This window comes from Canis lupus, chromosome 26 (genome assembly GCF_003254725.2).
Source record: "Canis lupus dingo isolate Sandy chromosome 26, ASM325472v2, whole genome shotgun sequence".
NCBI lineage: Eukaryota > Metazoa > Chordata > Mammalia > Carnivora > Canidae > Canis > Canis lupus.
Genome location: NC_064268.1, coordinates 34826038 through 34898126, shown reverse-complemented (window position 1 = coordinate 34898126; position 72089 = coordinate 34826038). Strand labels below are relative to the sequence as shown.

Sequence of the window (72089 nt, the reverse complement as noted above, 5' to 3'; positions counted from 1 at the left end):
ACATGCATCATATAGCTATATCTATATATACAGAGAGATAGCTATTTCTATATTATTTAAATAAAGTAGGTAATATGCGACATATATAATAGCATGTATATGATATACCTTAGAATATGGAGGGGCATCTGAGGGGCTCAGGGGTTGAGCATCTGCCTTAGGCCCAGGCTGTGACCCCAGGGTCCCGGGATCGAGTTCCACATGGGGTTCCCCACAGGGAGCCTGCTTCTCCCTCTGCCTATGTCCCTGCCCCACTCTCTCTGCATCTTTCATAAATAAATATATAAAATATTTTAAAAAACAGAATACAGAATATATATATATATATCATACATTACATGCCATGTATGCATAGTATGTATGAATGGAGAGAGAATACGTTCAGCAAAACCATTAACGATGTTAAAGGTATGTGGGTGCCTTCCTCCCACTTGTGTGCTCTCTTTCTCTCAACTGACTAAATATATCTTTAAAAAAAATGTTCGAAAAAAAAAAAAAATGTTCGAGATTTGTGAATCTGAGTAAAGTGCATTTGGGAATTCTCTCCGGACTTGAAACTTTTCCATGAGTCTGAAATTACTTCAAAATAACTTTTTAAAACGTGGTGCAGTTTTGGCAGTTATTTTAATATGTCATATCTGAAAAAAAAATACACGTGTGTGCATATATATGTATTTTTTCATGGAATATTTCTGTTTGAGTCATGGTCTGGAGATGTATTTCTCCCTTCGTTGGTTGAGTAATTTGTGCTGTATCTTTCTGGCTCACAGTATATGCCCATTAAATATTTATTTCAGTCCCTAACTGAATCAGTACCGAGCTGGGTTTCTCTTACCTGTTTCTTGTTTAATATCCCCCGAGAGATTTCTATTCACCCTGACAAGTTTTATCTCAGGGACATTTTGCAATGTTTCAGCCTGAGAAAGCATTTCGAACTAATTTCTCATTCTGTCCCTAGGATCTGTGTCACCCACAGGTCGAAAAGGCATCATCCTCATCCTCATCTGAGTTCGGCGGGAAGGGGCAAGTTCGATGTTAGAGCTCCCGCCGAAAGCTGCTCTAAGTTTCCCTACAGGCTGCTCATCCTCCACATTCTCTAGGTGCATCTCCTCTGAGGGCTCTGAAACCGCTGTAGAGTTTTGAGAGTTAGTTTATCATGAGAAGGACGGGGTGGGATTGGCCAGAGGTGAGAGGAAGGAGGACGTGGGGGAACCAGCCAGTAACAAATCAGCAAGGAAGGCGCTAAGGCCTCGGCTTGGCAGAGCAAACTAGAATTTGTGGCAAAATGGATTTCAGATACAACAGGGGGGAACGTCCATACCAGCTGTCCAGATCCCGTGGCAGTAAAGAGCTGGGGGCAGAGGAAGAGCATGTCTTGGGCCCACGGTGAGGTCCCGGTGGAGCCACATATCTCAAGATTCCAGACTCTGAAGGGCATGCAGATGGGCTCGCAGGTGCACCTGCAGGTGGCCCAGAGGTGAGCTCACAGGTGCGCCTGCAGATGGGCCCGCAGGTGGGACCCCACTTGGATGTCTAGTCATGCAGGTTTTCCTAATGTAATCTGTGATAAACCTTGACCAAGAACATTGATCTAAAAAACATTTTGGGGGGCCCCACTCTAACTAACATCTACTGCATTACAAACTCTTTGGAGCCTCGAAATCCATGTTTCTAATAAGTAACCCAGATGACTCGTATCAGGCAAGCAATAAAACCCAGCTGAAAGCAGAGGTGCCAGGATGCTTCAAAAAGGGGTTAAGGGTGCTGTGAGCAAATTAAAAAGAGAAGAGAGTAGGTGTTTTATTTTTTTTAAGATTTTATTTATTTATTCATGAGGGACACAGAGAGAGAGAGGCAGAGACCCAGGCAGAGGGAGAAGCAGGCTCCACGCAGGGAGCCCGATGTGGGACTCGATCCCAGGACCCCAGGGTCACACCCTGAGCTGAAGGCAGGCACCAAACCGCTGAGCCACCCAGGGACCTGCAATCGTTTTTCTTTTTTGTAATCTTGTTTTGATTTTGAGTAAAATTTTAGATAGCAATAGAGTCTCACTCTCAGTCTCCCTTCTCTACATTTCCAAAGTTCACAAAGCCCAGCTGAAAAATGCTGAATTCATAAAAACATCTGGCCCAGAGGTTTTGGGATAAGAGAACCAAATAACTACGCTCCTATAACTGTGCCAAGAGGAACAGCTAGTATTTATTGAATTTGACTGTGGTGCGGGTCGTGGTAGAAAGTGCTGGATATTTGTCACCACGGTCTTCACAACTACCCCAGGGGCTGGTTTTGCAGCATAAACATTCCTCATTTTACAGATAAAGGAAAGCGAAGCTTCAGGAATTTAACCTCAATGTTAAAGTTCATGCTTCTTGTTAAATGACAGGGAAAGGACCCAATCGTCAGCTTTCTGGCTCGGTAGTGCACGTGTTAACTGTGCCATTATTCCAGAAAGAGAGAGAGAGAGAGAGAGGGGGGCCAGGATTAACTAGACAACTGTCCGGTCTCCTGTACACCCGGGGATTTAGAGAGCAATGAGAAATGCGTCTTGCTTTTCCTATTGCACCTGAAGGAGTAGGATGAGCCAGGGGCTCTTGTGAGCTCTTGTGGGCGAGGGGGGAGCAGGATGGAGGCACCCCGTCACCTCGTCACCTGCAGGCCGCTGTTGGAGCAGCTGCGGGCAGCTCAGGGGAGGGCAACTAGTTCAGGAAGGGCAGGGCCTGGTTTCTGCGGCCCTCCAGGGTCGGGGGCCGCCTCGGAGACGAATGAGGTCCCCACCTCGGTGCCCGGGCTTGGTGGCTAGCTTCAGCCCGAGGGAAGAGCTTGGTTTCTGAGAGCAGGTCATCCTCGAAAAAGTGAGCATGAGTGACTGAACAGTCAGCCCTGGGGTTTCCCAATAGGACTCCCCATTTGGGAAGCGCCCATAGATTCTAAGGAAGACACCTAGTACAGCTCCTGAGAGCTCACCTCCATGAGTATGTGCCCATGCGTGTGCGCACACACACACACACACACACACACACACACTCATGGCAAGGGTCACAGCAATCAATCAATCAATCAATGAATCAATCAATAAAATCCTTTTTCTGACAAGGAATAAGGATTACCTTCATCCTCCCATGAGGATCTAGCTCAGTAGGCCTCAGAGTAGAGTGTGGGGAGAAAATTCTAGAACTTCTGTTTATATTTCTTTTCTCATCGTTTCCAGTTTTGATGTTTCGTACAGTGCGTAGTATATCGGCACAGTAGTACAGTCCTATTCATAAATAAATATGCATGTGTTGTAAAGAGTCGGAGAGGACTCTTGGAGTCCACTGAGCTAAAGAAATGAATGCAGGTTGAAGGCCTGGGGTAGGCAGACGACATCCGGCATTGGGTCTCCAGGGTTTTCAGACCCGAGGTTCACAGCCTGGCTACCGCCGCCCGGTGTGTACAGTGGCCTCTACACAACTCTAGGGGGCAACCTTCCTACCATGGGCCCTGTGGATTGCCACGGTTGCTCCCTTTTTCTGGCAGATGGCAGCGAAGCTCCTTGAGGAAAGGGCAGCTTCTCCGAGGTGGGGGGGCAACGTTGGCTCCCACTGCCCCCCTTATGCACCTGTGCACCTGCCAAGATCACCAAAATGGTGCCGTGAAACCATGTACTCTGGCTTCTTGGTCATGACCGGTCTTCGGCATTCCAGAGAAGCCAAGTTAGACTTCGAGTGTTGTATTCTCGGAGCAACGTTCACCTGATTGACACCATTTCCTGAATTTATTACTATGTAATGATAGTAATTAATACCACTAATAGAAAACCGGGGCCTCTCATGACATGTTTTTAGTAAATCCATGCTTGCTCCTCGTGAGGCTCTGCAAACCATGAATTTAATCAGTTCTTTCAGTTTTTTGTTTTTTGTTTTTGTTTTTTTTCCTGAGAATCGTGTAAATCCATTATTGTGCAGTTTCAGGAACATACCGCTTCTTAAAAATGTGACATCCTCCCATCGCTAGTCCTCTACACTTCTCCCATTTTACCTTATTTCTAAAATCTCCCAGTATCCTTGGGGTGATCCATCTGGGTCCATAAAATTAGGCTCACTTTACGGGGCTTTAGGCTTTCTTTGCGTTTCAGATTTTAATTCCCCCTTCCTTGTTTCCACTCGGATGAGTCGTCTTCCAAATAGAGACGAAAGGAGAAAATGAAAATAAAGAAATGATGTCTTTTCTGCCATTATTATATTATTCATGTAATCTCTGCAAGCAAAAGGGAGCATTTGTTTTTTGTTTTTTTGTTTTTTGTTTTTTGTTTTTTGTTTTTTTTTGGCTGGTGTTTTTGTTAGACCCCATGTAAGATATCTTTACTTATTTTTTTTTTTTTTTTTTTTTTTTTTTTTTTTTTTCTTTTTAAAGATTTTTATTTATTTTTTTTTTTATTTTTTTTTATTTTTTTTTTCCTTTTTTTTTTTTTTTTTTTTTTATTGGTGTTCAATTTACTAACATACAGAATAACACCCAGTGCCCGTCACCCATTCACTCCCACCCCCCGCCCTCCTCCCCTTCTACCACCCCTAGTTCGTTTCCCAGAGTTAGCAGTCTTTATGTTCTGTCTCCCTTTCTGATATTTCCCACACATTTCTTCTCCCTTCCCTTATTTTCCCTTTCACTATTATTTATATTCCCCAAATGAATGAGAACATATAATGTTTGTCCTTCTCCGACTGACTTACTTCACTCAGCATAATACCCTCCAGTTCCATCCACGTTGAAGCAAATGGTGGGTATTTGTCATTTCTAATAGCTGAGTAATATTCCATTGTATACATAAACCACATCTTCTTTATCCATTCATCTTTCGTTGGACACCGAGGCTCCTTCCACAGTTTGGCTATCGTGGCCATTGCTGCTAGAAACATCGGGGTGCAGGTGTCCCAGCGTTTCATTGCATTTGTATCTTTGGGGTAAATCCCCAACAGTGCAATTGCTGGGTCGTAGGGCAGGTATATTTTTAACTGTTTGAGGAACCTCCACACAGTTTTCCACAGTGGCTGCACCAGTTCACATTCCCACCAACAGTGTAAGAGGGTTCCCTTTTCTCCACATCCTCTCCAACATTTGTTGTTTCCTGCCTTGTTAATTTTTCCCATTCTCACTGGTGTGAGGTGGTATCTCATTGTGGTTTTGATTTGTATTTCCCTGATGGCAAGTGATGCAGAGCATTTTCTCATGTGCATGTTGGCCATGTCTATGTCTTCTTCTGTGAGATTTCTGTTCATGTCTTTTGCCCATTTCATGATTGGATTGTTTGTTTCTTTGGTGTTGAGTTTAATAAGTTCTTTATAGATCTTGGAAACTAGCCCTTTATCTGATATGTCATTTGCAAATATCTTCTCCCATTCTGTAGGTTGTCTTTGAGTTTTGTTGACTGTATCCTTTGCTGTGCAAAAGCTTCTTATCTTGATGAAGTCCCAATAGTTCATTTTTGCTTTTGTTTCTTTTGCCTTCGTGGATGTATCTTGCAAGAAGTTACTATGGCCGAGTTCAAAAAGGGTGTTGCCTGTGTTCTTCTCTAGGATTTTGATGGAATCTTGTCTCACATTTAGATCTTTCATCCATTTTGAGTTTATCTTTGTGTATGGTGAAAGAGAGTGGTCTAGTTTCATTCTTCTGCATGTGGATGTCCAATTTTCCCAGCACCATTTATTGAAGAGACTGTCTTTCTTCCAATGGATAGTCTTTCCTCCTTTATCGAATATTAGTTGCCCATAAAGTTCAGGGTCCACTTCTGGATTCTCTATTCTGTTCCTCTGATCTATGTGTCTGTTTTTGTGCCAGTACCACACTGTCTTGATGACCACAGCTTTGTAGTACAACCTGAAATCTGGCATTGTGATGCCCCCAGATATGGTTTTCTTTTTTAAAATTCCCCTGGCTATTCGGGGTCTTTTCTGATTCCACACAAATCTTAAAATAATTTGTTCTAACTCTCTGAAGAAAGTCCATGGTATTTTGATAGGGATTGCATTAAACGTGTATATTGCCCTGGGTAACATTGACATTTTCACAATATTAATTCTGCCAATCCATGAGCATGGAATATTTTTCCATCTCTTTGTGTCTTCCTCAATTTCTTTCAGAAGTGTTCTATAGTTTTGAGGGTATAGATCCTTTACATCTTTGGTGAGGTTTATTCCTAGGTATCTTATGCTTTTGGGTGCAATTGTAAATGGGATTGACTCCTTAATTTCTCTTTCTTCAGTCTCATTGTTAGTGTATAGAAATGCCACTGACTTCTGGGCATTGATTTTGTATCCTGCCACGCTACCGAATTGCTGTATGAGTTCTAGCAATCTTGGGGTGGAGACTTTTGGGTTTTCTATGTAGAGTATCATGTCATCGGCGAAGAGGGAGAGTTTGACTTCTTCTTTGCCAATTTGAATGCCTTTAATGTCTTTTTGTTGTCTGATTGCTGAGGCTAGGACTTCCAGTACTATGTTGAATAGCAGTGGTGAGAGTGGACATCCCTGTCTTGTTCCTGATCTTAGGGGAAAGGCTCCCAGTGCTTCCCCATTGAGAATGATATTTGCTGTGGGCTTTTCATAGATGGCTTTTAAGATGTCGAGGAATGTTCCCTCTATCCCTACACTCTGAAGAGTTTTGATCAGGAATGGATGCTGTATTTTGTCAAATGCTTTCTCTGCATCCAATGAGAGGATCATATGGTTCTTGGTTTTTCTCTTGCTGATATGATGAATCACATTGATTGTTTTACGGGTGTTGAACCAGCCTTGTGTCCCAGGGATAAATCCTACTTGGTCAGGGTGAATAATTTTCTTAATGTACTGTTGGATCCTATTGGCCAGTATCTTGTTGAGAATTTTTGCATCCATGTTCATCAGGGATATTGGTCTGTAATTCTCCTTTTTGGCGGGGTCTTTGTCTGGCTTTGGAATTAAGGTGATGCTGGCTTCATAGAACGAATTTGGAAGTACTCCATCTCTTTCTATCTTTCCAAACAGCTTTAGGAGAATAGGTATGGTTTCTTCTTTAAACGTTTGATAAAATTCTCCTGGGAAGCCATCTGGCCCTGGACTCTTGTGTCTTGGGAGGTTTTTGATGACTGCTTCAATTTCCTCCCTGGTTATTGGCCTGTTCAGGTTTTCTATTTCTTCCTGTTCCAGTTTTGGTAGTTTGTGGCTTTCCAGGAATGCGTCCATTTCTTCTAGATTGCCTAATTTATTGGCGTATAGCTGTTCATAATAGGTTTTTAAAATCGTTTGTATTTCCTTGGTGTTGGTAGTGATCTCTCCTTTCTCATTCATGATTTTATTAATTTGAGTCTTCTCTCTCTTCTTTTTAATAAGGCTGGCTAATGGTTTATCTATCTTATTAATTCTTTCAAAGAACCAACTCCTGGTTCTGTTGATCTGTTCCACAGTTCTTCTGGTCTCAATTTCGTTGAGTTCTGCTCGAATCTTTATTAGCTCCCTTCTTCTCTTGGGTGTAGGATCTATTTGCTGTTTTTTCTCTAGCTCCTTTATGTGTAAGGTTAGCTTTTGTATTTGAGTTCTTTCCAGTTTTTGAATGGATGCTTGTATTGCGATGTATTTCCCCCTTAGGACTGCTTTTGCTGCATCCCAAAGATTTTGAACGGTTGTATCTTCATTCTCATTAGTTTCCATGAATCTTTTTAATTCTTCCTTAATTTCCTGGTTGACCCTTTTATCTTTTAGCAGGATGGTCCTTAACCTCCATGTGTTTGAGGTCCTTCCAAACTTCTTGTTGTGATTTAGTTCTAATTTCAAGGCATTATGGTCCGAGAATATGCAGGGGACAATCCCAATCTTTTGGTATCGGTTCAGACCCGATTTGTGACCCAATATGTGGTCTATTCTGGAGAAAGTTCCATGTGCGCTTGAGAAGAATGTGTATTCAGTTGAGTTTGGATGTAAAGTTCTGTAGATATCTGTGAAATCCATCTGGTCCAGTGTATCATTTAAAGCTCTCGTTTCTTTGGAGATGTTTTGCTTAGAAGACCTATCGAGTATAGAAAGAGCTAGATTGAAGTCACCAAGTATAAGTGTATTATTATCTAAGTATTTCTTCACTTTGGTTAATAATTGATTTATATATTTGGCAGCTCCCACATTTGGAGCATATATATTGAGGATTGTTAAGTCCTCTTGTTGAATAGATCCTTTAAGTATGATATAGTGTCCCTCTTCATCTCTCACTACAGTCTTTGGGGTAAATTTTAGTTTATCTGATATAAGGATGGCTACCCCTGCTTTCTTTTGAGGACCATTCGAATGGTAAATGGTTCTCCAACCTTTTATTTTCAGGCTGTAGGTGTCCTTCTGTCTAAAATGAGTCTCTTGTAGACAGCAAATAGATGGGTCCTGCTTTTTTATCCAGTCTGAAACCCTGCGCCTTTTGATGGGGTCATTAAGCCCGTTCACATTCAGAGTTACTATTGAGAGATATGAGTTTAGTGTCATCATGATATCTATTCAGTCTTTGTTTTTGTGGACTGTTCCACTGAACTTCTTCTTAAAGGGGAATTTTAAGAGGCCCCCTTAAAATTTCTTGCAGAGCTGGTTTGGAGGTCACATATTCTTTTAGTTGCTGCCTGTCTTGGAAGCTCTTTATCTCTCCTTCCATTTTGAATGAGAGCCTTGCTGGATAAAGTATTCTTGGTTGCATGTTCTTTTCATTTAGGACCCTGAATATATCCTGCCAGCCCTTTCTGGCCTGCCAGGTCTCTGTGGAGAGGTCTGCTGTTACCCTAATACTCCTCCCCATAAAAGTCAGGGATTTCTTGTCTCTTGCTGCTTTAAGGATCTTCTCCTTATCTTTGGAATTTGCAAGCTTCACAATTAAATGTCGAGGTGTTGAACGGTTTTTTATTGATTTTAGGGGGGGATCTCTCTATTTCCTGGATCTGAATGCCTGTTTCCCTTCCCAGATTAGGAAAGTTTTCAGCTAGAATTTGTTCAAATACATATTCTGGCCCTCTGTCCCTTTCGGCGCCCTCGGGAACCCCAATTAAACGTAGGTTTTTCTTCCTCAGGCTGTCGTTTATTTCCCTTAATCTATCTTCATGGTCTTTTAATTGTTTGTCTCTTTTTTCCTCAGTTTCCCTCTTTGCTGTCAACTTGTCTTCTAGGTCACTCACTCGTTCTTCCACCTCGTTAACCCTCGTCGTTAGGACTTCTAGTTTGGATTGCATCTCATTCAATTGGTTTTTAATTTCTGCCTGATTAGCTCTAAATTCTGCAGTCATGAAGTCTCTTGAGTCCTTTATACTTTTTTCTAGAGCCACCAGTAGCTGTATAATAGTGCTTCTGAATTGGCTTTCTGACATTGAATTGTAATCCAGATTTTGTAACTCTGTGGGAGAGAGGACTGTTTCTGATTCTTTCTTTTGAGGTGAGGTTTTCCTTCTAGTCATTTTGCTCAGTGCAGAGTGGCCAAAAGCAAGTTGTATTGGGAAAAAGAGAAAAAGAGAGGAGAGAAAGAAGGAAAGAAAGAGAAAGAGAAAAAAAAAGGGGGAGGAAAAAGAAAAAAAAACGAAAAAAAAAGAAAAAAAAAGAAGAAAAAGAGAAAGAAAAAGAAAGGAGAAAAAAAGGGGGTTGGGGAAGGAAACAAATCAAAAAGCAAAACAAAACAAAAACAAAAACAAAAACAAAAACAAACAAACAAAAAAGAACCACCGGGGAGTATCTTCTGATTCTGTGTTCTTTAAGTCCCTTGGCTTCTCCTGGAAGTTGTCAGTCTAGCTGGTCTTCTGGGGGAGGGGCCTGTTGTGCTGATTTTCAGGTGTGAGCAGTTGGGGGAGCTGCTGTGCCCCCGCCTGGTGCAGGGCTCAGTGGGGGTCGTTTACCCCGTGAGGCCGCAGGAGGAACAGCCCCAGTGGCGGGGCAGCTCTGGAAACCTGGGTTCAGCTCCGGCAGGAACTCCGTCTGCAGGGCCTGGAGGCTCCGGGGCGGGGCCGCTGATCTGCTCAGCTCGGGGCAGGAGCGTCCTCGCTGTCCTGGGCCCTCCCGGCCTCTGCCTGTCCCGGGGGAGGCCGGATCCTGGGCTGTGTCCCGGCGCCCTGTGCTCCGGAGCCTGCGCTGGTGGATTCGCGCTCCCCGGCCGCGCAGCCCCCTCCGCGGAGCTGCCGCCCGAGCCCCTCCGAGCTGCTCCTGGAACCGCGCAGCCCCCTCCGCACGGAGCCTCTTCCTCTGCCCGAGCCCCTCCGAGCTGCTCCCGGGGCCGCGCAGCCCCCTCCGCGGAGCCGCCGCCCGAGCCCCCCGAGCTGCTCCGGGTCCCGCCGGGTCCCGCCGTGCGCACTGCAGCCCTTAGGGAGCTCGGCGCACTCTCCTGGGCGCGCAGTTGCTCTGTTACTGTCCCCGGGAGCCCGAGGGCCTCCTCGCCCTCCTGGTCCTGCTCCACCTCCCCACGAGCCCCTTTCCGCCCGGGAAGGTCGGTGCAGCTCCTGCTCCTCCGGGACGGGGCTCTCCTGTCCTGGGGACACTCCCCGGCCTCAGCCCGGCTCCTCGCGGGGCCCCTCCCCCTTGGAGGCCTTTGTTCCTTTATTTCTTTTTCCCCGTCTTCCTACCTTGATAGATGCGCGAACTCTTCTCACTGTAGCATTCCAGCTGGTCTCTCTTTAAATCTCAGGCCGAATTCATAGATTTTCAGGATAATTTGAAGGTTTTCTAGGTAGTTTGGTGGAGACAGGTGATTTGGAGACCCTACTCCTCCGCCATCTTGCTCCTCTCTCCGATATCTTTACTTAGATGCTTAACTGACATTATGTTTTAGACACAGAGCCTGACATTTTAAGCTAGTGTGACACATCTTTCAGACCGTGGACATCTCTACCATACTTTTCAAATTGCAAAATAACGGATGTACAATATTGTATTAGTTTCAGGTACAACACATAGTGATTCCAGACTTCTACATGTTGCCAACTGGTCACCACGGTAAGCCGGCTTACCATCCGTCACCGTACAGTGCTGTTAACCACCTCATTGACTATGTTCCCTATGCTGTACGTCACATCCCTAAATCTTATTTATTTGGCGACTGGAAGATTGTACCTCTTTATTTATTTATTTATTTATTTATTTATTTATTTTTAATTTATGATAGTCGCATAGAGAGAGAGAGAGAGAGAGAGGCAGAGACATAGGCAGAGGGAGAAGCAGGCTCCATGCACCGGGAGCCCGACGTGGGATTCAATCCCGAGTCTCCAGGATCGCGCCCTGGGCCAAAGGCAGGCGCCAAACCGCTGCGCCACCCAGGGATCCCCTGGAAGATTGTACCTCTAATCCCCCTCACCTCGTTCATTCATCCTCCACCCCCTCCCTCTGGGAAACCCTCAATTTGTTCTTTGTATTTATGAGTCTGGTTCGGTTTTCGCCTGTTTGTTCATTTGTTTTGTTTTTTAGATTCTACGTGTAAATGAAATCATGCAATATTTGTCTTTTTCTATGTGATGTGGTTTATGTACCATGATACCTCCTCGGTCCATCCACATTGACACAAATTATAAGATCTCATTCTTTCTTTTATGGCTAAGTACCACACATATACACACGCCCCACGTCCTCTTTATCCATTCGTCTACTGATGGACGCTTAGGTTTCCTTCTGTATCTTAGCTGTTGTAAATAATGCTGCAGTGAGCGCAGGAGTACATGTCTTTTTGAACTAGTGTCTTTGTTTTCTTTGGATAAATGCCTACAAGTAGAATTGTTGGATCGTATGGCAGGTCTATTTTCAATTTTCTGTGGCACCTCTCCCCTGTCTTCCACCATGGCTCTACTACACCAATGTACATTCCCACCAACAGTGCATGTGAGCTCCCTTCTCTTTGAATCATGGACATTTCTAGACACTAAGTACTGTATCTTCTCTCCAGTCTTTAATTTCTCATAAGATGGCCAGTATTATGAAATGCAAAATAGTATACATGACCTGTATACATTGGCATAGTATAATGGTCAAGGTAAAGCTCCGGTAATGTTTTATGACCCTAGGGATTTTTACTTTGAAGAAAGAAATGTGAACATTTAAATTCCTGAGAATGGAGTTTCCCCTAAATCGGCAAACGTGCTCTGTCACGGTATCACATTCAGCAAGAAATATTTATTGGGTTCCCACAGAGATTTATTTGGAAAGGCAAGGATGTGACGATTTCCTCATGAACATGCCCGGAGAAAGAGTCTTCAGTTTGCACATTCCGTGGTCTGGTTTTTAATTGATGCTCTTGTCCAAGGAAATTTCTGTGCACAGAGAGTGCCTGTAATCAAAGCCTCGCACCACCGTGTAGCAACCGTGTGAACCTGAGCCTCGGTGTTCCCGTCTATAATTTGGGAAACATAATGTCTCTCTCAAAAAATAGATGGGAGGATCGAATCACAGAACTCCCAGAGGGACCTGTTCTGTTTCCGGATGCCCACTGGGTGCAGGAGAATCCCCAGCATGTTCATAGGCCCCCTTCTCTGGGCCATCTCCTGCTCTGTCCTGCTCAACTGACCTCGTCTCCCTGGCTCTGAGGAATTGTAAGGAGATCCTGCACCCAGGCTACCAATGCTCTTCTCTCTCCTGAGAGCAAGGGACACCTTTTGAAGTTCATTTCAGTATTGTTTTAGAAAAAGCAGATATTGCAAGGAAGGATGGAGCACAATCCCAGGATTTCATGTTTCCTGAATTATGAAAATCTTCTTCGACTCCAGCTGGCTGTTTTCTCAGGGGTAGTACCTTTTTTCATTTAAGGGAGAAAAAATTGGAAAGAATTAATCCAAGCTAAACAGGAACTCTTTAATAAGCCCCCATTAGGGGGTGCCGTGTGGCTCACAGGACTATTATTAAGCATTTATATAGCACTTTGTATTTACAAAGTAGTTTATAATTACTTTTATAAGTAATTTATGATTCACGAAGACTCTCTGAGCTAAATTGGTACTGTCACCTGCTTCTCAAACAGAGGAGCAAAGGTAGTTACCCGAGTCGAAGAATGCACCTCAGGCTTCTAAAAGGAACAAGCCCGGAGCCCTCCCTCTTCCAGAAGCAAATATGGTCTCAATCTTTTTCTCCCAAGGTTCAAAAAGAGGTAGTACAGAAGAGCAGCACCTTCCTTATCGGGGTCCCATCGTGGGGTCACTCTTGCTGCTGTGTATGTGTCTAGGGTGACCAGCTCACCTCTGATTTCTGCTTTTTGTACCTGAGGCCCGAAGCCTTTGTCTGGCTCATTGGCCCGCATCAGAAACATCTTTCACAGGAACCTAAGTGAAATAAGGAAGCTTCTTTCCAAAAACGAACCTTTTCATCATGCATCCCAACCCTCACCACTCTGCAATTAGTAGTGCATTGCCTGTAAGCAGTAGTTTAAGGGGTGCGGTAAGAAGCCAGGTACTTCCTGGGGAAGTCTGGAAGTCCCCAAATTGGTCCTCAGGCAGCCTGCCCCCTCCCCTTCCTCTCACAAATTAGTCTTTCTTTCCTGCATCAAAAAGTCTAATGAGTAAGGGCATTTTCTCTCCTTGAAATTCCACTCCATTATCCAGGGAGAGATTCTCGCCTGTGACGAGCCCCATTTCCTTCTTCATGCTATCTAAACTGCCTCCCAGTACCTCCCAGTGCCATGTGCCCAGAGCTGGTGTGAATCCAGCACGCAACCTACTTTCATGCAGTTTAGCAAAAAATAAGTAAACATGTCTCAGAAAATAAAAACATATTTATTTAATCTGCATGGCAATGTTCTATGTGAGTTTGTATTATGTAGTCACTGATATATTTATATAAAAATATATGGTCATTGACATAGTATACTGGTCAGGGTAAAGCTCCTGACCAGTGTATATATTTAGATATTATATTCATATATGTTTATATATGAATAAAACTTAAAAAGCTCTATATTTAGATATTATATTCATTTATCTGTTATATACTACATATATAATATATCTATAGCTAATTATAACTGTGTATTATACACAAATATATACTTATATACTTTATGTATCATATACATGATTTGTATGTAGTCTTATGTATATATATTTTATTAATATTGATATAGAAGCATATATACTTGTAGATAATATATAAATGTGTATCTATAAGACATATGTTTATGTATTATCTATTTTTTGTATTATCTATTAATGTATAATAAGCATTTTTTCTAAGCCATATATGGTTTATGTAAATATATTAATTTTAGATTAAAAAGATAACTTTATTTATTGTTGTTGAAACCACTCAAGGGCACTTGAGAGGACTCACCTTTATTTTTTATTTATTTATTTTTTTAAAGATTTTATTTATTTATTCATGAGAGACACAGAGTGAGAGAGAGGCAGAGACACAGGCAGAGGGAGAAGCAGGCTCCATGCAGGGAGCCCGACGTGGGACTTGATCCCAGGACTCCAGGGTCACACCCTGGGCCGAAGGCAGGCACTAAACTGCTGAGCCACCCAGGGATCCCCGAGGACTCACCTTTAAATGTGACATATGTCTTTTAAGAGTAAGTGAATTTTTCTACATAACTGTATTACAATGGTCATGCCTGAAAAGCATAATGGTAATTCCTAATATGATCTAACATTTAGTACATACAAAAATCTTCCCAACTGTGGCAAGAATGTCTCTGACAGCTGTTTATATTTGTTCATTTCGACTCTAAAGTCAGCCTGGATTCAGCTATGACCTCTGATTTCAAACGTATTTGACCACCAAGCTCTCTCCTCCTCCAAAAAGCGTTTCCTTGGGGGGAGTGCTTGGTGGGCCACACGGGGGAGTCACAAATGTGGAGCCAAGAAACGTTCCTGAAGAAGACAGATCCAGCACAAGACTGGTGGTGAGTGTGGGTTGAATAACCAGTTATGGAAGGCGCAGTGAGTTGAGAGGGAGGAAGCCAGGCCAGCCCAGGAGGCGTGGACAAGGCATTGCTTATCAGGCCGATGCAGTATCAGGAACTGAAAATGAGTAGGACAGGATGAAACGGTGGCGCCAGGCACACGTGTTTCCTTCCTTACAAATTACCTCTCTGGAGTCGTGCATGTGCTGACCACAAATACCCATCCAGACAATTCCATAAACCCAAACAGATGTCCACAAGCACACACACGTGCACACTCATGCTCAGCCCCATGTGGGGAAAGTGGGTAGAGAGAGGGTGAAGGGAAGAAACAGTGGGAGGAAGGGGGGAAGAGAAACAGCACAAGTAGGGTATTGGTCGTTTTAGGGAAAACTTGCAAAAGACAGAAAGGGAGAAAGAAGACAAAGCGATGAGTGGATGAATTGTTTCGCTGTGATGATCATCCCATCTCACGTATAAATGAGGATGAAAGTCATTCTGGTAGAGTTTGGAATTCAGGGCAGGGAGATGAGAAGAAGGGAAGAGAGAGAGAATAGTACAGAAATTCAGAGACATAAATGGCACACCTAGGAACAAGAGCTTGGCCATTGTGTGTTGTTCTTTACTCGAAATACTCTCGCTAGTCAAGATCTGGGCCTTGCTTGGACATAATCTGTCATTCTTGCCAAATGTGTGTGGTATTTTGGGGATGTGGACAAATCTCCACAGGAACTTGGCCGAGACCTACAGATATATTTTTACCTCCAAAGGTAAACACAACCAGGGCATTAACTTGCTTTGCCATTCAGCACTTAGCCTGTGAACCACAGCGGACAAGTCTGGTATGGTCCTTTGTGAAATGACGTTAGCATCCCGCCATCTGCTTTTTAGGCTTTGGTTTTTCCAGGGTTTACAAAGAAGGAGGTCATAGGATGTAAGGCTGAATAAACCCTCAGAGATATAACTCCTTTGTTTAATAAATGAGAAAGACTTGATTCAGAAGAAAGAGCAAAGAATGAAAAGCCTGGGAATTAACTAGCTATGGAGTTCGGGGCAAATCACGTCACCCCATCTGCAAATTGATGGAATTGGCTATGATAAGCTCCAAGTATCGTTTCATCTTCCAAGATCCAACAGCACAGGATTTTGTTATTCTATGCAACTGGACAGTTTAAGTAGCTTTTACTATAATTGTGGAATTTGGAAATTTTTCTTTCGTTTTTTTCTTTGGTAAAGGGACTTGGGCTACCTGGGAAGTGGGTATGCTGGGTCTAGGGGAAGGGTCCAACAATCAGCCCTCTGTCATGCATGTCTGATTTCATGAGCTATTGGTATAGGCTAATATGGAAAATGGGAAATCCCACGAGCAATCCAGTACTGTTGCTATCTGTGCTTATTTTCTCTAAAAATTAAAGGGTGTGGGGCAGTGATGATAGAACAGATATATCCCCTTCAGGCAAGGATGTCTATCCTACATCTTTATAAAAGAGAGAGAGGGGTCTAAAAGTGTCTGTGTGTATTGGAGAAATTCCTTTGACAGTTGTCTGGGCCGTTGTTACTGAAATCATCAAGTTCACAAAAGCAAGGAAAGGAGAGTGAGAAAGGAAGAAAGGATGGGCATGTGTTCTTTTACTTAGTACAGATAATTTGAGGAGGTACGTAGTAATTGGTCCATTCTTAGAGGTAAAGTTGCAGTTCCCAGTGATTAAAGGAACTGGCCTATTTTGCCATAACTAGTCTAAAATTAGAGTTCAGATCCCAAACTACTCCTGCCTAACGATGTGGATTATTCACTTTCTGGGCGTACAGGCTCGGCAGTCGATACCAATCTTTTCCCAGCTCCTCAGTTACTCTGGCCAAGCAAGCCCTGGACCTGCCTCGTAGGCGCTTCCTTCTCTGGAACTCTGCACACAGTTCCCGGGGTCTGGAACGCATCTCACCCAACAAAACCTACGTCCTCCATGGAGTCTCTTCTGATTACCCGGCTCTCAAGTGCTTCTCTCCCTTTTCTACAGGTACTTTCCCATGTGCTTCCATTTGACACTACTTGTTGTTTTGTTTCCTTGGCTTACTTCTCAGAGGTAGGCTTCCTACCTGTCCAAGCACATTGCTTCTTGAGAAGGGACTCATTAGTGTTCAGAAGAGGTGGCAAATGGTATAGTTTTGTCACCACCCTTGCTGCAGGTACATCCCTCTCCATTGTCATCTGAGATCACAGGGACTTGGGTTCTAGTCTGGACAGGTGTGGGATGGGCTAACCTTGGGGCTTGTGTCTTCCATGCCGCCATCTTCTCATCCTCCCTGAAAGTGGATCCACATTCTCCAAGACCAAGAAGTGAGTGCCGTCTCTGCAACCCTGGTGAACTCTGACTTCATTGAGAGCCTGGTTGAGCTTTGGAGGGCATTTTTCTTCCTTCTGTCTTTGGAAGACATAAACACCAAAGGGGAGAAGACGCAGCTCATGCACACTCACCTCTTCTAGTCAATGATTTAAATCTAAACAGTTAACAGACAAAGAAGTAAAAATGAGAGAAAGCATTGATTAGTCAACCTTGTGCATCCTGTTCAGAGATCAAAGGGGCCAGTGAACAGGGATCAAAGTGGGGGGAAATACTGAATGCAACCCCCTTGGGAAGCGACGTTTCTCACGACGTGGTATGATTTAATCAGAACCACTCTGTTCAACAGCTGCAAAGAGGAAAAAAAAAAAAAAACAACCCTGAAAATTATTAATTAGGTAAGCCGATGTTCCATGTGCCTTTCATGACATAGAGTCATTTCAGCAGCTGTGCCAACTCTCAGTGGAGAGATATTTCTGCAGGTAGGTTCCCTTCAGAAATGGACACAAAAATACATTGTTGTAGCCGCTGTGCAACCACACTTCCCTGACTCAGGTCGGCAAAACTCTAGTGTGAAGCGTTGTTGTGTGGGGCTTGTTCACACCACAGGAGTGCCATTCCTAGCTACTTCATCTGTAAAAGTTAAAAAAAAAAAATCCCTTAAAACAATAGATGTGTAACTCAGAAAGTCACGAAGATTTAAGTGAAAATGTGTGGCATCTGGATAGTGCTTTATAGTTTTCAAAATATTTTTGTATGTGCCCTTTTATTTGCTCGTGACACGTTGCCTGACCTTCGTGAAGGACAGCCACTGGACCCCAGGGCTGGCAATTAAGCAGAATTAGGGCTTCCGTCCTGGTCTGGTGAAGAAGATGATACTTCTACATATGTTAGGGCATAAAACAGAACATTTCAAAAAAGAATTCACTGTGTTTTTGAATGCAAACAGCAAGGGATTTGGAAAAGAACAATAAATGAATGAATGAAGTGGAATCCTTGGATCCAAGCGAGGTAGAGCGATGGGGTAGGTGTACGGAAACCACTTGGTTTCTAAGGTCAGAGATCTTAAGCTCCTTGCTGACCCATCGTCACCTTTTAATAAGCCACTCAGCACTCAGTTCCCCAGATGCAGACAGCTGGGTAGGTTTAAGCTCCCTCCACTTATAATCGCATTCCACGCATACCTTCCGGAAGGGCCCTCAGGTCAGCAAGTTCATTTACAGATGATCTGTTAGGGTGAGCTCTTCCTGAAAATGGCTTATCTCATTCGTTATTCTCCCTTTCTCTTAATCTTATTCTTTTTTTTTTTTAAGGTTTTATTCATTTATTTATGAGAGACACAGAGAGAGGCAAAGACACAGGCAGAGGGAGAAGCAGGCTCCCCACGGGGAGCCCGATGCAGGACTCGATCCTAGGACCCCGGGATCACACTCTGAGCTGAAGGCAGATGCTCAACCGCTGAGCCACTCAGGTGTCCCTCTTAATCTTATGCTTTAAAAAATATATATGTATGTATTTATTTTAGAGAAAGAGACAGAGGGAGAGATTCAGGGAGAGAGAGGAAAAGAGAATCCCAAGCAGACTCCCCAGTGAGCACAGAGCCCGTTGTGGGACTCCATCTCACCACCCTGAGATCATGACCTGAGCTGAAATCAAGAGTCGGACACTCAACTGACTGAGCCGCCAGGCACCCCCTTAATTCTATTCTTGATTTCAGGTCTGGAGAACGTCTTGCCGTTACCTCATTGTCCATGGCTTTCATGACTCTGTTATTAAAGTCATGAGAATGTCCTAAAATTTATCTTTGTTTTGGTTTTTATTTTCTGTTTGAACTCTTTTTTTTTTTTTTTTTTGTTAAGTTCCTGTTTTCCTTAGGTACCTCCCTGACTTCTTTCTCTTGCAGATACTTTAGTATTGCATTATAAGGAAACTAACTCTACTCAAGTTGCCTTTCCTCTGAGAATCTCAAGACATAGCATCTTGTTTATGTTTAATCCAAAGCTTCTGACCAGTCACCTGTGTGTGTCCACACCCCACTTGTGTCATGCTCCCACACTCCCACGCTCCCACCGCCACTCTTTCTTGCTCAGCTTTGACACGATCTCTGACTTGCATGGCTGCATTAGGTACCCTTACTGCTTGTACTTCCCTCAGGAATGAAGTGAAAACCCTAAGAACCTGTTTGAAACACTGGTTTTTCAAACACTTGAGTTGGAGTCCTCCATTGCTGCTGGGTCTTTCCTCCAGGCCAATTTTTATATAATATAGAAATATATGACGGGATGAGCACTGGGTGTTGACGGGATGAACACTGGGTGTTATTCTGTATGTTGGCAAATTGAACACCAATAAAAAATAAATTTATTATTAAAAGAAAAAGAAATATGGATTCATTTCCTCCATGTGGACAGGTTGTATCACTCCCATTTTTTCTATTTTTGTCTATTTTTTCTATTTCTTTTTTTCTCATTCATTGCCTTCATTTTATTTATTTATTTATTTATTTATTTATTTATTTATTTATTTATTTATTTATTTTGTTTTGTTTAATAATAAATTTATTTTTATTGGTGTTCAATTTGCCAACATACAGAATAACACCCAGTGCTCATCCTGTCAAGTGCCCCCCTCAGTGCCCGTCACCCAGTCACCCCCACCCCCCACCCACCTCCCCCTCCACCACCCCTAGTTCGTTTCCCAGAGTTAGGAGTCTTCATGTTCTGTCTCCCTTTCTGACATATCCTACCCATTTCTTCTCCCTTCCCCTCTATTCCCTTTCACTATTATTTATATTCCCCAAATGAATGAGACCATACACTGTTTGTCCTTCTCCGATTGACTTACTTCACTCAGCATAATACCCTCCAGTTCCATCCACATTGAAGCAAATGGTGGGTATTTGTCATTTCTAATGGCTGAGGAATATTTTCTATTTTGAAAGGAGACCTCCGGTATCCTTTCACTTCCCTGATCATGAGTTTCTACATGGCGTGTACTAGTTTTCTCAGGGATCCAAGAGCCTGGAGAGGTTTTCTGAGGGTGCACTACTACAGCCCTGGTGATGGCGGTGCTGCTGGGATTGTGGTCCTGGGGTGCGTTCAGATAAGCACAGGGGTTAAGAATACCTCTGGTCCCTCTGCGGGGGTTCCTCCTGAGTGATGAAATCACCAGAGATATAGTGGATGAGATGGGAGGCTCTTTGCTCAAATATAAAGGTGAAGAGCATAAAGGTAACACATGGGTCTTTCCCTCTTTGTTCTCTACCCTGGAAGAATGCACACCAGCCGCCTCAGCTGGAAACGATCAATCCAGGAAGTGTAACTGTCCCTAGAAATTCCCTATGGACCCCTATGGCTTTTCAGTGGCTATGTTTTCCCCTTTCCTTTTTAAAATTCATCATTTCAACTATCCTATTATTTTTACACTGACTTTTCACTTGGATGATTTAGTGCATCTTGATATCCTATCTCTTATCGTCACTGTTTTCTCTTTAATATCCAATGACATTGGCTTTCAATACTTTTCACTTTTTCATCAATTTTTTTCTGATTTGTTTCAAGATTTATTTATTTATTTCAGAGAGAGAGAGAGAGAGAGAAAGAAAGAGAGATTACAGGGGGAGGGGCAGAGGGAAAAGAAGACAAGCAGACTCCCCAGTGACTGGGGAGCTAGATGCAGGGCTCCATCCCAGGACCCCGAGGTCACGGTCTGAGACAAAAATCAAGAGTTGGCCGCTTGGCCGCTTAACCAACTGAGCCACCCAGGCGCCCCTTTCACTTATTTTTGAACTTTTCAAGTTCACATTTTGGAATTTTCATTCCTTTTAGTCTATTTAGTCTATTTTTCTCTAGCTGGCTTTTTATATTTATCTTAAAATCTCATTTGTTTTACTGTTTTTTTTTCTCTTTTCTCATTTATCTATTGAGTAAATATGTATTAATCACCTGCAATGTGTTAGATTATTTATCACTATATACCTTATTAGGAATAAGATATATTTTAGACATATAGCCCCACTCTACTTCTTTTCTGTTTTTTTTCCCCCTAAAATATCTGTTCCTATTCAATAACACACACATTTTTATCTTATATAAATTTTAAGGTTTAATCTAAAGACTTAGGAGTCAGTGTTTCTTACCCTGTATTGTAAACCTAAATACACTTTATTTTTCCATGCTCCGTGCATTGGTATATGAAGATCTGTGATCGTAAGTATCTGTACTCTTGTTGACCCCCTCCTGACTTCATTATTTCTTGTGCATGTTGCTCTATACTTTTAAATATTCCTTAGATGTTCTCTCTGGCCTCTTCTGGTGGTACAGTTGACTCTCAGTGCAGTCACAAGGAGTGGACAGTGGCCTCTGTGAGGGGCTACTTCCTGGGTATGTGCTTCACGATTGGTCCGTGAGTCCCTGACACTGTCAATCACCCTCCATATATGGATTCTCCCCAGATCATATCAGATTTCCCAGAATTTAGGAGTGGCTTCTCCTTGTTAACTTGCCATTTATTCATTCAACAAATGGGACTGTTGAATATATTCTGTAGGCGAGAGCCCTTCTCTTAAATACCAGATTTATCTTTGATGGATGCACCCCATGTTCTGGTGACTCTCCAGCGGGGTCACTTCCTTATTCTCTCTTCTATTCTCTGCTCACTAAGGTGCTACAGGAAAACTGGCTTTTTCATTTCTCTTCGTTATTTTATACGATGTTCCTTCACTGAGGTTCTTCGTAACGGATCTGCATCTTGATTGTTTCCTGATTTCCTTTCTGAATTCTTATTACCTCCATTCTACTGAGGAGCTCATCCTCCCTGATAAACCAGAATGTCAAGAGGCCTGTCTATTCAAGCAATGTGATTACATAGCTGGTACTTGCCACAGAAGGAAGACAAATGTAACACATTCCCTTAAACTGTTTGGAAATAGGCCCCTTGGTTTCGATATTTTTTTTCTTGGTTAGTGTTGAATCTCAAATGGAATTAGCAAGCTTTGTAACTCCCCTTGATAGCTTTCTCTTAGATGACCCTCTAAGTGAACAATTCTCACCTCTATGGTTCAGGCTTTGATCTGCTGGAGTTATAAGAGTTTGCTTTATATATAAACCACTCCCTTCTCCCACTATCTTGAACCGTTTCCCTCCACAAGGCAATGCACAGTTGGTTGGCAACTGCCAGCAAATGACACCAATTGCCACCAAACTTCTAGCTCCTTAGAGCAGCCACCAGGTTGCAAGAAAATGGCTCACATTTTCCAACCTTGTAGCTTTTGCTGCAAATACGATCTGCATCAGTGTACTCCCCTAAAATGGCAGCCCATATAGGATGAAGGGAGTTAATTTGAGACTCTGGATGATGGAGATCAGGTGACCTCAGAAATAGAGGTAGATCTCCATCTATCCTAGAGAGAGTTTCAGGAAAATAAGGAAAATGGCTGACATCTTACTACTTTGTCGTCAACCTTTTAAAATTTTATCTGGCGAAAATTTTTCCCCCTAAATATATGAACATGTGACTCAGTTTACAGAAACATTATGCATTTAATAAGAACTGAATAACAACTTGTCGAAGTTTTTTTAGATGAACACTCAGCATATAGTGTTTTTGAGAGATTTTGTCAAAATTTACTAGATTTAAACATAGTTTCAGAAATTCAAATGCTATCGAATCACCAAGACGTAATGATAATTAGTGGAAGTGGGCATCTCCACCCAGTCAGTGATTATTATTGACAAATACTGAAATAATAAGATTTTAATTACGGTACTAATTATTCTTTCTTGTTTACTGCTTTCTTAACACCGACCTAGATGCCAATATGAAAGACACGTTTCATTTAAGTTCATAGTGTTGAGTGATTATGGGTTGTCTCAAAGTTAAAACAGGGCAGTTTCACCTATGATGGTATTTAATTAATAATTATTTTATGTTAGTAGGGTATTTTTTATTTTGGGGGACTGAGAGAGTGGTTCTAAAGTGTTTTACATGATCGATACAAGAGACTTGTGACAACTGGTTATTCACCTATGCTAGACCTGCTGAGTACTTTGTGAAAAGGAAGTTATGCGGACAGATAAGTTTGGAAGCGTATGCATCTTTATTTTGGAGATACACGTGGTTGGATGTAGCACATCAGTCTCAGAACTAAATTTATAAAATATACAACTGATAGTTTCCCTGAATTATTCTTTGTTTTTTTTTTTAATATTTATCCTCCTCCAAGCACTCCATATTTTAAGCATATTTTAAGGATAGAAACACGTCTAATTCATCTTTTTCTTCCAAGCAGTTCCTAGTAAAAGGACCTGGTAAAAATTCCTGTGCATAAATACTACTTTAGAAATTAATATCCCTTTAGGGTCTTTATGAATATCATCTATCTTCTTTTTTTTTAATTTTTCAATCATCTATCTTCTTTGTTAGAATTTTCTGTCAAGTATATATTTAATCAAATGAATACTGAATCATTTAGATGTTAATTCACAAAAGATGATTTGAAATACCCAATGGTAAAATGAAGAACAAATATAATTAGAGAGCAAGGAAAGTATTTGACCAGGTACCGGGATCTGGGTCCTTGCTCCCTAGGCTCCTAACTCGGGGTGACTTCATTTCCTAAAACAGCAGCTTCTTCATTCCTGCCTCTAAAAGTCTGTCTCAGGATTGAATTTTAATGTATAATACGGGTGTAAGGAATGTCACATTTTTTTGTTTCATGAAATAAAATTTAATTTGTTCCAAGACCTCTTCCCATGAGACAGGGAGGAGATTAAACCATTATGGGGGGCCCCCTACCTCCGCATCCTCCCACGTTGTTCAAAAGCCTGGAGTTCTTCTGTAACCCATAAGATTACCAGGGAGAAGCCTCTGTCTGTGCTCACAGTGGTCGGTGATGAAACGTTCATTGTCCAAGCTGCTCATCACTCGAAGGCTTGTTTGTGGTTGAAGTAGGACATGGGAGTTTTGCCCTGGCTGGAAGTCCTAGAACTTCAGGTCTCCTTTCCTCAAGCCATGGTCACTGTCGGGAGGGATTCAGATGTGTCCTCTCTACACACAACCAGAGGGAGGGAGAGGAAATATAAACATTACTGGTGGACCACTGGGTAGCTACCATGCACCTCCTGACACTCGTTTCCATTCCCTAGTGATCTGGGGCATAAGGTTAGGGAGCAAAGGCGATTTTAACTGAGGCTCAGACCTGGGCTTCCATTTGATGCTCCGTTGGCTTTTCCTGCCTTTAATACGACCAGTTGTTCTGTTGGACTTTAAAGTAGCTCTTCTGTCAGACCTCAGGCCAAGTAAACCCGCAAGCAAACAAACTCACACCTGGTATTTGTAAAAGGGACTAGAGTCTTTTGAAAAGAAAGTTGGGCATGTTTTGAATATTCGATTCAATATTTACCCTCAAAGGTCCTGCAATAGCCTCAGAAGTACTTGTGGTCCCTCCTTACGTCTGCCATTCCTTCAGGAAGTTACTCAGGGACACGCGGGCTTTGACTCGGGAGACTGTCGTCTGTCGTTGCAAAAAAGCAGGGGAAGGATCCCTTCAGAGGTTTACTGGAAATTTGCTCTTGGGCTTTTAGGTCTGAAAGTTGGGCTTATTATAGTCACTAGTTAGTTAAAAATTAGTGTAATATCCTATCAGTTTGCATCTACTTACTTACTCTTTACCTAGTGTCTGAATTATATTCCGTGTCTTTATTTTTTTTAATATTTATTTATTTATTTATTTATTTATTTATTTATTTATTTATTATTTTATTTATTCATGAGAGACAGAGAGAGAGAGAGAGAGAGAGAGGCAGAGACATAGGCAGAGAGAGAAGCAGACTCCACACAGGGAGCCTGATGTGGGACTTGATCCTGGGACTCCAGGATCACGCCCGGGGCTGAAGGCAGGCACTCAACCGCTGAGCCATCCAGGGATCCCTATTCTGTGTCTTTAATATGTATTTCTTTAAATACCCTTTAGAAGGCCCTTTTGAGTGACGATAGGAAGATATCATTTAACTTCATATCCCACAGTGGAAAAAATCAACTTGGTTAACATATACACACATTTTATTTGAATGTAATCTTTTTTACTGTTATAATTTATGATTTGGGACACTTTTTTTTTTTGAGACAGTTTATTGAATGTAAAGGACTGCAATAGTAAGAATTTGTATAATTATATATGAGCATGCATATATAAATAATATATATGTTGATATTTTATCCTTTTATAGCTCTCATTAAGAATAAAAAACACTTATAATTATATAAATATAAGTTATATTACATATGTTATATATATTACATATCATATATAAACTTTTTCAACTATAGAAAGAACTATGTAGTGTGACAGCTCCCAAGATGTGGGTTTGCTCTTGAGTAATCCCTTCACAATGCCTGTGGACTGGACCTAGTGATTTGCCCCTAATGAGAAGAATATGGCTTACTTTGGTCACAAAAGACAGTGGCTTCGGTTTTGTTTATAGATTCTCTTTATTGCTAGATTGGATGAAACAAGCTGGCATGTGCAAGAGGCCCATTGGAGGCCATCTCTGTCCAACCGCCTACAAGGACTGAATCCTATCAACAGCCCATAGATGAGCTTGGAAGCAGACTGTATCCAGTTGACCCTTGAGATGACTCTGAACTTATGTCGAGCGCTTGACTGCAGCCCTGTGAAAGGTGCTGAGTGGGAGAACTACTCCAGACACCTAGAAACTCTGAGATAGTAAGTGTGTGCTGTTTTATGCTGCTAAACTTAGGGATCACTTGTGACACACTGGTTGATAGCTGACACAGACTATCTCCTCACCATTTCCTTACTCAGTTATAGTTTCCCTTGGGTTTCCTGGAAGTGGAGGGAGTAGGAGATAAAACCTTCGAGATCTGGAGTCTCACCAACAGACAGGGACATAAATCACTGGGGATACACTTGCAGTATCTTCACACTGATGTTCGTAATGATAGCCCTAAATTATATAAGCAAATATAGAAATAAATGACAGTGAGTATAATTTAGCAATAAAATCCATTTGAACTGCCTGAAATTCTGCTTAAAGGGGGAACATTTTATTTTTAAATTTTAATTGTAGCTTTTTTTAAATAATAAATTTATTTTTTTATTGGTGTTCAATTTGCCAACATACAGAATAACACCCAGTGCTCATCCCGTCAAGTGCCCCCCTCAGTGCCCGTCACCCAGTCACCCCCACCCCCTGCCCTCCTCCCCTTCCACCACCCCTAGTTCGTTTCCCAGAGTTAGGAGTCTTCATGTTCTGTCTCCCTTTCTGATATTTCCTACCCATTTCTTCTCCCTTCCCTTCTCTTCCCTTTCACTATTATTTATATTCCCCAAATGAATGAGACCATATAATGTTTGTCCTTCTCCGGTTGACTTATTAGCTTCTATAGATGCCCATAGAAGGAAAAATACATACTGTGTTAATGAAATTTCAAAAATTATTTTTGTCTTAAACTTTCTTAAATAAATCTTTGGCTTTATTATTACCCTTATTAGAGATTTTTTAAATTTATTTTTTTGTGGGATCCCTGGGTGGCTCAGTGGTTTAGCGCCTGCCTTTGGCCCAGGGTGTGATCCTGAAGACCCGGGATCGAGTCCCACATCAGGATCCCTTGCATGGAGCTTGCTTCTGCCTCTCTCTCTTTCTCTCTCTCATGAATAAATAAATAAAATCTTTAAAATTTTTTATTTTTTGTTTGTTTTTAAGTTCTTATTTGAATTCCAGGTAGTTACCTTAGAGTGTTATATTAGTGTCAGGTGTACAATATAGTGATTCAGCACTTCCGTACATCACCCTGTGCTCATCACAACAGGTGCATTCCTTCATCCCCATCATCTATTCCCTCATCCCCTCACCTACATCCCCTCTGGTGACCATCAGTGTGTTCTCTATAATTAAGAATCTATTTCTTGGTTTGCCTCTCTCTCTCTCTTTTTCTCCTGCTTTGCTTGTTTGTTTTGTTTATTAAATTCCATATGTGAGTGGGGTCTTATGGTATTTATCTTTCTCTGAGTAACATATTTTGCATAGCATAATACTCTCTCACTCCATCCATATTGCTGTCAAAGGCAAGATTTCATTCTTTTTGATGGTTGAATACTATTCCATTGTGTATATACACCACATCTTCTTTATTCATTCATCAGTCAATGGATACTTGGGTTGCTTCCATAATTTGGCTGTTGTAGATAATGCTGCTATAAACATCAGGGTGAAGAAAAAAATAAATAAAAAATAAACATCAAGGTATATGTATCTCTTTGAATTAGTATTTTTGTATTCTTTGGTAAATGCCTAGTTTTACGATTGTAGATTGTAAGGTAGTTCTATCTTTAACTTTTTGAAGAATCTCCATACTGTTTTCCCAAGTGGCTGCGCCAATTTGCAAAAGGGGGAACTTTTTAGTTAATCAGATATTCAAGTAAGTGGACTATTATTGTATTTCCTGCCAATGTCTCACTGATATATTATGTTTTTCATAATTAAGTCTTAAATGAGAAATTCCTGAGAATATTCTTGCCAGTTGCAATATCATGAATGAGATCTGAAGCAGGGAGAATGACCTCCTTTTGTGACATGTCTAGTTATTTCTCGGAATAATATGACATTCATAGCCTCATAAACCTTGAATTATGACACTTGTCAGCTCCATTATGATCTTAACTTGGTAGCCCATGATATTTAGTTAAATTAAATTAAATAACTACCAGGTATGGAGAGTGTCTGACAAAACTGGACATAAATACCTAGGTACAAGAATTTATGGATTCAAAGAAAGAGTTACGTGTAGTTCTCTTTCCCTTCTGTAACATGCATTTGGTAGAAAAAAATACACAATAAGAGTAAAATATTATAAAAAAAGCAGGATTATTTGTGAGAGAAAAAAGCTAATTAGCAAGGAATAAAAATACACCAGGGTCATGGGGGATCCATTCAGAAGCAAATTTACAATTTCTGTAAATGTCTCTTTGGTGGCCAGCATTCCATAAACGCTTCACATAAACACATTCATTTTTCATGTTAAACAGTTCCAGAGTTATTTTAAAAAGATATTTTCTCAACACATGAAGAAGTTTAAAGTTACAGCATTATGAAAATACCCCTTGGTGGATTCATGTGTTTATCATTTACTTGAAGGACGTTTGTGTCTACAGTTCTGTCTTTGTGAGCAGCATTTAGGTGGTCCCGACTAAGCATTCCATATCTATGGGAAATTCTAATGCACTGAGGAAAACTCTCAAAAACATTGAAGTTAACCCAATATTGGCATTTCTCAGCCTTATACGTAATTGAGCTAGTTTGGGGGGATGAGTAATCAGAATATCTTCCACTATAATCAATGACATATCCTATAATTATAACTACAAATGGAAAATAAAATTAATAAAACTTGGCCTTCTTTTTCTTTGAGAAGATTTAAATTTATAGCAATTCACATCATCTCTTTTCATGGCACCTTCCTACCCCTGTTCATCATTATCTTACGAGGTAGATTAGAAGTAACTTCTATAATTTTTGGTTACTTGGAATAATTTCAATTTACCTAAACGTGACAAGAATTTTAAAAAATTTAAATCGAAGCATCAATGACATACAGTGTTTTAGTAGTTTCCACAGAAAGTATAGTGATTCGACAATTCTAGAGATTTCTCAGAGCTCATCAAGTTATAAGAATTTGGGGAGCAAATTGTAGCTATGAGACCCCATCACGTCTGAAACTTAAGTGTGCATTTCACTAAATCAAGGACACTCCTCGACACAGCACAACGTAACTCTCCAAATCAAGAGACCAACACGGATCCACAGGCCTCATTCAAATATTGCCAATTGGACCAGCAATAGTTCTTTTCTGTTTTCGTATGTAATCCAGTCATAGTGAATTTAATTGTCATTATCCCTTTAGTAGCCTTCAGTTTGGAACTATTTCTCTCTCTTTTCCTGTTTTTCATGACCCTGAGAGTTTTGAAGAGTGCAGGTCTTTGGTTCAGACCAGTGTTTTCAGAGTGGCCCATCCAACGTCACTTTGTTGTTAGACTTGCACTGTCTGCTCTTGGCAGTAAAACTGCATAAGTTATTTCTGTTCTCGTGAGTGGATTGTACCAGGAGGGCATACAGTGCCAACCCTTCACCCGCTACTGATTGCTAACCTTGATTCACTGGTCAGATTGGTGTCAGCTATGCTTTTTCACCAAAAGTCACCATTCAAATCCTTTGTAATTAATAAGCACTACTGTAAGGACCTACTTTGAAATTACAACAATCTCCATTATCACCAATGTGCTGCATCAAAATCTGCCCACCGTCCTCAGCATCCACTGATGAGATTTGCCTGAATTAGCCACACTTATGATGGGCTCCAAATGGTAACTTTCTATTATTCCTTCTGCATTAATTACTTGGTAGTCTACTGTAAGGAAGAGCTTTTTTTTCTTTCCCATTTTTTTTCATTACTTATATGAATATGGACTCCTGAATTGTTCTTTGATTCAGTGGTACTCAATTACCACCATTATTTATTTGATGCTCAGATCATCTCAGGTTAGGTTAGTGGAAATCTGTGCTAGCTGACTTTTTGGGTTCCCTGGACATATCCCCATCAGTCTTTGAGCATTAAAAATAAATCTGGCCTGAGATATTTCAATCTCATCTTATATTTTTCCTTCCTGCAGCTTTGGGATTAGCCACTCTTCCAAAGTATTTAGAAATAAAGTTCTAGGCAGAAGGTGTGCTCACTGCTACTGAGCTGCTCTTGCTTTTCACCTTCTCAGTGGATAGAGCAAAGATATCGATGTGTACATAGTGTATATACACACACTTGTATTTCTATCTATGTCATATATATTGGAAAAACCACAAATTCACGTGGGTAGCCTCAATTTTAGTCAAGAACCTAGGTTTCTTTCTAGTCTTCTCCTCTTTTCCATATTTATAAATCCTTTTGCCAACAGTGAGAAAGGTGATTGCTCCACATAGTTGTTTATTTGCTCAATTGCCTTGACAGTAACCAACCTCCCTACCCCCCCTCCCCCAGTTACTACTTCCTGATCTTTCTGTGTCATCTCTGTGCCCTCATGGTTTGCCCTTGATGGCATCACCACCACTGCAGCCACCACAGCTCTGTAACTTTTTAATTGATATGATTTCATGCACACAATTTAAAAATAGTGTTGGAAAATCACTGTAGATTTCCAAAGAATGATAAGGCCATCTTACCTGGATGACTGGCTACATACCAGAAAAGCATTTAACATCTTAAACATCAATTTTCATAAGCTCCCTAACAGATCGACTCTTATGAGCCAGTCTTCCATCACTAACCAGATATTCTAATTACAATTTAAGCCCCATTCTTCTGTTTTGGGCTCACATGAGATAGATAGGTGATAGATGACAGATGATAGATAGATAGATAGATAGATAGATAGATAGATAGATAGATATGGAGAGAATGATATAAATGTGCTTGGCTGCTGCTTCTGTCAAACCTTCAGAAATACTTAAGAATCCAAGTCACCCTTTGACTTCCATTCTTTACATCAAATGAATCCTAATTTCTACTGTGTTTCCTCATGAAGGGTATTTTTATCACTCATGTAAATTTAAAGAGTGTAAAATCTAGGGATGCCTGGATGGCTCAGCGGTCGAGTGTCTGTCTTCAGCTTGGGGCTTGATCCTGGAGTCTGGGGTCTGCGATCAAGTCCCACACTGGGCTCCCTGCATGGAGCCTGCTTCTCCCTCTGCCTGTGTCTCTGCCTCTCTGTCTCTGTGTGTCTCATGAATAAATAAATAAAATCTTGAAAAATAAATAAAAATAAATAAAAAATACTGTAAAACCTAGAAATCATTTGGTTTAAACTTTAATTAATTAATTAAACAACTGTGTATAAACTACCAACTGTCCAGACACTTCGTAGTTACTGTAAATATAGTGAGGAGCAAAACAGAAAAGGATTCTGAGGCATGAAAGTTTGACTCCATGTTTCATAAAAGGTAGTGTCAAATGGCCCTGGATTTTCCAACTCACTTATTTCTCCATCTATCCATTCATTGTTTTATGCTTTTCTTGGATTGTTTCTGGTTTCTTAACCAGAAGTAAAAAAAAAAAAAAAAAAAAAAAAAAAAAAAAAAAACAAACTACCAGAGGTCATAAGCAAAAGCAAATAAGCAAGTCACCTGTGGTCAGGTTAGGGCAGTAAACTTGTTTCATTTGGTCGACACATGCCCAAAATTGTGTGTGTGCGTGTGCGTGTGTGTGTGTGTGTGTGTTTTAAGATTTATTTATTTATTTGAGAGAGAGAGAGAGAGTGAGAGGCAGAGGGAGAGGCAGAGGGAGAAGAAGAAGGAGAGGCAGAGAGAGAGGGAGAATGCCCAGCAGACTCCACACTGCATGTAGCCTGACTCGGGGCTCGATCTCAAGACCTTGATCACAACCTGAGCTGAAACCAAGAGTCAGATGCTTAACTGACTGGGTCACCCAGGTGCCTCTTTAAAAAAAAAAAAAAAAAAAAAAAAGATTTTTTTTATGTGTATGTGTGAGAGTCCAAACTGTGTTTTGAATCAGTTGCCAACTCTGTAGATTTTACATAAAACTCAGAATGCAAACTCTTCTAAAATCAGATCAACCAACCCTGGCCCTGCGTCCTTGCACGACCACACCCAGCTAGAATCAGCAAGTGTTGATCACTTTTAGGCAGGTTATAAAGTCTCCACATAGTTGCAGACCTACCACTCCCTACAGCTTCATACCCAGTGGGCTTTACTAACATGGTTCTCCCGGCCCAGCCTTTTTGGGCATCAGTTTGCAACTTCTGCTTTATACTCTTAAATCACAGTATGGAAAAAAGTTGGCTACTGAGTGGACTGCTAACTTTTATGGGCCATAGTGTTTATAAGGAATCTTTGAACTAATGTGTAACAATTCTGAAAATGTGAATCTTCCATAACAATCTATACAGTGATGGCAAAAACCTGATGGCAATACTTGTGACAGTAAATTAAGTTTTTAGCAGCAAGGCAGGTCGGATTCATAATTAGTTTTGGTCTCCAGGAACTCCCTGTTTTTTTGTTTGTTTGTTTGTTTTTTAAGATTGTATTTATTCTTGAGAGACAAAGAGAGAGAGAGAGAGGCAGAGACACAGGCAGAGGGAGAAGCAGGCTACCTGCAGGGAGTGCAACGGGACTCAATCCCAGGACCGGGGTCACGCCCTAACCAAAGGCAGACCACTGAGCCACCCAGGAGTCCCAGGAACTCCCCGTTTTGACTTACCTAGGTGGAATGTATGCTTTTTGCTCAAGTTTTCATAGAATTACATTTTACCACCCAGATTGTATAATATTCAGGGCATTTTGATTGCATCCGTGTCCTCAGTCATATTTTCCACTGGCCATTGGATTTCTGCTCATATTATAATATTTTGTACACCACATGAGATTCTGTGCTCAAGCAGACCTACTTAGAGGGCTTCAGCGCATCCCAAATGTTCTTTACCTTGGAGGAGCGTTGGGCATACTGGTTAGCATGTGGTCCATCATTGTATTTAGTATTTTGGTAACGGGGACATGGCTTCCTCTTGAAAGTTAGTTGTTTGTTTTCCAGATATTCAAATTAACAGCTATTTAAGAAATAGCTTTCAGATGATCTCTAGGATAACACTAAAAGTAATGGTGCATTTCTCAGATATTTTCTTACCTGCACTTATGTATGAATGGGCACGATATTCTGGAAATTTCCTTAAAATGAAATAATGATAGGAGCTATTGAAGATCCTACCTGGAGGAACTGAATGCATAGCTCTCATCTACGTTACCAAAATTTTACCAAGCAAAAGGGGTTTTGGTAGATAAACCTCCACTGGATAGAATTTATTTGCATGTATACAAATAATAATTAATTTTTATATTGCTTTCAGTTTTCTAGAATACATAGAGTTGTAAGATAGCTCCCATGGACAATGCATTTCCAGTGAAGCACATTTTTGTTATAGTACTTAAATTAGTCAAGTAATATCTGCATTTTCCCCCCAATCTGTCCTTTTGCTTTTTTTCTAGAGAAATTCAGAAAGTAATGCTAACTTAATAGGTATCCTTTCCAACTTTTACTAAAAAATGTGGCTTTTTGAATGACTATATGTGTGGAGATAGATACATTTTAATTTTGAAGTTTGGTGTTTCCCTTGGTTTTACTTCATGAAGTTTTTATCTGAACTCATAATTTTTTTTTTAAAGTGTGTATCTACGAGCGATTTCTTATTATTTGGGTATGGATATTGCCAATGAAGGGGAAAATGCATTTGCTTGTTAGAGATTCTAATTAAAAAAGGACTAACCAACTCTGACAAAGTTGAAACAATATGGAAATTCCCTTCTGCCAAAATATACTTGGCTCCTGCAAGTGGGGAATGCCTACATATTTGTTTAAATATTTAAATTCCCTTTGGGCTTTGTCTTACGATAAAATGATATTGTCTGTTCATTGTGTTTCTCTATCTGTTGGTTTCTTCTCATTCCAAACCCAAAGGGCATGTCTGTAAGGGTCTTGCCTGTTCCCTGAATGAATAACACATTTGTAATAAAAGGTTCTTTGTTAGAGGGTGGAGTCATTTCACAATAAAGGCATTGACATTGAGATGGCAAAATTTGTGAGCTTTTTCATGAATAGAGACTTGCAATGATTTTTTAGATCTCTATTAAAATCTCTATAAAAATCTCTATAAAGTCTATATAAATACACTATAGAATTTGACCAGGACAGTCTTCCTAAATGGGTGAAAGCAGCTGAAATTACCTGGGAAACTTTCTAGTTCTGAGGGTCTCCTCCCTTAAAATATTCCTTTTGTTTACAACATCCTTCAAGGGCCAACTATCTCTGAGCTCTATCACCAGAATTTCATACTCCAGGGCCTGTTGTGTTCGTCTATCTCCAGGAAGGCAGTTCTGCTTCATTACTTCCCCCCCCCCCCCCCCATTGTGCACCGTAATGGACCACTTCTACACTTTACCTCCTCAGAGTCAGATTCTTCCACTCTGGACCTTCGATAGTGCCAACTAGACACATCTCCCTTACCTTTGTTCTTGCTGAGATCAGTGACTGTATTCTCTAACTTAAACAGGCTGTTTGTTCTGTGGAATTCTATTCGTGCTTTCTCTCCCACTTTGTTTTACAAATCCCTAAAATAAGAGAAACCAACTAGTAACTAAATCATGTTAATATACTAAGAAGAGAGGTCTATTTTCCTTATTTCATAAGGAGGTACAAAATATATATTCTATAAATAAATATATATGTACATAAAATCTATCTCTCCCCCATCCTCCCATCCACCCACTCACCCATCCATCCATCCCCATGTCCATCCATCCATCCGTCCATCCACCCACCCAACCATCCATCTCCCTGTCCATCCATCCGTCCATCTGTCCATCCATCAACCCATCCATACATCCCCCTGTCCATCCATCCATCCAACCATCCACCTACCCAACCATCCATCTCCCTGTCCATCCATCCATCCATCCATCCATCCATCCATCCATCCACCATCATCCATCAACCCACCCATCCATCCATCCCCCTGTCCATCCATCATCCATCCATCCATCCCCCTGTCCATCCATCCACCTATCCATCCATCCACCTGTCCATCCATCCATCCATCCATCCATCCATCCATCAACCCACCCATCCATCCATCCCCCTGTGCATACATCCATCCCTCTGTCCATCCATCCATCCACCTGTCCATCCATCCATCCATCCATCCATCCATCCATCCATCCAGTCTATCTAGTACATATATGTGCCTGTATATACAAGTATATATACATAGAATCATTTTACACATCCTTTTGGAAATCACATGTTTTCTTTGGTTATTGTCTTTTTTCTTGCTATTACAGTTCTGGAAAATATTCATGCAGGTGCAAATTTATTAACATCATTAAACTAATTCTTTGTCGCAAGATTTTTTTATGGGCTCTGATTAAAGTAAATAATTTCATGGCTGCTGTGAATGATTAAAAATCATGCAGCTTTGTAGTTATAATCCATAAGTATCAGTGACAATCATAGTCTGCAGCTCCTCTCCCACAAAGAGCTAATTAAACACCTATTGTGTTCTTTGCATCATGATAGCATTGCGGTTTTAAGAGAGTTCTTTAAATTATGATCTAAATAATGCACAGGCGCTGAAAAGTTTTTCGTGAGCCCTGCTCTGAACCCTAGATGTCTCCATGACCACTGTATAATTTAGTGATAAATAGTGGGGAAAGACAAGAAATTATAAGGTGTTATTTTAAGAGGAGTTGCCTTAAATATCAACTTTAAAGATTTATTTATTTATTTATTTGAGAGAGAGAGAGAGAGAGCACGCGAGTGAGAGCATGGAAGCAGGGGGAACAGTAGAGGAGAGGGAAAGAGAATCTCAAGTCGACTCCCCGCAGAGCAGAACCTACAGGCTCGATCCCACAACCCTGAGATCATGACCTGAGCCAAAACCAAAAGTTGGAGACTCAGCTGACTGAGCCACTCAGGGGCCCCTTAAATTTCAACTTTTAACCTGAGTGGCCAGTGGACAGTGTTGGCTTCCTCTCTTGTTTCTCCAATGTGTGTGGAATACTTCTGTGTCAGGGCCTTTGCACTTTCTTCCCTTCCTCATACCTCCTTCTCTCACATTTTTCAGTCTTGAACAAAATGTCATCATTTTGGTACCGCCTTTCCTTGAATAGTGGGTTTCATATTGCTTTTGTTCCTAATCACCTTTTACCACCATCCAACAGGGACCTCTATTGATTGACCCTGCTTCTTTTCTGTCTTCTCCACTTGACCGTAGGCTTCACAAGGCCCTTTGGATTTGGTTCATTTCTGGTTCTTCAGGGTCAGGAGTGGAGCCTGGCATATAGTCAGCATGCAATAAATACTTGTTAAATAAATGAATGCTTCTGGAACTTTCTAGGTGTCGATCAGCACCAACAAGCACACCTGACTAAAAAGCACTAGACTAGTTATTAGGCCTGTTCAGGGAACATGCCTTCCTTCCCTAAGAGAAGCCCCTTTCAAGCAGTAGTTTTCAACCTCAAGTTCTCAGTGGTGAGCAAGAGAATGAACTCATCCTGGTGTTTCAAAAACTTGAAAGGAACTTGTTTATAAACCACTGCAAATCTTCCCCCTTGCCCTACTCAGGTTGAGTGTGGGACTGGGTGTTGCTGGAAAGGTTTTATCAGACATAAATTCCTTTGATTAATTAAAAACAAACAAAATTCGTTTGCCCAAAATTTGTTGGGCAAATTGTAAAATAGATGCAGTTTATTTGAATTGAAACCACATCTTTCAAACAGTTGTCCACGGTAAACATATTAAAGAGGGTTTTCAGTGGTAAAAGTCTGGGAACTCTCATCTTATCTGTTCAATCCAGAATTTACGTAGCAAGTATCTAACCTCTTCCTCATACAACATCAAACTGCCATGGAGAGATGATGATTCATCGGCTGGTTCTAGATTTCAAATTGTTTACAATCCACTTAGAACCATAGAAGAAAAAAAAAAAGAACCATAGAAGATGTGCAATGATAACATGACAAATTCAGATACTACATCCTATTTTTTACTTGTTTCTTAATGTTGCATAAACAAAAAACACATAGAGGTCATGTAGAAATATGTAAGTTCTATACGTAATAAAATGCATCTCTAAACTGTGATATGAAATAAAAACCATTTGCAACAAACAGGTATTAATGAACAAGCATCTGGTTAATTTAAGTTTCTGCTAGAGCATCATCAACCAAACTAATTTTAAGGGAATTCGGATTTAATTTAATCCCTATCTTGATTGTTCAGAACAGCCTCAGGACGTTCTGATGATTCAGATCTGTATTTACGAAGATAACCATCTTGTACTGTGTAAAAGGTGATTCTTCCCTTGTAGTGACTTCAGTTCTGATACATGAAAGAGCACTGTTACGGATGGCACTGCTAATTCTTCAGGTGAACCCCCTCTCTCCAAGTCCTCCAGGAATCTGAATCATCGTGAACTGAACCCTAAAAATCAGGCACCCTGCCAAATTCCTACTCAGATAATTACATTTTATCTGTCTAAATCCCCTATGTTACTGCATTGGGATAAAGGCTTAAGTTCCCATCCATTAATTTTCTTTCATTTTGTCTAAGAGGTGTTTGCATTTTTATCATTCAGAAAACAATTCCAAGGAATAGTTCTGAGCTTCCGGTATGATCTTACAAATGGAAAACTCCTGCTGATGGACACCTGTTGCTCTCAGGCAACCCCCCTCCCCAGCATCCACATCCCCCCATTTTGGTGACAGTCTGAGGTCCCTCGAGAAACGTGCCAGCCTCTCCCGGCCTGTGCAGTGGGGGCGGTCCAGTCTGCAGGGCCAGGTGAACTGGCCTCAGGGATGGTCCCATCCCAGCCTGTGCACTGGGGGTGGTCCAGTCTGTAGCGCCAGGTAAACCAGCCTCAGGGATAGTCCCCTCCCGGCCTGTGCACTGGGGGCGGTCCTCTGCAGGGCCAGATGAACCGGCCTCAGGGATGGTCCCCTCCTAGCCTGTGCACTGGGGGTGGTCCAGTCTGCAGGGCCAGGTGAGCTGGCCTCAGGGATGGTCCCATCCCAGCCTGTGCATGGGGGTGGTCCAGTCTGTAGGGCCAGGTAAACCAGCCTCAGGGATGGTCCCCTCCCAGCCTGTGCACTGGGGGTGGTCCAGTCTGCAGGGCCAGGTAAACCAGCCTCAGGGATGGTCCCCTCCCGGCCTGTGCACTGGGGGCGGTCCAGTCTGCAGGGCCAGGTAAACCAGCCTCAGGGATGGTCCCTTCCCGGCCTGTGCACTGGGGGCGGTCCAGTCTGCAGGGCCAGGTGAGCTGGCCTCAGGGATGGTGCAGGGAAGACAAGTGGCCTGCTGTAGCTCTGTCCGATCTCCTCCATGCATTTGATGGACCGTGAGCAAGGACGGTCACTTCGGCTCTGGGGACACAGGCAAAGTCCCCGCCCTTGCGGAGTTGGCATCCTCGCAGGAACCGTTTCCTGGGTGCACTAGTCATTTCTCCTGGACCAGAGGCATTCCCTGGTTCTCCCTGACTCTGAGCCGCGAGGATCTGAGGCTGCAGCCGCCCGAACCTATGAAAGGACCATGCGGAGGGCGCTGCAAGGGAGAGAGAGACCGAAGCTTGGATGCCCGGGGCCCCAGGGTCTGTTATCATCAGCCCGTGTCTGTCCTTCCATGTTTCTGGATTCCGATCTGGGCCCTATGATGCCTTCATTACACACACGTGCTGCTCGCTGCTCCAAGCCCCAAAGTGACCCTCCCACAGCTGTCACCCCGCTTCTAGCTTGCCCCCCGTGTGTTGTTGGCCTCCCCGGGAAGGGCTGCTCGTGCTCTCTGCTTCCTTGTGCTACTTGTCCCTGACTGTGCCCCACACTATTCCCCGCAGGAAACTCTGCCCTTGAGGTGAGAGAGCACGGCCTTCCTGGGAGCGTCCAGGAGGAGGACCCACTCCCTCCTCTGCCTCAGTGTACCCGCAGATACAGCAAAGTGGGCAGGCCTTAACCCCTGGAAGACTGTGCCCCCAATGCCTCTTTGCACATTTTCGAAAGCCCTTTTCTCCCTACTTCCTATGGGTCACATAAGTGATTGGGATCCTTATGGACTCCCTGGCCATCACTTGAAAAAGAACTATTGCAGAATGATATGATTTTTGAGTTCAAAAACATGTTAATGAGGGGCAACCCCAGTGGCTCAGTGGTGGAGCGACTTCCTTCAGCTCCAGGGCGTGATCCCGGGGTCCCTGCGTGGAGCCTGCTTCTCCCTCTACCTGTGTCTCTGCCTCTCTCAGGATTAAATCAATAAAATCTTTAAAAATATATATGCTAATGATCAGCAATTCAACACCATTTACTGAGCCCTCTCTAACCACAACCAATTGTTTTGCATTAAGCAACCCAACATTTGAGTATTGAAAATATTCTATTAAAAAAAAAAGAAAATATTCTATCGCTATAAGGTAAAGAGCAGCAGCACTGTCACGAGTTCGTCAAATCTCCCTTAATGGCACAAGGACGCCTGAAACGGCGAGATCTTAGGGGCAATGAGTTCCCAGGGTCCCCGGGCTCATAATCCATGTGATTATACGACGGCCACGTTAGGCCTAAAAGTAGGTTTTCTCCTAAAGTCTTATTGACTCTCAAACAGCTCCATCTCCACTGCTTAGTTAGAACTGGCCTCCTGTCAATCCCGCCCCCAAATTACCTGCATTGTTCTTTGCTGCCCTAAATCCTGGCTTTAGTCCTTTCTCATTAATAAAGGATCAATAGCTTTCTCAAATAAAAGTGGAAGATAAGTTGTGGAGAGAATGGGAAGCAGAATGAATAGAGTGTCGGGGATTATGGAACACCTGTGCGTCAAACACCAAGCGCCCAAAAAGGAAAATGGGAAACCCGGAGTTCTCCTGCCCCTTTGTCCCACTAGCCACGTTTCAAGCGTTTAATGGCCACATGTGACATGGGGCTACCTTACTGGACGGTACGGATCCAGGACATTTCCAGCATCTGAGAAATGCCTAATCTATGATGCTGCTCTGCTGTTTCTCTAGACCCGTGCTTGCAACTTCTCCTTTTTTTTTTTTTAAAGATTTTTTATATTTGAGAGAGAGGATGAGACGGTGCAAGCAGGGAGAGGGGCAGAGGAAGAGGGAGAAGCAGGCCCCTCGCTGAGCGGGGAGCCCCATGGGGGACCCCGAGATCACGACCCGAGCCGAAGGCAGGCGCTTCCCCGACAGAGCCGCCCAGGCGCCCCGAGGTGGCTAGAGGGTCCCCAGCTGCCTGCTGCACATTAAAAGCACCAGAAGCATCTGCAATGAATTACCTCGATCTCTGTGAAGGGGACCCAGGCATCGGCACTTTTGGGAGCTCCCCACATGAATCCAATGTGCAGCGGGTTTGGGAAGCAGTGGTGTGAGGCGGATCACTTGGAGGGCTGGTTGAAACAAAGATCGCTGCTCCCGCCCCTTTCAGTAGGTTTAGGATGGGGCCAGATCATTTGCTTTCCTAATAGATGCCCACTGGGGCCCGTGGGGCTGGTCTGCGGCTGTTCTGGGAGCCCCCGAGGTGAGGCTGGGGTGCCACCACGGGCCTTTCTGGGGAGCCCTCAGATGGAGGCACAGGCTCTGGAGCCCCAGGCCGGGCTGTCAGGGCAGGATCTGTGTCCTGACCCTACCCTACAGGCGGTCGGGGCGCGGCCTGGCGGGGGAGGCTCTGCTGGACGGCGCCTGGGCCTTTTGCTGCCAGCCAAGCCGACGGGGAAAGATGTCTGGTGCTTGCTGTAGAAATCACCTGTGGAGATACCGGCCGTGACGTCACCCACACGGCACAGGTGGCTCTCAGAGCGTGGTCCCCAGCTCCAGCATCAGCGGCCCCTGAGGCCTGTACGGGGTGTAAGTGCTCAGGCCCCGTCGCAGGTCTTGGGGCCCAGGGCGGCCGAGCCCAGCTGTACATTGTCCGGAGCCCCCCAGATGCTTCCCAGGCAGGCCCAGGCCTAAGAACCGCTGATGCGGGGGCTCCCGGGGGGCTCGGAGCCGCACGGCCCGGCTCAGATCCCCGCACCGCTGCTGCAAGGTGCTAGGTTCATTAGCTCAGGTCTGTCTCCCGGGAGGGAGCGTGAGGACGTAGCCACTCAAGGCTATTTGGTGCATTCAATGAGAAAAGCCTGGAAAGCTCCCTGGAGACTAGAGAACGTGGGTCGCGGTCGTAGAGGTCGTAGCAGCACCTGACTGACCGTGAACGCTGGTGTGAGAGCCAGGGCTTACCTGCGGCACGGGGGCTACTGTCCCCAAGCTGCCTTTGGGTGGAGGGGACTGTCATCTTGATGGTGGCACCGGGATACTCAGGCTCACGCCGCAGACTTTGTCATCGATTCCTGTGGCCCGGAAACCATCTAGCGTCTGAGGACAGCGAGGCCAACCTGATGGCCTGTCCGTAGGGTCTCTCTGGGCTCTATGGCCAGTTCCTGGGATGTGATGTGATCGCGAAGACAGAATCCGGAAGGACGTCTGGCCTGCGGACTCCACTGTCACCTGCCTCTGGGCCCGCCCCACGCCTCCCCGTGGGTTAGCTCTCAGTGCTCCGAGCTCATGGGCGAAGCTCGCTTGGGCCTGCCAAGGGACATCCTGTGATGGTCACCGGTTGGGCTGGGCGGCCTGCCCCTGAAGAACCGATGCCTTGTCATGCCCCTCTACCCTCACCCATCATGTACTCCCAGAGCCCCGGGGCCCAGCTCCTGGGGACCCGGGGAGCTGGTGGGGGTAGGGGGTGGAGCGGAGATTCCTCGTCTTCCCACCGATTGCCTTCTGTAAGGACAGCAAATAGGTTTGAGCTAAAACACCCTCCCCCCCCCGGCCACTTCCCTTCCTCTCCCTTTCTTCCATGTCCAGCTGTTCAGCGACCTGTCCCACTGCGGCACCTCGCTGCATGGCTTCTAAAGCCCCTGAAACCGCGCGCTCCTCTCCCCAGCGTTCCTGTGGCCTACGGCTCAGCCTGGGTTTTGGCGGAAAACCTTCAGCTCGAGTGAAGTAAGTACAGTGTCGTCTATTGTTTCTAGCGACCCAGACGGACAGGAATATTCCCCACCCCCCTCCTCTCCTCCTGCTTAGAAGAACCAAGATAATAAACTCTCCTTTTCAGGCCAGTGAGCAGGCAAATCGAACGCTCGCCTCTGCTCCTGGGAGTCTTGGTAATTCGTGTAGCTCAGCTCCATCCTCGGGCCTCCGTCTCTGCTGGTTCGAGTGCATCCCGAGTTCACCTCCTGAACCACACTGCACGCTCACCGCCACGTGACAGATTAGGATCACGGAATTTAGTTGGAATGTCAGAACTTGGGATCCCTGGTACAATCAACCAGGTCGTTGGTTCTCAGGCTTTGGTGTGAGTCACCTGGGAGGTCGTGAGAGCATGTTTTGCTGGGTCACACCCCCAAACGTCTTATTCTGTGGGTCTCAGCCAGTCGTTGAGAATTTGCATTTCTAACAAATGCCCAGAGCTGCCTGGTGGCATCTCCACCCCCACCTGCCCCCCACCACCGTCAAGGACAAGCGATCTGCTTCCATCCTCTTTCTTTAAAGAAGGAAAGTATTTCTAGCCCCATTTTGCAGATTAGACCGTGGGAGTTGAGGAATAAGCTCTCAGGGACAATTGAAACAGAATTTAGGAGAAAAGGAATTTTTAGGTCCAGGATTATCTGTTTGGGTTGGCTAGACAAACATCTGTGACGTCAGGGTCCTGGGTGAAGCTTCTAGGGCAAATAAAACCGCTGTGAAAACTTTGAGTTAACCGCAACCATGACGTAGCCACTGGGAGGCATGCAGTTGTTACTGAATTTCAAAACAAAACCAAAAACAAAAAACAAACACACACACAAAAAAAACAAAAACAAAAACAAAAACTCATTTGACGGTTTTGTTTTAAACTGTCTCCAAAAGGCTTTCATTGATAAGATTCCTTGTGAGAGTGCGCGTTCGTGGGGCCTGTGCAGGGAAACTACAGATCAGAGATGTTACGTAATATTCCTCTGAGCCACCCAGTACCTGACGTACTGAGGCAGAAAGACTACCCAGGCTTCTTGACTGCAGGAAACGGCGAGTCAAGGTGTAGACGATGTAGGCCAGAGGTGTAATTTCAGATTTCTAGTAGCCATGTTCAAAAAGGAAAAAGAGGGCAGCCCTGGGATCGAGTCCCACGTCGGGCTCCCTGCATGGAGCCTGCTTCTTCCTCTGCCTGTGTCTCTGCCTCTCTCTCTCGTCTATCTCTCTCTCTCTCTGTGTCTCTCATGAATAAATGAATAAAATCTTAAAAAAAAAAAAAGGAAAAAGAAACCAGGGCAATGAATTCAAGAGTATGTCTTACCTTAACCCAGTGTATCCAAAACATGTCCAAAACACGTAGCTCAGGATGTGGTCAGTGGGTCCTGGGTCACACAGCGCAGCTTGGGCCGTCCTGGCCGGAAACTCAGGTCAGAGAGGTCATTGCTCAAGGTCAAGCTTGGAAGGGTCAGTGACAGGTCTTATTTCTTTCTAAGTATTAACGACTACTATGGTACGCGGAAGCCTATCTGTGACTCCTTTGTCAGGTGGCTGCTGGTCTAGAACTCAAGACTGCTTGACTTCCAATGAAAGTGAATTAAAACGAAACGAAATTCAGGATGGAGCCCCCCCAGCACGCTAGCCAGGCTTGATGGGCCGCACGGCCTCGCGTGGCTGGCCTGCCTGTGCAACAGCCCGAGCCAAGAGCTCCTCGCACTGTTCTCCTCCAACGTCAAACGATATGGAGACACTTTGGGTTTCTCCCACTTAAGGCCCTAGTTCTGTCTCCCTCTACTTCCTATGGGAAAACCCTGGAGGACAGGGTTTTTTTTTTTTAAGATTTTATTTATTTATTCATGATAATACACACAGAGGGAGAGAGAGAGGCAGAGACACAGGAGGAGGGAGAAGCAGGCTCCTCGCAGGGAGCCCGATGTGGGACTCGATCCTGGATCCGGGGTCACAACCTGAGCCAAAGGCAGGTGCCCAATCGCTGAGCCACCCAGGCGCCCCAGGAGAGAGTTTGATATATGTTCTTGCACTTCCTGTCTACGTACTTGGTGCATATGAATATTCGTGCATATTACATATTACTTTCTGGTTGTTTATATGAACGAGCATTGTCCTTTCTGCATTTAGTAATGTGCCTTTATGCGCCTCGTATTTCCTGAGGGAATTCTTTTTCTTTTTCTTTTTCTTTTTCTTTTTCTTTTTCTTTTTCTTTTTCTTTTTCTTTTCTTTTTCTTTTTCTTTTCTTTTCTTCTTTTTCTTCTTTTCCTTTTTTTTTCTTTTCTTTCTCTTTCTCTTTCTTCCTTTTTCTTTCTTTTTCTTTCTTTTTCTTTTTCTTTTTCTCCTTTCTTTTTCTTTTTCTTTCTCTTCTTTTTCTTTTTCTTCTTTTTCTTTTTTTTATTGGAATTCAATTTGCCAACATATAGCATAACACCCAGTGTCCTGAGGGAATTCTGAATTTACACGTGTTTTGAATTTTGAATTTACACCAGCTGTTTTGTTTCACAGTATCCCTTATGCTTATGGTACACCTATTTTAAAAATACCTCTTTGTGCATGTAGTTTATTCACTGTATTTTGCTCTTGTGAGCAATGAAACGATGACTTTCATTTTGCATATCTTTTTTTTTTTTTTTTTTGCATCTGTGTAGTATTTCTTTTTAACAATTTTCCAAAGGTATATTCACTTCATCCAAGGGTATAAATGTTTTAAATTTTGGTAGGTATTTCTTTTTCTTTTATTTTTAATATTTTATTTATTTATTTATGAGAGACACAGACTGAGAGAGAGAGAGAGAGGCAGAGACCCAGGCAGAGGGAGAAGTAGGCTCCATGCAGAGAGCCCGACGTGGGACTCGATCCCGGGACCCCAGGATCGCACCCTGGACCGAAGGCAGGCGCTGAACCACTGAGCCACCCAGGGATCCCCTTGGTAGGTATTTCTGATCTGCCTTTCAAACGCCCCTCCCATTTGAAATGCCACCTTTATCTCAAACTGCATTTCCTTTTTTTTTTTTTTTAATTTTTATTTGCATTTATTCTATGTAGAATTTACTCCTGGGCAGGCCATAAGTTTTTGTTTCTTCGGTTTCTTCTGGGATATCTTTTTCTTCTGTGCAACCTCCTCTTCTGGTTTAGGAACAATCTGTTCTTTTTCAGTAAGAATCATCTCGATGTGGCAGGGAGAGCTCATGTATGGGTTAATCTGGCCATGAGTCCTGTAAGTTCCATGTCACATCTTGGGGGCTTTGTTCACCTGGATGTGCTCAATGACCAGAGAATCCACATCTAAACCCTTAAGTTCAGCATTACTGTCTGCATTTTTAAGCATGTGCAGTAAAAATTCAGCACTCCTCTTGGGCCACTGACCCCGTGTCCAGCCCCACTGTTTGGCCTGCGCACACCTACGAACTCCACCATTGTAGTGACGGAATTGCACATGCTGCTTCTGCAAAGTGACATCTTTCAGATACTTGGTGGCTTTTCGGATATGCATACCCTCCATGGCCTGGGCAGTTTCACACGTGTTCTTAAAGTGAACACGAAGATTTGAACCTCTCAACGTGCATGACTTTGTAGGGTTTTCTGGGTCCAGCAAATAGTGAAGCATTTCCAGAGGTCACCTCAGGCCGCTTGGGGGAAGAGTCAAACTGCATTTCCAATACAAGGGACCTGTGTCTTATGTTTTCTTCAGTGATCAATTTTTCTAGGCTTGTATAAATATTTTCTTAGTTACCAAGCATCATGGTTATTCTATTTTAATACCTGCTGGAGCAAGTCTGATGATTTAATCATTCATTCATTTAATGTTTTTGTTATTCCTGAACATTCTCTTTCTTTTTCCTTTTTTTTTTTAAGATTTTATTTATTTATTCATGAGAGACACACAGAGAGAGGCAGAGACCCAGGCAGAGGGAGAAGCAGGCTCCATGCGGGGAGCCCGACATGGGACTCGATCCCAGGACCCTGGGGTCACACCCTGGGCCAAAGGCAGACGCTCAACCACTAAGCCACCCAGGTGCCCCCTGTTCTCTCTTTCATATGAACTTTAGAACCAATAACTGCTTCTGCCAAAACTCACAGGCCACGTCCACCTGAAATATAATAATATATTCAGGAGCATTTGGACCTACAGTCTTTGAATTTGTCTGAAATCAAAGTATAATCTGCACTGGACAGTACATGGATTTGCTACCTAAGCAGACCTATTCCACTGAGAAAAAAATGACAAGGCATTGCTCAGTAATATACTTGCATATTTTGGGCAATTGTAAAATCTTTATTGAATGAGGAAGATCAGATGCTGCCGTTAGCTTTTAAATAATGTGTTTTAAGGATAAATGGCTTCCTGGCAATGATCGCTAACATTAGAATTTTGATTTATTATATTTCTGTACTGATTCATTTCCAAAATCATGTAACTCCAAAATTCTTTAACACAATTAAATCTATGTTTTAGGAGTCCCTTTCGGAAATAAGGCAAAGAGCATATTTCAATCACCTTTTTCTACTGTAGTTGCCTTCAGTTCAAAATTCATGGAAAAATGACAATTCTATTTAAAAATCTCTAGGGACGCCTGGGTGTCTCGGTGGTTGAGCATCTGCCTTTGGCTCAGGGCATGATCCTGGGATCCTGGGATGAGTCCCACGTCGGGCTCCCTGCATGGAGCCTGCTTCTCCCTCTGCCTCTGTCTCTGCCTCTCTCTGTGTCTCCTATGAGTAAATAAATTTTAAAAAAATCTTTAAAAACCTTTAGAAATGTAAGTAGGATTAAATGTTTATGAAAATCAGCTTGTATTACATATTTATTTATTTAAAATTAAGGGGGAAAAGCAATGAGGGGGAGAAGCTTTCAAAACTTCTGGCTATTTCCCTAGTAACACCATTTAAGTTTGAAACATTTTGAGGAAAACTTTCGCAATTCTAAGAAAAAGCTGCAAAAGGTGAACCTTCCAGATGCAAATCCAAAGTAAGAGAAAGAAAAGCTTCTTTCTTTTTAGTAAATCATATTCAAGGGAGGCTTTTTCTCTAAATTCTCTTCTGTTTATTATGAACCTAAGAGAAAACTTGGCAGGTAGAGAAATGTAGGCAAGCACATGCCTGGGCTATTTGAAACTAAAACCAAAATGAGAGAAAGACAAACAACAAAAAAAAAGTCTGGAGCGTTGATGCAGACTAAATCACAAACTACAAAATCTTCACTTTCCCCCATACAAACATGTAATTTTGCAGTTTTAAAGTTTTTCTCAATTTTCTATATGAGGTAAATAAATGAGAAAATGATATGAGGATAAATACCTGTCTGAGCTGATGGAGCGATATGTATTTCCTGTAATGCTCTTTGTATTTTTATTGTGACATTTTTTTATTTTTTATTTTATTTATTTATTTATTTATTTATTTATTTATTTATTTATTTATTTATTTTTGCGTGTCCGTCATCTGTGTGATGAATTCGAAATCGAAATCGCACCTGGAACGTGCTGGGTAAATTTGTTTCAGTTTCACACCCTGAGATGCAGGATGTCACACTCTTTAGAAAAGTCAAAATAGCAACAGAGACCCAGTGAATGTGAACCTCTGCTGAGGAGTTTCACGTTCTAGAACCGTCAGATGTGTCTGATTTTGTTTGCTTTCATTCCACACCCAAACAGAAGCACTTAGACCGTTTGAGAACTGGAGCACTTTTCACTTGTGTTTAATGTATGTTTTATAAAAATCCCGTTGTTTGTCAAGACCCCCGGCTACCGTCAAAGCCCCATTCTGGGGATCTAAAGGGTCAGGTTCCCAGGGAAGCCAAAGAATGTCCCCAAAGACCTCACCAGGCAGCACTACGTCCTGGTCGGGTGTGGTTTCCCACTGTGTGACCTCAGGAGGCTCACAGACGTGGCTTTTCTCAAGTGGAAATGGTAGGCCCTTCGTGCAGGTGACCGAAGACACTTAAGCTGTCACTTAACAAGTGAAAATGGCACGTCAAAAGGTGGCACTTCCTAAGTGATCGGAGTCTGGTTTTCCCCAGGCCACTACCCTGGTTCAAGTAAAGTTATAGATCTCTCAGAAGCAGGAAAGGAGTAGAAAAAAAACCTACTTTAAAATCTGGTTAATATATTTACGTATTTTCAAATAAATACGACAGAGGTTGTGCTGTACAAGGGGACGGTGGGGACAGTTGGCCAATCTCTTGCTCTTTCTCTTCCTCTCTCTCTCTCTCTCTCTCAATTTTTTTTTTTTTTAAGTAGGCTCCACACCCAACATGGGGCTTGAACTCATGACCCTGAGGTCAAGAGTCAGATGCTCTAATGACTGAGCCAGCCAGGTGCCCCCTCTGTGGAGGGCTTGTCCCATGAACTGTAGGATGTTTAGCACATCCCTGGCCTCAGCCCATGAGATGCCAATATAGCTCCGTCCCCCCCACACGCACATGCACATTGTTGGTTAACCCGACCTGTGTCCAGTCCTTTTACCACATGTCCCTGGGATGCAAAATGTCCTAGCCAATGTCTTTGCTCCTTTTCCAGTATAGAGACGGTTTGCTGATAAGTCCAATCACCTATTCATAATATTTATTCGTGTATGTGTTTAATTTTTTTTTTTTTTGGTAGAGGGAAGTCATGACATTTTCCCCTTATGATATCAGAAGCCTAGAATACTATCAAAACACCGTGATGTAGGGTAAATCCTATAGGTGGAGAGAGAGCCAATGTTTGACAGGTTCAACTGGGGCAACATTATTGAATTGGTAAGTGCTTTGCCCCCACAAGTAAAATGGTACCATGGTTTGGAGATGAGTAGTCACAGAATGGTGTCAGTATTCCTATAGAAATGCTAAAAATCCGTAGAATCGTTGCTTCTTTTTGGCGAACTTACATAGGGCAGAGAGGGAGGGAGAGCAGGAGAAAGAAAGAGCTATCTCTATCAATCGCTGATAAAGATGGCTAGCATTTGATGGGGTGTTAACCATGTGCCCAGCACAGTCCTGAGCACTTGGCTTACATGGCTTCATCCCTTAGAAGGTACAACTATTATTCTCATTATACAAAAGAAGAAACCGACGTGTAACGAGATTGTACGTGATGCCCCCAGTTTTGCTTCCAGAAAGAACTCTAGCTAGATTAGGCGGACAGACTCAGCTCCCAGACTGTAGCAGCACCACGGACTACTTTGGCTTACTCTGAATTCTTACATTATTCGTTGAACGTGTTTATCTCTGACATTTTAAGATATTCAGTGACCCCTAAATTTCATCAGTGCCTTTTCAGTAAATAGGTGCCTATTTTATTGCTAATGAATCCAAACATCTTTCCATCAGTGAACATGACATGGATGTGTGTATGTGAGGGGAGGAAATGGCCTAATGCCTTCCCAAGAAAAATACAAATAATTTCCTCCAATGACCACCGTCTGAGATAGTTTTATGCTATAATTCTCCTCATTGCTATGGGACACGGAGCAGATTGATACTGTAAATCTCCAGGAAACAACAGCTCCAGAATCTCTTGAGCTATTCTGTGGTGCTTGTCTGTAATCTGTGTAACATCAAGCAAACACAACTCATTTTATCAGTTGGATACGGCCCGGGAGCTCCCAGCCCATCACATGTAGGGAGGTCATAAGGCGTGTGATTAAGAAGATAGGTTTGGCATTATATGGTCTCATTCATTTGGGGAATATAAAAAATAGTGAAAGGGAAAAAAGGGGAAAGGAGAGAAAATGAGTGAAAATATCAGTGAGGGTGACAGAACATGAGAGACACCTAACTCTGGGACATGAACAAGGGGTAGTGGAAGGGGAAGTGGGTGGGGGAGATGGGGTGACTGGGTGATGGGCACTGAGAGGGGCAGTTGGCAGGATGAGCACTGGGTGTTATGCTATATGTTGGCAAATTGAAGTCCAATAAAAAAATAAAAAAATATTTTCCTACCAAAAAAATAAAAAAAAAGAAGATAGGTTTGGATGTCAGAAATCCTTAAGTTCAATTTTTTTTTTAAGTTCAAATTCTGTTTTCACTACATACTCTCTATAACTTTAATTCCCCTTGATTTAATCTATAAAAGGGAACAAAAGTACTACTCATAAGTTTTTTGGGCATATTTGGTGATCGGATACATAAACTGATGTGAAGCAATGGCCACTTTCTCCTCAGCAGTGAATTTTCATTAAGGGGAGTGTGCATACATCCATATACCTGTGTGCTAAGGTCCAGCGACTTTTTGTGAGGAGATAATTACACCCACTCATATTTCTAGAGATGGGTTATGCTACTAGCTATGGTTACCTCACTAAGAGTCCCTTGAGAACCCCTTCTGTTATGGCCATAATCCAACCAAGGCCATGGTCTGTGAGCTGGGGAGGCTCATGGAATTCCTAAGGGTAGTGCCAGTGGTAGTTTCAAGGAGAGAAGAGGTTAATGGAGGGTGAGTGGCCCTGTAGTGGGAATGAAGGCACCGGCTTCCCATCTTCAATCATAGAGGCTTCTTATCTTCTAATCAAGACCCATGTTGAGCAGGGTCTCTGGGGAGCCATCAGCCTTACTCTCTCCCTTCCCCTAGCCATTCTCAGGATGGTTTCCTGCTATTAGTACATTCCTAGTGCCTGTCCAGCATCCATTTGCCTTGCTTTGGATGACACAATCCTGATTGTCTTTGGGAAGCCACCCCTCTATCCTCAGCCGTGTTGTTTTGGTTGGGTTTCCCAAACCCAAGGGCTGGGCCCTGATCAGCTTAACGCAATTGCAGTATTCCTGGTACGTGTGATTGGTTGGGGATTGGGCCACTAAAGACAGTCCAGGGGATGGAAGGAGATCCTGGTAGAGGTCCATGAAACCGAATCTTATTCTTTTCTAGATTGTGGGGTAAGAGTATGTGAGCTGTGGAACGTTTATAGCCACGTTGCTACCGTAAGGCAAGATCGAGGCGCTTCAGAGCAGCCACTAGGGAAGATGTTTAAATTGCTGGAAGAAGCCTAGCTTGCAACTAGACCTGCATTTGAACTTTATGGTTAAAGAAACCAGTAAATACTCCTTTTCTTCCTCCTCCTCCTCGCCTTCTCCTTCTATGACTAGCTTGAGTCTGTTTTCACTTGCAACTAAAGATCTCCTGACTCACCCACACTTTATTTCCATAACATCTTCATCTTTTATTGTAGGACATATACTGTGCCTTGCATGTATGGGTATCTATGTCCACATGTCTGTGTCTTACATGAGGCACAGGGGTGGGCTCAGGTAAGAACGATAACCCAGGTGACCGTCTTCTCTCTCTCCCCTTGGGACATGGAAGCATTGTTACATGCAGTCAGTCCTCAAGAGGGGTAATTGTTGAACAAATGAATGAAGAACATGTAGCTGTAATAATACAGCTTTAAATATTTCTCAGGCTTGGCAAGGTGATATTATTTGCAATTTACTTTTTAAAATTCCCAATGACTAAGGAGTTAGCTATTATTTAACTGATGTATTTCCATTAAAAAAAAAGGGTAAAGCAAAGGTAAAGGGCTCTGATCCTATGTAACAGAAAATTGTGTAGATTCACACTGGAGGTGGGAAAGCAGCCCATCTGTTACATTTAGTCATTTCTTCTTCCTTACGAAATACTGTGTGGTGGGGGGACCAGCACAAGTGGTCAGGGGCTTTATTTTATTATTTTTAATTATTATTTTTTAAAGATTTATCATGAGAGACACAGAGAGAGGCAGAGACACAGGCAGAGGGAGAAGCAGGCTCCCTGTGGGGAGCCCAATGCAGAACTCGATCCCAGGACCCCGGGGCATGTCCTGAGCCAAAGGCAGTCACACAACCACTGGGCCACCCAGGGGCCCCAGGGGCTTTATTTTTAGCTGCATAGATACCAGGTGCCCTGACTTCGTTAGTTCATTGGAAAGACCTGGCAGCCACAGAATAGCAGGTAGATAGACATAAGGAAGGATGTGGGAATACTGAATGATGAGCCTTCCTGCAGGTATTCTGGTCCTCCACTGTTTATGTTTATTGGAGTGTATTTTTTTTTTTATGAGGATGATTTGTTACCTATGGGACAGTCATGAGAAGTGGTGCTAGAACAATAAACCATTTTTAGAAAGATTTAGTTTGATCAGTATGGGGCTGGAGTTGATATGCTCTCAAGCCACTTCATAAGTGGTACAATTATGGGTTTGGGCCAAACGATACCTCACGTGGTGAAGGGAGCAGTGGCGACTTCTTTATGTGGAGGACGTGGTGAGGGGGAGCCACAGTGCAAGAACCTCTTCATGCCTATGCCTAGGGTGGCCATGGCTAAGGGAAAAAGACAACAGCTGGACACAGCAGCCCCCGCTGGTGTTACATGGAGGATGAATGTTTCTCCTTTAAAGTGTGGGGCCCTGGTCACAGCCGCTTCAGGACAGCGGACGTGACTGCCCGGAGCACAAGGGTTGGCAGAGACCAGCTGCTGTGCTGTGGAGACTGCATGATAGCTTTTCACTGTGTCAGAACTTGGCTCCCCTTTGACCCCAGAACCCCTGGTTCTTTGCTTGTTATTTTGTATCGTGGTCATCATCTGATATTTATTCAATACCATCAAACCACAGGGGTTTGATTGCTGAATCTGTTCTAATGAGAGGAACTAATCCCTTAAGAAGATGAGCACCACTTCCCAAAACAGATGGCAGCCATGGCCCAGGGGCTGTTGATGTTGTGCGGGGAAGGGGACTGAGGTGGAAGTCCCTCAGGCTGCTGGCCTTTCCACTCAGTTGGTTCTGCGAGCTTGGGCAAGCTACTCCCTTTCTCCATGTTTTAATTCTTTACCTGAAAAATGGGATAACAATAGCACCTCCTTCGTAAAGCCAAGCAGATTCAGAGATGTGCTTGGGACACAGGTAGGGCAGTATTTTACTGGCATGTAGCAAGTGCCCAGAACAAGCTAGCAGAAACTTTATGTCCAGCACATCAAATCTGTAAAGGGAGAGAAACAAGGATAAATCATAGCTCCGGTTTATGGGTGGAAGGCTCTTAAAAATGCAATTAAATTTCCGCTTCACCTATCAGCCAACCTAGGACTCTCATAGCTCCTCTCAAGATAAAAACCACCACCAAATCCATATCATTGAGTCTTGGCTGGTGTATTGATGCATCCTTGTCTATCGTGGAGCAGTAATTGAAGTTGCGGAGAGGCCCACACCCCCACAGCAGCTCTTTGAAGACACAGCGCCAGTAGGAGCCTTTGGGTGCTGTTAAATGACCCACCCAGAGGGCTGCTTTTATTTTCTCTTAACCTTCCTTTGTTGCTTTTCTTATAAACAAGTGAAACTTTTTTTTTTTTAATTAAAAAAAAAATCTGAGGTCCGTTAGGAATGTCCTTGTGACTCTTGTGTAGTGTAAAATAGAGCCTCTGGGGAAATGAATCATGCTAATAGCTGGCTTATGCTAGGGATGGTCCAATAAAACACCGACTTTCAAGTCCTCTCCCACACCCTTCTTGCTCTTCTCCTCTCTCTTCTCTACAACGCTGCCACAGCGTGTAGATACTTGCTCAGTACCAGCTCTCCCTGCCAATGATCATCAGTTCCAGGCCAGGGATGGTTTCTCTTCCCTCCACATTTTATCCTCAGAGACCAGTGTGGTGCCTGATTCATAGTACTATGCTTAGTAAATATTTGGTAAGTTAATAAATGAAAATCCAAATGTTGGCTAGGAAAACAGAGCATGTTGAACCCCAACATTAGTTGACTTGGAAGGGTGGGTCAGCTATTGCCAGAGAGCCATGCAACCGCTCCCTGAGGAACCTATCGGTGAACCTTTGTGGCTTGTTTCAATGTGTGTTGACCAATGAATGAAAACTAATAAATAATATCTTGCAGCACCAAATGACATTCATTTTCAATTATAATTTATACACAGCTAGAACTGGAATTGGAATAAGCATACACAAAATTCCTTCTTTCAGAAAGTCCATCAAAAGAATGGTTCAAGCAAATGGAAATGAGTGGTTGAATTACTCCAACGCGGCAGTGCTCTTTTCTTTAACAGCAATTTGACATTTTAAGTGTATTTTATAAAACTTTTATTTCCCAAAGAGTTAGAAAAAAAATAAGAAGTTTTAAAGATCTGGTTCCTCACCACAGATAGATGGAAAAACACTGGATTAGAGAGAGTTTGCTTTATGTTCATTGAGATTATTTTCAAAACCTAGGCTACTCTGTGTCCCTATGGATGTATACCTACCTATCAATAAACACAGACACACAACACACACATGTATCTCTTCAAGATCTATTTATAGAGAGGAACACACATACACAGATGTACAGATGTGCATCACAAAACTGAAATTTTAGCAAATACTAAATTCCAATGATAAAACGCAGTGTGTGTTTTCCTGTTTAATGCTCAAAACGGCAACAGGAATGGGCTACAGTGATTGACCCTATTTCACAAAGAGACTTCTGTTCTCTAAACTCAGGAATACATTCTATGCAGAAGTAAACTGCTCAAAGAAATTTTATTTTATTTTATTTTTTATTATTTTTTTTATTTTTTTATTTTTCAAAGAAATTTTAAATTGAGGTATGCATCTAGAACTTTTGGAAAGACCTACCCACAGAATAAAAATACTTTGAAATAACTCAGGTTTAGAGTTCAGACTCCAGAGAGTGGATTCAGCCAACAAACTCTTGCTGCTGTATTTGGCAGGTGAGGACACACTCAGATCTATGATAAATAGTGTGTAAGTTGACATTATGTCAACTCACCAGCTTCTTTGTTGACATTGTTCGATCCGTGATTAGATTCCAATTCTCTGGAGTTCTATAGTCTTCTTCTACCAAATAACTCACAGTGGAATACCTGTTAGTTGTACGTATTGCCTGGTCTTAGCGGGTATCGATTCCAAAGATGGAAGTCGGGAATGGAGTCAAGGGTAGGTCATCCTTAGGGGCAACCTCGAGTGATCCTCTGTGCTGCTGCCTCTTCTACTTCGACCAGCAAAAATTCCCAGGAAATGCTCAGAAATCTGAGCCATGTGTACATGGTCAAACAAGAAAATGTAAGTGTAGAGGGACATTTTTCCAATACTTTATTTCACACTTCAGTTTGCTCTCATGTGAATAGATCCCTAATTTCTGCATCTGAGCAAAGATCTGGGTGACTGATTTTGGTCACTATCAGCTTATTTTGTAGAGGAAAAAGATTGTGCTTATGGAAACCCTGCTGAAATAACTCAAATCATCAGTCAGGGATTTTTTTTTTTCCTCTATGAGACAATGAATCTAAAGGATGAGACCAAGCCAGTGTATCTCCCTGCTGTGGGGCTTTTTGTCAGCCACACCTGTATTACCCCATCTAAAATCCTTCCCATTAGGTCTGACTGTAGTAGAGTCAGCCATCTAATACAGATAATTAATCTCACAGTTCAAAAGAAGTGAGAGTTTCAGTGGGAAGTTTTTACTTCTTGTATTCTACTTGCTGATTTCCGCAGTCCAAATCCTAATAGTTTATTGCTAAATCTCTATCATCATAAATTAGACCCATCACAAGGAAAATAAAGGATTTTTTTTGGGTGGGAGTCACTTTGTCACAGGATATATAGTATTGATTATATTTCTTTAAAAAATATGTATAGCTATTTATATGAAGAGTCAGAAGGGTATAAAACTAAATGATGAAAGGAAACTGTTTAGGAAAGAGGATTATGTTTTTTCTTCTCCTTTTGGTTTGTATTTGTTTTTTTCTGCAATAACTATTGTTGTTTAACTAAAAGTAAGTTAAAAGTAGAATAATTATACATAATTTCAGTTATTTAAAAATAAAGATTTTATTGAGAAGGTTATTTTCATTTAAGGAGAAAATTATTGTGCTTAATAATTGCTAAGCCCGGTAATCACAATACGGAAGGAATGAAACACCCTTGAGATTTGTATCTAACAAACCTGAGTTTAAAAGCCTAGCAGAATCTCATTGGTGTGGTTGCCAGGTAAAATACAGCGTATCAAGTTAAATTTGAATTCCAGATCCCCATGGATTTTTTTAAAATATAAATGTTCCGAATATTTTACGGAACACGCTTATATTAGAAATTATTCGTTGTACATCTGGAATTCAAATTTAACTAGTGGTTATTTTTATTTGCAGAAACTGGCAACCCCAGTAATTGGGTAGGTTAATCTCTGTCTGGATATTAGTTTTCTCATATGTCAAATGAAAAGTTACCTACATCATTGGTAGCTCTGAGGATTACCAGGAAAAACCATCAGTTCAGTGACCTTCATGAAGCTTCTGCTCCACCTTACTGGCACTAGGTGCTTGCACAGTCCCCTGCCTAATTTTGCATTTATATTTTTCCTAAAGCCTCTCCTGTCCTCAATCATATAAGCTGTGGGGCTCCCTACGTTTTCATCTTCCCTTGGAGAAATAATGGTGTTTATGTAGCAGCTTGCATGGAGTAGGCATCCAATAAGAGTCCCTTTTCCTTAGGGCAGGCATGCTATGGAGTTGAGTCCTCTGTTGTAGTTAGGACAGGTGACAGCCAGATGACAGCTTCCACTGGTCTTCTGTGTCCCTGAGTTCCAAACTTCCATCCTCTAGAACATAGAACAACCCTCCCTGTCTCCCCAGATCCCTGACTCTTCTCCATACATTAAGATTGAAGGAGCATGGAAGTTTCCAGAAATCCACGAACTTGGGCTCCTATTTGCTGGAAGCGCTGGAAGGTGTGTAAATAGTAACCAGTGAGCCTGACTGGGGTACAGGGGCTTCCTCTGATGGCTGTGGGGTAGATGTGGTCCAGGGCCCTAATCAGAAACACCATTCCCATGATTTGTACCAACTGCTGGACTCCAGCTCACTGGGAATCAAGCACACGTACTCAGACCTGGTTTCCCAAACTCATTAATCACCAGAAACTCACATTAAATACCATGAAGACATCTTGTCCACCACCCTTCAATGCTGTCTTTCACTTCGCCTTCTTCTCAAGAGGTCTCCATCCCACTCACAAGTGACTAAGTGCTCGCCACCCACTTTAGGAAGACCGTGGAGTGACTCCTCACACACCGCAGGAGCACGAGTGACTGGGCGCTCCCTCAAAGTGGCTCATCTCATGCCTTACATGCCCGATGGTGCTTTTGAACTCTGCTTGTCTGGATTTTTAGGATGATCTGTTTCAAAATTGCCACTCCCATGTAGCACATCTAGGAAGGCCCGAGGACCAGCATCGTGAGCGCCAACCTTACCCCACCTTACTACTTTTTCCCCTCAATTTATCTGTCTTTCCAATTGCTTTAGTTTCCACAGATTGGTCTGTTCTCCTTCCCTTGGTGTGTATATATATCTGGAAAGGACCTCAGGTTCTCTTTTCAAAGGAGAAGTGTTACCTAAATGCATAAATAAACATTCAGTAGCACCGAGGGAACACACTCTGGTTAAACCTTTGGTCAGGACTTCTTTGAATCAACAGAGTTAATGACCTGACTTTCCTAATTTTTTTTATTCCCTCACATTCTGTGGGGTTGCAGATGGTGAGTGACCTATTCCTCGCCCAAACTTCAATGCGAGGAGAATACTGCTTGCACCTCTATAGTGGTAAAGAAGAAAGTACAATTAGGCTTGATTCAGTTTGGCGCTTATGAACAAGATGGAATTTGAATGTTATTCGAAGGGATAAATTTTGATTTATGGGGTATGAAGTAGGTAAAGAAAATGTTTTCTTTTGAGTCGTCACACATCCCCAGGTGGAGGCCAGCCTAGAAGTAGGGTGTTCAGGGACAGACCAACGGCTCCTTGTAAGTGGCCACAGGGAATGTAATTATATGGATTCCAGGAGACTGGTAGCCCTCCTTTGTTGCCAGATACATCAACAGAGCCTCAGGAGAGAGCCCCATTCTTGGTTTGGGAAATAACTTAGCCCAAGAAATGAATCACAGTCAAGAAGAGCCTGGAGAGGGAGTTGTTTGCCTTCCCCTCACCAAAAAGGATGAGTTTTCAGTACCCTGCTGGAAAAACACGGGGTCCTTTGTATTCGTATGTGCATTTTCCCCCTCCTGCCCCAATAACTCTGCATTCCTCTTACAGAAGAACACTTAAAAGCACAGTTGTTGCAAATATTATTTAATAGTGTCCCCCTCGACACTTACCAAAATTTATCAAAACCTGAATTTCCTACTGTTTTCCTACTGCAAAATGAATTTTAAGCTTGACAAAGTAAAAAAAAAAAAAAAAAAAAAAAAAAAGGTGAATTTAGCATTTTTTTTTCCAACACAGTTAAAGAACAACATGAATTTTAATGCTACTTCATAGTAGGCCGGCGCTATCTAGATCTGTAACAGAGGAGGCCATGGCTCCTTATTAGTCTCGGAGCAATTACCTGAAATGAAGACTGGCAGAAAAAAGAAAAGCAATTGGCGTCCCTGAACCTGAGTGTGGAACCACTCAGTATGGCATTATTTGACTCATGAAAAGGATCATTTATTTTTAATGGATTCGTTTTTGAAACTACCTTGAGAGGAAAGGAAATTCGCAAAAAAAAAAAAAAAAAAAAAAAAAAATTCTTTAAAAATAAGCCAGTAGACTATTGATCTGTGAAGGCTATTTGCTCAAGAGGAGGATGAAAACCAGGGTGATTCTGCGGCCAGGACCTGTCCCCAGCTTTTCACAGCAGGTGCCTGCAGGCGTCGGGCAGGGGCTGGCTAAGTGTGCCAGCTTGCTCACTTACGGAGGATCGTCCCAAATCTCCCCCTCCTCCTCTTCCACTATTACTTAGAAAATAGAAATGGGCATTGCCAGGTCCCCGCCAGAATTTACGTGCTCTTGTGTTTTCTGTTGCAGAGACCAACAGAGATGTAATATGGAAAGCCCGGGATCTTATTGGGTTTACCCAGGAGTCTTAAGAAAAATAGGGAAGTGGCTCCGCTTCCTGACTCATGAACTTCAGAAACATTGTTATTAGGTCGAGGCTGAGGATGAAGCTCCTGAAAGTGGCTTCAGACTACCTGAAGCCTGAACACGAAGGGGCTTCTGCAGATTAACATCTGTGACTGCACTGTTGGCCCCGGGATGCTCCCTGGGGCTTTCAGCCCATGCATCCCTGGACCATTTCCTCCAGTTTCCAAGCCAGAACGGAGGCTGGAGACTTGCCGGTGGCATATCCCAATCCTTTTTTCAGGGCCAAGAAGAACGAGCACCCATGTGAAAGAAAGACCTCCCCTCCGGGTGCCCAGGTTCCTCGTATAGGTCGACAAAGCCTGCTTCCTTTTGATCACTCAGACTCCCAACGTCCTTCAGCTGCCGGCAGGAGATCTTGAGGCTCTGCTGACCTCAAACAGACCATCTTCTAGGACAGAACCTATCTATCAACAGAGAGATCTGTAAATCTATCTCATCGTGGTAGATCATCATGACCATCCTACAACGTAGAGGCGCCCAGGTCGGTAGGTCACATCAGATGCAAGGAAGGTGAGTCTCTATTAATTTCCACAGCTCGTCTTGGCCACAAGCCCTGCCAGGTGCTCCACCTTCAACCACTAGGCTCCTGGGGCACCTGGGGGGCTCAGTCGGGGAAGCGTCTGCCTTCGGCTTGGGTCATGATCCCCAGGTCCTGAGATCGAGCCCCACATCTGGTCCCTGCCCAGCAGGGAGCCTGCTTCTCCCTCTCCACCCCTGCTCCTGTGCTCTCTCTCGCAATCTCTCCCTCTCTCTCTGTCTCAAATGAATAAATAATAGTAATAAACAACCCAAACAAACACTACGCTCCCCCCATCTGCACAAGGCAACCTCTTCTGCATTCAGAGACCGAACCAACAAAATAGTGACTAGGTAGTTGCTGTTGTTTTGCCCATTGTGCCTTCTGGCCCTGAGTCACCGTTTCTTGGGTAACAGAGTTTTGAGTGATACCTGCTGAAAAGCGTTCACGCTAATGTACACCCTCCGAGAGGTTATTTTGCCGTTTGATTACCCTGAACCACTTGAGCTTTTCTTCTTCCACATGTTGTGCTTTACCATCAGGAGCTGATTAGAATATTGAGGGGATAAAATTAATCCAATATTGGGGCACCTGGGTGGCTCAGTAGCCAGTTGAGCATCTGACTCTTGCTTTTGGCTCAGATCACGATCTCATGGGTTGTGAGAACCAGCTCAGCGGGGAGTCGGCCTGGAATTCTCTCTCTCTCTCTCTCCCTCTCTCTCCCCCACCCCCTGCTGTGTCTCTCTCTAAAATAAATAAATATAAATAAATAAATAAATAAATAAATAAATAAATAAATCTTTATATACGTATGCCTGCATATATGCTTATATACATACATCAAATATTTATACCTACACATAATCAAATATTGACGCATATTTCAAGGGCTGCTGAAGAAGCCTCCTTGGTTTATGAAAACAAGAGTTTTCCTGGAGGTGTCTCGGTGTCAGTCCCACAGCTCGTCGTCGTTGTGGGTTGGAGTTGTCTGCATTCTTGAAACATGGAGATTAGAGCATCCTGGGAGGTAGGGAGGGGTCTTATTTTAAAGCTGGCTGTTCCCGAGGACACCAGAATTTTTTTGGAGGAAAGTGACTTTAGGAAAATGAGAAAAACCATGCCAAAATTTGCCATTAATTCACATTCCTGATCACGACCTCTTTGGCATGAGGAGCGTATTTAACGGTCGTTTAAAAATAGAGGTTATGAATAACTGAAGGAGAATACACTTTTGAAGAAAAGCTGCCCAAGTTTACTATTCTAGAAAGAACAGTCCATTTTTAGTTCTTTAAACTGCTCTTCCTTGGAGTCACGACTATGACAAAGGTTGGTCGTTGTACCATTAGAATTTGAAGGTGTATCTTCTTCATTTACATAAAAGATAAAGCCTGTTGCCAAGAATCTCGTTTTTGTTTTTGTTTTTGTTTTTTTTTTGTTATAAATAAGCCAGTATTTTCCTAAACCAGACGGTTTGTCCATTTGATTTCTTGTTTCCGGATCGTATGTATGAGTTACATGAAAGACATGGTTGCTAAAGAGCGTAAAGTCAATGACACACTGTACATGACTTCTAGTCTCTCATCTCTCAATATCTTCAGGTAGAAAAATGTCTTTTTGGACCTAGGCTAACAGAATGTGCTTCAGGGCCAGGAATTTGTCGTCTAAACTTTCACTCCTTCAGAAAATCCTAATTTTCCCATAGGTCTTTTATTCGAGGCTGAAGGGAACTACGGCCCCGCTGTATTGAAAACCATTTTTGCCTTTGTAGTTTGAAGCTCAACACGACCTCAAAAGATCGGTTGTTAAGGCTGAGCATGGCTCTTTCCACTGATTTTTGAGAGGAGGGTTATATGGGGAAGGAATAGTGGTGAGTAACATAAAAAATTAAAAGACACAATCCCCTTGCTCTCGTACAGCACGATAAAGTACACGTCTCTGGTTCTTAACCCGAGTGTGTAATTCCACCATTTGTTCTTAAAAGAAAGGTTTGCGCTGGAGAGAGACAGCTTGAACGGTCTCATTTGCTTGCTCAGCTCCCCAAGCAGGTAATTGCAGAGAGAAAAGACAATTCTTTGATCTCAGTGAGGTGCTAATTTGTAAGATTTTGGAGCTGTTTGGGCCCTAGGAAGCCGGGATCAGTACGTAAACAATGGCATTTATCTGGCAGCCGATTACTGACACATTACTATCTCGGTGCTTATTCATTTACACTGGTGTTTGAAGACAGGACCATGTGTCAATAAAGGAATTAGACCAGACACCTCTGTCCATCAGCTTTATCTCAGTTTGCTGACAGGAACAGTAGGTGACAGTAAGCAACAGAAAACACTTCAAAGTTCCCTAGCCTTGGTTCTGCAGCTAAGACAAACAACGTTTACTGCTTTAGCAGCAGCACACAGTGAGCCCAAGAGCAGAGGAAGATGAAAGACTGCGCCAGGCCATCAAACGCACGGCCCGCCCCCCACCCCAGTCCTGGTGGCTCCCTCCGCTCCCTTAGGGAGATTGCCAAAAAAGAGACCGCCACCCTGCGTGGTGTCCCCTTTGGACCTCTTTAAAGGAAACCCTCTTGGGAAGGCAGGCAGATGATGAGTGGACTTGATGTTCGCCAGCTACTCTTCCTTCAAGATTTCGATACTACGTCGTTCATTCATTTCACCGTCTTTGCAGGAAGCAGGCAAAGCGCCAGGGCTGTGCCAGGACCTGTGTGTGTGGAGCAGAGGGCACCATTGCTCTTACAGACCCTGGACAGTTTGGAAAAAAAAAAAAAAAAGCACAAGGCTCTAGCACAGCACGGTTCTTAGATAGAGGGAAGGGGTGGTTGAGGGCTGTGCGGACACGGCCTTCCTTCCGCAGGATGAGCTGTCCCTTGCGTGGACCTCCAAATGCTCTAGTTCTAGCACCATCTAAACTGAAAATAACTTGAACAAATACTTCATGGCACCGTCCAACGAACATGTATCCCAGATTTCCTCCTCTGCACTTCTAAGTCGGGAATGATTTATCAGAGTATTTCCTACACAATTTGTTAATCTATTGAAACCGAGACGAATTCATTTACTTGGCAACTTTTTATTGAATACTTACTACACCAGGCCATGCTCTAGTCTGGGACAAGACACAGAACCAGACGGACCAGATCTCTGCCCTTTTGGGAGGAAATAAACAAAAAGTTGGTGATTTGGGAGTGTCAAAAAAAATCATATAAAGTGAGTAGAATGGAGCAGCAGAATAAAGAGTAAGTGGCTGGATGGGGGGAAAATATTGGTGACTTTGGTATTTGGGGGCAGATGGTCACAAAGAGAAACTGTAATGAGAAGGGTATGATGCTGAGTGAAGTCAGTCAGTTGGAGAAGGACAATCATCATAGGGTCTCACTCATACAAGGAATATAAGAAAGAGTGAAGGGGATTGTAGGGGAAAGGAGGGGAACTGAGGGGAAAATTAGAGAGGGAGACAAACCATGAGGGACTCCTGACTCTGGGAAACCAAAGGATGTGGAAGGGGAGGTGGGTGGGAGGACGGGGTAATGGGCACTGAGGGGGGCACTTGATGGGTTGAGCACTGAGTGTGATATTATGTTGGGTATCAATTGAACTTCAATAAAAAAATAACAGAAATGAAAATATTAAAAAAAAAAGTGGTGATGAGGAGAAAGAGCAATCCGTGTGGGGCCGTGAAACCGAAATGCTGAGGCTATGGGGAGCAGAGGAGGGCCCCGAGGCCGGGGCCAGCGCGGTGGGCAAGGTGGGCTGCAGAGCCAGGCAGGAGGACAGGAGCCTTGGGATGCCGCGAGGGGACAGGAGCCCAGGATGTTGTGGGGGAACAGGAGCCCCAGGATGTTGTGGGGGAACAGGAGCCCGGGATGCTGCGGGGGGACAGGAGCCCCGGGATGTTGTGGGGGAACAGGAGCCCTGGGATGCTGCGGGGGGACAGGAGCCCGGGATGCTGCAGGGGGGACAGGAGCCCGGGATGCCGTGGGGGAACAGGAGCCCCGGGATGCCGCGGGGAGACAGGAGCCCGGGATGCTGCGGGGGGACAGGAGCCCCAGGATGTTGTGGGGGAACAGGAGCCCCGGGGATGCTGCGGGGAGAAGGGAGCCCGGGATGCTGCAGGGGGGACAGGAGCCCAGGATGCCGTGGGGGAACAGGAGCCCCGGGATGCGCAGGGAGACAGGAGCCCCGGGATGCTGCGGGGGAACAGGAGCCCCGGGATGCGCAGGGAGACAGGAGCCCCGGGATGCTGTGGGGGAACAGGAGCCCCGGGATGCCGCGGGGAGACAGGAGCCCCGGGATGCCGCGGGGGGACTGGAGTCCTGGGATACCGCAGGGGGACAGGAGCCCGGGATGCTGCGGGGGGACAGGAGACCCGGGATGTTGCGGGGGGACTGGAGTCCTGGGATGCTGCAGGGAGACAGGAGCTCCGGATGCCACAGTGGGGACAGGAGCCCCGGGATGCCGGGGGGGGGGGGGGGGGACAGGAGGCCTGGGATGCCACGGGGAGACAGGAGCCCTAGATGCCACAATGGGGACAGGAGTCCCGGGATGCCGCGGGGGGAAAGACGCCCGGGATGCCGTGGGGGTCTGGAGTTCTGGGATGCCTCGGGGGAACAGGAGCCCGGGATGCTGCGGGGAGACAGGAGCCCCGGGATGTTGTGGGGAAACAGGAGCCCGGGATGCGCGGGGGGACAGGAGCCTGGGATGCCGCGGGGGGACAAGAGCCCCAGTATGCCGCAGGGGGACAGCTCCTTCCCTGGGATGCTGCGAGGAGACATGAGCCTGGGATGCTGCAGGGAACAGGAGCCCCTGGATGATGTGGGGGGACAGCTGCTTCCCTGGGATGCTGTGGGGAGACATGAGCCTGGGATGCTGCAGGGGACAGGAGTCCTGGGATGCTGCGGGGGGACAGGAGCCCCGGGATGCCGCAGGGGGACAGCTGCTTCCCTGGGATGCTGCGAGGAGACATGAGCCTGGGATGCTGCAGGGGACAGGAGCCCCTGGATGATGTGGGGGGACAGCTGCTTCCCTGGGATGCTGTGGGGAGACATGAGCCTGGGATGCTGCAGGGGACAGGAGTCCTGGGATGCTGCGGGGGGACAGGAGCCCCGGGATGCCGCAGGGGGACAGCTGCTTCCCTGGGATGCTGCGGGGAGACAGGAGCCTGGGGATGCTGCAGGGGACAGGAGTCCCGGGATGCTGCGGGGAGACAGGAACCCCAGGATGCCGCGGGGGGACAGCTGCTTCCCTGGGATGCTGCAGGGAGACATGAGCCTGGGATGCTGCAGGGGACAGGAGTCCCGGGATGCTGTGGGGGGACAGGAACCCCGGGATGCTGCGAGGGGACAGCTCCTTCCCCGGGACCCCGGGGTCGCGCCCTGAGCCGAGGGCAGAGGCTCCACCCCGGAGCCCCCGGGCGCCCCCACACCCTGGTTCTGCTCCGCCCCCGTCCCCGGCACCCCGGCAGGTGCACTCCTCCTTCCCCGGCAGCCCTGGGTCCGCTCCTCCGCAGCCTCCCGCCTCGTGGGGCTCCGCCTTCAGACCTCTTCCTCCCTCCACGGCCACCAGATCTGCAGCCCCCGCGGCCTTCGGGGTCACAGCCCCCCCCACCTGGAGGCTCTGGTGGGGGCCTGGCTGTGCACCCCCAAGGCACCCCAGCACCTGCCCCTCCCGGGCGCCCCTCTGGCCGCGCACAGCCCCTGAGCATCTTGGTGCCTGTGCGACTGGAAGGTCTCCCCGGGGTGCTGGGGGCTTGTCCCGGTAGGGCCCCCACTGCCCCCAGGCGGTCCCATCAGCCAGCGTCAGCCCACAGTAGAGCGCATCTCTTCGGTCCCCCAGGGTGTGCGACTCCACAACCCGCCGCTGTCCTCTCTGCCCTGTTCCCCCACCCCTGCTCCCACCCACTGCCCCACCTGCCGCTCCTCACAGACTGCACCTGCTTTGCCGCCTCACCTCCTTAGATGTCACTCAAAGGGCACCTGCATAGTGGGGGGGGGGCTTCTCCTGATCACCCCCTTTAAACCAGCCCCTCCTCTTCTCAAAGTCCTTGCCCACCTCCCTGACTTAATTCCCCAGAGCATTTGTCACTCATCGTGACCTGGTGCATCACCTCCACTCTCTTGCTGCTCGGCTTGTTAGCTGGTCCTGGTCTGTAGGGCGCAGGTTCCCTTCAGTGGGACTTCTGGTCCAGCGAGCTTACTACCAAGTTCCCCGCTGGCCGCGGAAACAGCAGCAGGGACACGAGGAGCAGACGACAACAGACATCAGATCCATAGGCCGGAAGCTGTGGAAAAGCTTTGCAGAGAATGACAGAACCCGGCTGGGGTGGAAGAGGATCATCTCGCCTCCTCTAGAGGGAGAACGGATTGGGGGGTAGAGCTGGACTGAGATGCCAGTTAGGAAGCAACAGTCATGCTTCAGGTATGAGACAGGGTTGGTTTGGACCAAGGTGGCAGTGACGGAAGGAAGCGGAGGTGTTGAAGATCTCTTTGGGGGGCTGCTGTGTAGCGACTGTAGTGACTTTTATAACCAGAACGCTTGTCATCGTTTCTGTGTTGAACCGCAGCTGTATTCTCAACCTCCTTGGTCGCCCTCCTGCTTGTGCGGGAGGTGTGCAAATCGATGCCGATGGCTTGGTGGGCGTGGAGGGGGTGTAAGGGGATGGCCTCAGGTGGCTCCTAGATTTCTGGCTTGAATACGTGGGGGATGAAGGTGTCGTTTTCTGAGAAGAAGAAGGTCAGAGCAGGTGACAATTTTAGGAATTGTTTTATGGGAGAGACCTCTTGGGCGTCAAGAGGTCAATGACAAAGACAAAGCTGAGGCGTAAATAATAATATATCCTAGAGCAGAGAGGTTAACAATAGAGAAAAAAATTGGAAGTTATCATGTATGGATGGATTTTGTTTATTTGAGAGAGAGCAAGAGAGCACAAGCAGCGGGGAGGAGCAGAGGGAGAGAGAGAAGCAGGCTCCTCACTGAGCAGGGCACCCAGATCCCAGGAGCCCAGGACAATGGCCTGAGTGGAAGGCAGATGCTTAACTGACTGACCCCCCCCCCCACCCAGGCACCCCTATGGATGGTTTTTAAAACCATTCAGCTAGATAACCTCATGCTTAAATTGAGCAGAGGAATTAAATCCAGCAGAAGAGATTGAGAAGGAACATTCCAGAAGCATAACACTTAGAGTGGGCAAAGAAGGCTTTTGAGATTATCTAGCTCCTAGAACAGTCTGTCAGTCTGCAACCAATGGAGCAAACCCAGCTTTGTGCTGGTTTTTGAATCGCCCGTGAGCTAAAAAAATGCTTTTTACCAATATTTGCAATCAACTCGATGGTAAGGAACACTAACTTGGAACTCCAATGAAGCAAAATGTTTTTCCCAAAAAAGGGGACTCCGTTCTTATCATTAGTAAGCCTATATTCCCAATTTATATATATATTTTAGACATAAAATTATTTTTATCGTATTTTTTATCTTGTCAGTTAAAAAGATTTGTGCAGAATTATTTTTCCTCTCATGTTATTCTTTATTTTACCTTTTATTCTACAAAAGGGAAGAACTAAAATATTTAGTATCTGATCCTTATAGAGGAGAACACAGGCCACACTCTGTTTGAACTTGGTCACAGCAACTTCTTGCAAGATACATAGATGAAGGCAAGGGAAGCAAAAGTAAAAATGAACTATTGGGACTTCATCAAGATAAAAAGCTTCTGCACAGCAAAGGATACAGTCAACAAAACTCAATGACAACCTACAGAATGGGAGAAGATATTTGCAAATGACGTATCAGATAAAGGGCTAGTATCCAAGATCTATAAAGAACTTCTTAAACTCAACAGCAAAGAAACAAACAATCCAATCCTGAAATGGGCAAAAGACATGAGGAGAAATCTCACAGAGGAAGACATAGACATGGCCAACAAGCACATGAGCAAATGCTCCGCATCACTGGCCATCAGGGAAATACAAATCAAAACCACAATGAGATACCACCTCACACCAGTGACAATGGGGAAAATTAACAAGGCAGGAAACCACGAATGTGGGAGAGGATGTGGAGAAAGGGGAACCCTCTTGCACTGTTGGTGGGAATGGGAACTGGGGCAGCCACTCTGGAAAACTGTGTGGAGGTTCCTCAAAGAGCTAAAAATAGACCTGCCCTACGACCCAGCAATTGCACTGCTGGGGATTGACCCCAAAGATACAGATGCAGTGAAACGCCAGGACACCTGCACCCCAATGTTTCTAGCAGCAATGTCCACAGTAGCCACACTGTGGAAGGAGCCTCGGTGTCCATCGAAAGATGATGGATAAGAAGACGTGGTCTCTGTATACAATGGAATATTCCTCAGCCATCAGAAATGACAAATACCCACCATTTGCTTCGATGTGGATGGAACTGGAGGGTATTATGTTGAGTGAAGTGAGTAAATCAGAGAAGGACAAACATTATATGGTCTCATTCATTCAGGGAATATAAAAAATAGTGAAACGGAATAAAGGGGAAAGGAGAGAAAATGAGTGGGAAATATCAGAAAGGGAGACAGAACATGAGAGACTCCTAACTCTGTGAAATGAACTAGGGGTGGTGGAAGGGGAGGCGGGCGGGGGGTGGGGGTGACAGGGTGATGGGCACTGAGGGGGCCACTTGACGGGATGAACACTGGGTGTTATGCTGTATGTTGACAAATCGAACTCCAATAAAAAATATACAAAAAAAAAAAAGGAAGTCCTATTTCAGATGAATTCTTTCATAATGAAGAAAAATAAGCAGGGCCTAGTTATTTTAGATCCTTTTTCAGGGTTGCTCCAAGGAAGAGCAGGCCTCGCATCCGTGCCTGAACTTCTGATCGCATCCTGTCCCAAGTACCGTGCTATTCCTCTGTTATATACACAACAGTCTAGCAGATAGTGACATCACGGGGTAGGAAAGAAACTTGATCATGTGATGGAAGTGTTTTGTCAATCAAAAAATGAAATCAACGCAGCAAATCACCACTAAAAGGACTTTATTGTGTTAATTCAAAGGAAATCATCCCACCTATTAAAACTGAAGTGAGAGAAAGCCATCTATCTGACTGATTTTTCTTTTCTTTTTCTTTTTTGACTGACTTTTCCATTCTTTAAAATAGCGTGAAGGATTATCGCAATTTCGCCAATAATTCACGTCAAATGATGGTATGAGATGCCAAATGTTGATGTATGCATTTTTTCTTGCTTGTTGCCCAAACAGAAGATGGCAAGGACAGATGCCAGAATGAGGAGCTCCTCCTTATTCTCATTTTGGGCTTGGGTTGGTGCCACTGTTTTCTATTACTCCATTCTCTTCGAACATCCTCACTTCTCACACACCAAAACCTTAGAAATTTGGCGTAACCACATTCCTCATACGTTTGTCATTGCCTTTCACCAATTGTGGTAAAAGACACCTAATATCAAATGTACAATCTTAACCATTTCTAAATGCACAGTTTGCTAATGTTATTCAGTGCCATACGACCGATCTCCAGGACTGTTGATCCTGTAAGCCTCAAGCTCTACACCCTTTAAACAACAAGTCTCCATTTTCCGGTCCCTGAAACCCCGGGTGATAACCATTCCACTTTCTATTTCTATGAATGTGACTATTCTAGTTACCTCGTGCAAGTGTGATGAGTATTTGTCTTTTTGCAACTTGCTTATTTTAAGAGCACAACGTCCTCAAGGTTTATCTACGATGCAACGTGGGTCAGAATTCCCTTCCTTTCCATTGAATGTGTGTTCCACGTTCTGTGTGTATGTTCCTCTGTTGATGGACACAGGGTTGGACAAAGGTTGGACAAAGGTTGCTTCCACCCCTTTGCTGTTGTGAAAAATCCTGTTTATGACCCGAGTCACACCCCTACCACTTTTCTCCTTATGTGGGGACTCTTTTCCATGACGTGGGTGACACCTGATGGGGATCTTGGAACCATTTGAAGAGAAGATGCGTCTAGGAAACCCTCCCAGAAAATGTCTTCTCTTCTCTTTTTGACTCAGAATGGGGTGTCTGTCCCTAGGCCAAGCATCTTGAGCGTATGATACTATTGAATAAAATGGGGCAAGACAAAGGGTCCAGTGCTTAGGCTCACTGGCACATGCAGGTCCAGGCTCCCCGGAGGGGCCTGCCCAGGAGCCCTTGGATTAATGTACCCCGTGCAGGGTAGTTAGCCAGAGGCAGGGCACAGTCCCAAGGAGAATCATAGTTGTGCTAAAGTCAGAGAAGAACAAAACTTTAAACCTTTGTAAGGGCGATAAACTTTATGAGCAAAACTTAGAAAACTTGCTAAACCTAGATTTAAGAAGAACTAGTCCTGGGTGAAGGAGCTTTGTGAATTTTGAATCTTGGCTCTGCGACTAACTTAATCACACAACTTTTACCAAACCACTGAGCTGCTCTGAGCCTCCAGGTCCTCACCTTAAAAATAGGAAAAATCAGATGTGCTTGGCAGGCTCATTTTGAGCATCATAATACCCATCGTAAAGTACGCCGGGAGATCCTTTTCTGCCATGACTTTTACGACTGTAAAGGGTAGAGGCTCGAGGTCAGACCAAGGAAACTCTTATTTTTCATGTGGGAGCCCAAACGTTATCAACGTGAAGGAACTTTAGCATTTTGGCAAAAATTAAACTCTCTCTAGCTTAACACACATGTATGGGGAACCCACGTATTTGACAAAACATATCCACTGTGGATGTCCTTTCTTAGGAAACTTTTGATGCTAAATATAGGTACTCCTGAAAAAAAATACACATATTCCAGGTTGATGAGTAATTCAGTATTTATAAAGCTGGTGTTTAGACATGAGTGCCATTTGGAGAAATCGTAGGTTTCATTCTGTCTGTGCCTGGATTAATGTTACACATCAGAGTCTAAGAATCCCCTAAATAAATACCATATGCCTCTGAATGTTGACTTTCTGATTCTGTAGCCAATCCTTTTAATAAATTTCAGTGCGCAACCTACAGGCATCATCCTACGCCCTTAAAGGCACATAGTCAAGAGGTGGACAAAGAGGTTCCTCAAAGTGTTGAGTATCCCAGTCGGGCATGGACACGCTCTAGTAATCATTTCCTCTGTTAATTAATTCCTAATCTCTCCGGCTCAGGAAAGCACATTACTCAAAGAGTGTTTTTACAAGAAGTGTAAATACAATGTGGGCTGAAGTTTCCCGGTTCCACTGCCCACTTGCCACCCACCGATGCTTCTAACCCTGTGGAAAAACAGAATGAGCAAGAATGACCACTGCTCTCTCTTTCTCTCTTTCCCCAAGAATGGGACGTATTCTTGTGGGGGACGCTTCAAGTCCCATTAATCATTCCATCCACATCATAAAGCGGGGCACAGGGAGGCTGCTGAGATCATCAGTAAACAATGGTCTTTCACAGCGTTCTGATGCCAAGACGCTGGGGAGCACAGAAGGGGACTTTTCGCTCCGTGTTTCTCCACGAGTTCCGTCACTGGGGTGGCACAATGGTGAATAGCCTGAAGTCCCTCCCCAGGGCCCTACCGCCTTGGGAAAGAGAAGGTGCACGAGATAAAGGCGACATTTACTCTGAGCACTTACATACATTGGCTCATCATTTGCCCGGCAGTCTTGTGAGTTTGGTCCGACTAGTTCCCCACCACCACCCGTAATATCAGGATGCCAAAGGTTAGTCCTTGCTCAGCATCGCGTAGATGGCCGGAACTCAAAGCTCAGGAAGTTGGACTCCTGAGAATATAGTGATTCTTCTACACACACACACACACACACACACATGCATGTAGTACATGGGTACAGGTACTGAAATGGGGGTTCAGGAAGGGGATCAGGAAGGCTAACCTCCATCTGGAGCTCTGACAACTGGGTAAGATTTGGATGTGAGATGAGGAACTTGGTGGAGCGGACAAAGACTGGGGATCGGGACCCACCCTGATCATGGGACTTTCTCTCTTCTGCATGTGAGATTGCTGGTGGCAAAGGGCTTGTTGGTACAAGACGCAACTATTGCTATTTTCTTTGGTAGGCAGTAAGCAGCTGTTGCAAAGTTCTGAGCAGAAAAAGGACATACTCTTAGGCGTCCTCCAGGACGTTGAGTTAAGGGTGGAGACAGAGTGAAGGCTAAAACAAGTCAAGACACCATTGCTGTGGTCTGCAGAGCATCCCATCGTGTCCCTACAGAGTAGTAAAGGCCTAGGCGGGATGTCGTCAGGCGAGAGAGAAGAGAGATGGGTTTGAGACAAGGTAGACCCAGAATCAACAGGACTGAGCCCAGGGGTGGATCTCCTATGGAGGAGACCACTGTTCTTGAATGGGTTCCGAAAGGAGTCTGGCAAGTCCTACCGAGCATTCATGAGGCAGGAGAGAGAGAGGGGCCACACGTAGTGGGAACGGATGTCGTTCCTGCCATGTCGGTCTTCACCTTCCGCAGAGATAGCTGGATAGACAGTGGGTGACCGTTGAATTTTTGCTGACTTTCAAATGAAGAGAAGAAATCTGAGCTATTGGAGACCGTGCACGCACGCCTCCTGCCCCACTGGGAATGGTTTCCAGTGCTGAATCAATGTTTTAAAGTCTCCATTTTCTTCCTTCTTCATTTATGAAAGTCAGAAGAGTCTTTCAGAATGACTACTGATTCAGAAACTTGAAGGCATTAAAGAACGTTAAGTGTTTTCTCTCAGATTAACACTGTTCTACTGTTGGAACTTAAAATAAGTCACGTAACTATGGATAATATTTATACGACACAGACTGCTGTTTTGAAAGCATCTTTGTATATAGAAAAATGCTCATAATTGGGAAAACACTTACACGGTAGCCACCTGGTTAGAGTCCAGAATATACATGCATATAAAAGCTATTTTATGTATTTTACTCTTTTTTTTT

The 72089-nt window shown here is 43.9% G+C and overlaps 1 pseudogene; it reads right to left on the bottom strand.

Moving 5' to 3' along the window:
• Window positions 1-41055: 41055 nt before the first annotated feature.
• LOC112656232 (60S ribosomal protein L17-like) lies at window positions 41056-45391 on the bottom strand (annotated as a pseudogene).
• Window positions 45392-72089: the final 26698 nt, after the last annotated feature.